Here is a 71,538-nt window from a genome sequence, read left to right on the forward strand (position 1 = left end):
AAGCTTAGCTCAATATACAAGAGCAGAACACGAAGAGAATCACCAGCAGACCCACCTAAAGGACAAAAGCGCCACAAGGAAAAGGCTTGAGGACAATGAAAATTGAAGAGAAGCAAAAGGAGATCAAACAGAAACTTTGGGTACACTGCCCTCTCTCGGCCAACGCCAGAATTGAAAAGCAAAGCCAATGGAAATGATGAAGGACGGTTATTCCTGTACAAAAGGCTGTGCCTTTAACAGAAGCCCGACCAATAAGGAAAAAGGATCACGAAAGAAGGAGAAAGGCAGCGCATGTGAACCATTCGAAAACCAACAGCTAAAAAAACAAAGAAAACAAAAAAGCATCGTTAATTCCCATGCAGCATCCCAAAAGCCATAGAGAGGGGGTGGGGGAGGGAATGGATGGGGATGAAAGGGAGGTCGTACCTGATCCGTTTGAGGATCTCAATGAAGTTGCAGAGAGAGGAAAAGAGATGGTCGATCTGACTTCTGAGGCATACTCAGAAGGGTGAAGATAGAGAAAGGAAGAACCCCACAGAAGGAGAAAGAGAGAGGGGGTCGGAGGAGTTTTTCAACAAGATGCTCGACCTCTACTGCCTTATGATCATCATGATACGGCCCTGCGAGAGCGAACAGCTATTCGCAGGACCATCTTTATCTCTTGTGGGTCCTACTTGGCCATTGACAACAAAACTGTGCTGTCTTCTTCACCCTCCCCTGGCCCTGGCCCCTTCTCTCTCCTCTCTCCTCTCCCCTTCCCTGTCTCTCTTCCCTGTGGAGAATCATAGACAAAATGATAAATGCAAGATTTTCTTGTAATGTCCAGAACTGGGTTTACTAGTTACTTCCCAAAGAAAAATGGTATTTCTAGATTTTCTTGTAATATCCAGGTTTTGGCTTGGTTTAACTTAATTTAGCATTGCCGTAACAGTTCTAGCCTTCCGTTCTTTGAATTTGTCGTTCCGGTTCTGCTTTCAAGTTTTTCTCAAAATTTTATCCTCTAACCTTTCGTTGATCAAGAGAAAAACCGTCTTGAGGTTATGAACTGTTGAACTGAGTTGTCAAGTTTAACTAAAAACGACGATCTTACTGTTTGATTTGAAAACGATCCGGAGTATAAAATACAGAAGTTAAAAATAGTTATAAGCATGTTTTCTTGTAACTGATTATATAAATTCAACTACCACATGGTAAATAGTATAACTGGTTGGGCAGACGGATGCATAGAAAATACATTCGGATGTTATTCCTTAGATAGTAAAAAGGAAATATCGCAACACTTACGTTAAATGAAAGTACCTCAAAACTTAGAAACATGCAAAAATAAAGGTCCTTTAAGCTTCATTTGCGTCAAGGATTATTAACCTCCTACCCAAACGATAACAAATAAAGACAACGTTAGAGTATATTTTCAACATAGTAGTAGGATTCCATGAACTCTAAAAAGAAATGGTTTGGACAAAACTTTTTCAACCATCCAACTATATTTGTTCCGACTTTAAATTGCTTGTGCGGAAGAAAGAGTAAGTTTCTTGACGCATTCGAAAAGAAGAAAGAAGTGTTCTTCAGGGAAATTAAATCCACAACGATGAGTTTGGAGAATAACCGATAAGAGAATTGATTTTCCGAGAAAATGTAGATGAAGATTAACGCAAAAGACTGAGTTTGTTCATTAATTTCTTCTTCTTGGCACCAGTTTTCTTTTTTCCCATTCTTGGAAAAGATATGTCTAACTTTGATTAAAGTCCTTTTACTTTGGAAAAGATATGTCTAAGTTTTTCAATATTATCTTTTCAAGTTTAAGAGGTGATGTTTTTTTCCTGTGCTTGTTATTTTATTAAAGATGAACAAGGTTCTGTCTTGAATTAGTGGAAAAAGCAGGGGGTTGAGAACAATGTGATAAATGGTCCTTGATTGTGAAGCATACATGACATGACTGCATTTGGTTTGGATTTGTCATTTGTCGTCTTCCACAAGTCAAGACCAAGTGTAGTTAGGAAAGACTTACTGATGAGTATTATTGCATAAGTTGAAGCCAATTGTATCTGTTGAGGTTGGCGAAGTCCTTGTGGTGAATTGGATGACACCCTAAAACCAGGTAAGCAAAAACCAGGTTGTTTTATTGTGTTTGGGTGTCATCAAAACCTGATTCAAGAAAACCCAGTTTTAATAAACCTGTTTTGTAAAAGGGAGTGAATAATCTCATAAATATGCATAAAGTTTCAGAAGTGTCAGGGAAACAAAGAAATTTCAAAACTCATTAAAAACCTCATTTTCATAAAACCAAGTTTTTATAAGATCAGTTAGCGCTGCACAAAGAGCCGAACCAACTCAGGCTCGACTCAAACTCGGAGGAAAAAACTCGGCTCGTACTTCAATCGTTTATAAATGAGACAAGTTCGAGCTTACAAAGATACTCAAAATGATAAACGAGTCGAGTTCGAGTTTCAAGTTCGCAAATTAACACTCTATATAATATTGCCAAAACCGGTTCACCGAATCATTGGTTTTAACTTTTAGGGCAGAAGCAAATTTTCATAAGTTACATTAGTTAATTCTTATACAAATTAAACACTTACACGAGTTAAACGAGTTAGCACCAAATAAAGTTAACGCTTTAACTTTTAGGGCAAAAGCAAATTTTCACAAGTTACATGAGTTAACTCTTATACAAGTTAATGCTTACACGAGTTAAACGAGATAGCACCAAATAAAGTTAACGCTTTAACTTTTACGGCAAAAGCAAATTTTCACAAGTTACATGAGTTAACTCTTATACAAGTTAAACGCTTATACGAGCTAAACGAGTTAACACTAAATAAGTTAACGTCTAAACGGGTTAAATAGATTAAACGAGTCAAGTTCAGTCTCGATTTTGGGTAAACGAGTTAATGCGTACACGAGTTAACACTAAATAAATTAATGCCTAAACGAGTTAAATGGGTTAAACAAGTTGAGTTCAAGCTCGATTTTGTTTAGTCGACTTGAGTTCGAGCAGAGTTCAAGCTCTAGTTTTTTTAGTAGAGTCTAGCTCGAGCTAGCCAAACTTAGATTCGACTCTGCTCGTGAACAGCCAATACTTGCGTCCCCACCAAAACAAAAAATTGTGGCTCCACTACTGTGAGGAAGCCATCTAAACACCCATTGAGATGCTAAACTTTCTCCTTCGATAGGCAGCTATTACCAATATTTGCAGTTTGTAGCAGTGGCGGAGCCAGAAATTTTTGGCTATGGGGCACTAGTACATATAAAGCAAATATTGGCGTGGGCAACACAGGCGTGAAGCTGGGTTGAGACTCCATTTCACATGGAGCTTTCTTGGGCTGGCGTGGGCAGGCGCCCACACCTGCCCCACGCTGGCTCCGCCACTGGTTTGTAGCAAATAAACCAGAAATATGAGACCTTTTTTAACATTATGGCTAAAGAAACTACTCAATTTAAAGCACAATGTCATAACTAAGGAGCCATCATATAAACTGAAAGTAAAGGGGAGCTTCTTTATGTGTAGGGCGACTTAAATAATTTTAGGAGAAAAAAAGTAGAAATTTTGGTAGAAAAGTACCGCACAACATGTATAGCAAAAAAAGACAAAATCTTGAAGAAAACTTTTTGTTGGGTTAGCAGTTTGAGTGTGTGGTGGGGATGGCAAGTACATCTCAAAAGCTCTTCTCAATTATCAAACATTTGATATGTAATATCATCAGATGAAAGTGTACCTTATATATAATAATGGCCTATTGAATGATGAAGGTTTTCATTATCTAAGTATTAATGCACATCTTTCTTTTAAAGGTTCCTATCAACTGTTGAATATCCTCATAAATGAACTAAGTAAGTTTAGATAACGAAGTTCAAACTTGGATTTAAAGTTTTCCAACTTTCGACCATTCACATTCATTTCTTATCCTACGCATCGGTGAGCTTTTAAAAATAATAAAATAAATATTTTTCTTTGATAAATGAGAAAAATAATAATATCCATCGTTTTTCTTGATTGGGCAACAACCAGGGAGAATTGAAGGGGAAACATAGCATGTATATATATATATATATATATATATATATATATATATATATATATTATTTAGGGGCTTTTGACTTACTTTCTCTCTTATGAAAATACACCCAGGGCTGCTCCTTCTTTCTTGCAGTCAAAGCGTTATTCGAATGTAAGGCATGATAAAAGTAAGGGCAATATCGGTACATAGAGAAGTTTTGGTTCCCATGTTTTGCTCAAGTGATGCGTCTCACGCACACCGCTCGGGTACTCTTTCTGTAATTTCGTGCGTCGGCGTGGGGTATTTAAGTAATTCAAAGGGAAGTAAGTGGACCGACCTTTACCATGGTGGGGAACGTGAGATCACGTTCTTATCGAGCCTTTTAATTTCGGGCATGAAATGCATGCATTTTTTTAATCTTCCTTATTCAAATAGATATAAATGGGGGCGCACAACCAAAGAAATTAGGAGTCACATAAATTAGAAAAAAAAAACTAAAAAAAATAACATAAAAAAACAAAAAAATAGTTGCTCAAGCTTAAATTACTAGGCAAGCTTGGCAAGTTTTTCCTTACTAAATTTCTTCATCCATTAAGGAATTTATATCTCATAGAAAAACTTTTTTGTGAAAGGAAAAATGATATTTAATCGCGTCATTTGAGAAAATGGTAACAAAATTATTTTTTAAGTCTTTTTTGGAGGCGAATATTCTTTTTTTAATCTGCATTTACACTGCAATCGACGGTGGACGGGAAACGAAGTCGGTCGTCTGCAGTTCATAACACCAATGATGAGATAGACGGATCTTGGGATGAGATCATGGATTTGTGAATTTGGAGCGCAACTCGGGCCCGGATCTCAACCGGACCTCGAGCCCACAAGTTTTCTTGGCTTCCCTCCGTTGAACTTTGTGGACACGGACAAACCGCTGAATTTGGACCAAGGGAGCGCCGTGGAATCTGGGTCCAGACCCGTATTAACAGCACATACTGGATCCATTCCGACTTATTAGGGGGACCTGAAATTTTGTTCATCAGGCGTTTTTGAAACTTTCATAAAAGGTCAAATTAATTTTTTGAAATTATTATATTGTATAAACCCGATACGGTTCCAGTAATTTATTTTTAAAATTTTTTATTAATATATATATATATATAATATTTTATTATCATTAATTATATTTTTTAAATTTAATCGAGCCGAACCAGGGCGGACTGGCCCGATGCCCAAGCTTAGCGACGACTATGGTGACCGCACAGGCACAGCTCTAGTACAATCCTATTCTCAAGATGATTAATGACTATATTTTTCTTAGAAAATTTTTGAAAATTAAAGGCTTCTCAAAATATAATATATACTTAGACTCCTCACTAACTGAAACTCCCCAACAAGATTGGATGAGATTCTTCACTCCAGTCGATTTTAAGCTAAGCAGGGTGCAATACTAGATTTATATAGCATTCCTTTTCTTTTTTCAATTTGACAATAAATTTATATTTAAAAAAAATTAAGAAAATCACTCATATACACTTAACCCCATCATTTGTGCCTTGATTGAGAGATTTTCATGAGTAATAAACCTAACCTTGTTACAGGAAAATTAGGACATATAGCTCTGGCTGTGTCATTGGAATATGTTTCCACATGAAAGTATCAATTGCAAACACCAGGTTCATATTGATCCAAAATTATGTGTCACCAAATAACCATCAAATTGAAACAATTCAATTCTATTCCAACTTTGATTATATAGATTTTATGTTCCAAAAAAATGACAGCATCGTAAGTTGTGCTGCCAAATACAATTAATTTTCCTGCCTTTTCACCTGATGAAACATGCATCATATGGAATTACTGATCATATGTAATACCTAAGAGATTCACTCAAACTTTGAATGATATTCAAACCAAGATCGGTTCACACAAGGATCAAAATTTGGATCCTAAGATGGATCTGGATTTCGTTTTGCATGTACATGTAGTCAGCGATTAAGAGGGCTTTCATTAAGTCAGAGCCCTCTCTTCTGAGAATTATAAATTCGGAGCTGGATTGGAATACGGATGCAGATCTTCAAAACTGAGTTTGGCTTATTTGCTAATGCCGACAAAGATGAGATCCAGATTCGAACATGCCATGTGAGGCTTGAACTTTTGTTAAAAAAAAATAAAAGGAAAGAAAAGAACAGAGGAAACTTAATAAACAAAACAAAGAATCTAAACAAAGTTACAGAAATAAATCATTAATAAATGGGATTAGGTACAAATTACTAGCTGTAAGTGTCAACGGTTGCGTGCGTAAGTACATGCCAATAATTTATATATACATAAGAGAATTTGGTAAAAAGTAAAAACCAGACACTTAGGTCGGAGATAAAAATCAGATAAATTGATTTTTTTTTGTTAAAATACTATTTAAATAAAATATAAACATCTTAATATGTTTATAAAAATTATTTTGATATAAAACATGTTTTGATTCAAGTTGTTTTAATGAAAAATGTTGATTTTTTTGTTATCATGTCACCAGGGCCATTCATCTTTTCTTATTATAAAAACATCGTTAAAGCCTAACAATTGGTCAACTTAGTATATGTCTTAAGATCATATGAAGTAAAAAAAAAAAAAAAAAAAAACATTCCATACATAGTGTCTGGTTTTTACCAGTATCTCATTATATATGACATGCTAATTAATGGACACTGATTTTATATATAGAAGTTACCTTTTTTGGGAAACTATAAGTTTTGAAAATATTCTAAAATGCAAATTGAAATTTTTGTTGATAAAAATGGGGAACCAATGACACGAGACTTCGTCGTCAGAGGTGCTGTCCAGCTTAATTTTCTGGTGCGAGAATTCAACTGCAATCATGAAAAAAGAAAACACTGAAATATGTGAATTTAGGCAGTAAGCTAATTCAAGGTTTAAGATCTGTTTGCTCAAAATGTGATCCATAACTTAAGGTACTTAAATCATTTCTAGACCAGCTTCTAGTCATGGATGTCTCAAGTTCATCTATGTGGTTGGATTTAAAAAAAAAACAACATATGCTGGCAAAAACAAACGAATGGTTTTTTTAAAAGGTTTGTTTGGTAAGTAGAACAATATGTAACTGTTTCACGAATATGACTTCAGGATTGAGGAAGGTTCATAAAACATGTTAAAAAGTATTTTATGAGGCTCCCTTAATTTTTGAAGCAGATTTATAGACCAATTATAAATTGTTCCGTTTATATATATATATATATATATATATATATATATATATATATATATATATATATATATATAAACCATTCCTTTTATTAAACAAAAAAATCAACGGAAAAATACAAATCAAAAGAAACCATACCTAGAAAAGTCAACCTTAATTTTTGAAGCAGGTTTATAGACCAATTATAAATTGTTCCGTTTATATAAATAAACCATTCCTTTTATTAAACAAAAAAAAATCAATGAAAAAATACAAATCAAAAGAAACCATACCTAGAAAATTACAGGGGAAAGAATTTACAATTTAAATTTTAAAAATCCTACTTTAACTTATATGAAAAGTTTAAAAAATTATATTTATGCCCCTATTAAAATTTTGAAACATAATTCGGCCCTTGCACTGAAAAACTCCATAGCTCTGCGCCTCCTCTCCAACATCCAGTCTTCTTAAACTGTCTGCCCCATCAAACTGTGCTGCTTGCTTGTGAGTAAGAAATCACCTGGCCAACATCCCCCAACGAATACCAAATGCAGCTCCCCAACATAACCTGGATGTAAATATCTCTCATTATCAATAGCCAGTAGGGATGTCAATATATCCGATTTGAATCGGATATCCGACCGATCCGACCCGAAAAAATCGGATATGGATAAAAATTTAATATCTGATTAAAAAATCGGATCGGATTCGGATTTAATAAATGACATCCGATCGGATTCGGATATATACATGAATATCGAATCGGATTCGGATATGGATTCGGATCGGATTCATTTTTAGACATATATCCTCTATCTAATACTTAGAAAATGGCAAAATTGGTTCAAAATTCGGATTCGGATATAAATATAAAAATCGGATTCGGATTGTAAAATCGGATTTCGAATTTGGATTCGAATATGACTTTGATTTATTCGAATTCGAATCTGAATCCGAATCCGAATATATGAATATCCGAAAAAGCGAATATGATTAAAGATGTATCCGAACCGAATCCGATCCGTTGACATCCCTAATAGGCAGTCAGTCTCCTGTACTAACACCCAAGTGTAACCATATCTTGCATTGCAGAAAAATTTCGTTCATGCTATGAAACATGGCCATGAAGTATTCTTTACATCCTGACCAGGTATACATATATTCCTTACCGACCATAGGCTCCATATTATATATATTACAATGTGAAAGACAACCCTCCAATGTTTATACAACCAGCCTTCATCTGAATGGATCTACACTGAAATGATAAGGCGATTTCAGGAACTGTACTAGAATTGGGCCTTGTATGTCTGTTAAACTTTTGCACTACTAGTCACCAGAGTTTACCAACAACCTCACATTTGAAGAGGATACGGTCAGGGTTCTCCTCCCTTCTTGCACATGTAGCACCTATTCACACAAAAAGTACCCCTTTTTTTACGCCTTCTTCATTAGCAACTCTTTGAACTATAAAGACTAGGAGCGAATGAGCATAGGTACTTCCATCGTAGCACTGTGTACAAGCAGACACTCGACCACTAGTCCTGCCAGAAATGAGGATCACCCTTGCCCACATCTCAAACCATTGAGTCTCGCACCATTGGCCATCTCCAGCTGGTACTTTTAAAATACCCATGAGGCCTTTTTTTGGAGCTTTGAATTGACGGACCATAAACTATGCAATCTCATATAACTGTCACATGTCACATGCCTAAGCGGTCTCTGTGTTACACAATTGAAAGTACTGCGCCAAAAAACTAAGAACTAAGACAACCAACTTCTTCAACAACATCTTTTATAAGTCTTTGAAATCTATCACAATCTTTAATATGGGACTAAACTTTTGAAGTGTTACAATCTACCCCCCTTAAGGCACATTCGTCCATGCATGAGACAATGGATTCGAGTGTTGAACCATGCTCTCATACAACTATAACGACTCAACCCACTCCTGATATCAGGTCATTGGTCCCACGAATCCCAACTGGTCCCCTAACGGTTTGGTTTTAGCCTGAAAACGGCTAAAAACCAAGACAAATAGCTGCTTTAGGAACCTGCTTTACAAGTCTTTGAAGATGTCTCACGATCTTCAATACCACACTTTTAGGGTGTTACAAGATGTGTCATATATACCTCATATAGATATGCAATAAGATTTAATGACATGCATGAAATACACATTGTCTACACCCAATAAGTCAATTTTTTTTTATCTTGCCCACTTCAAAAAATTAAATGGAAATAACTGTGACATGTAGCATTGGAAAATCAAATTTCCATTGGAAGAAGCCGAAGCTCTTGATGCCTTGAATCATGTGATGACTATGCATGGCGTTAGTGGCGTCCAAGCCTGAGACTTTGATGTCTATAAAGTGTGGAAGTGCAAGAATAATATTGTAAGAGCCACAATATTGTGCCCAATGTAGGACAACATTATATGTCAATTCAAGAAATATACTATGGGCCATTAGATGTGGCTGCCCCTCAAGCACAAACTTGGTGGAGCATCGACCACCAAACTAAGAAAACCTACGATCAAGTTTGATTTATATAGAAAGCAAAATTAAGGTGCCATGAGTTAACATCTCTAGGAGATGGTAAACATGATTAAATAGCTTAAATCTATGACATATCTTGATTGACAAATAACAAAGTCGAGACAATGATAATATCATTACCGAATAGTAAGAAACAAGTGGTAAACATGACACACAATAAAACCATTATGATATATTGTGTCACTTGGAGCTAGAATATGAGCAGTTGATGCAAAAAATCTAGCAGTTAGGGCTTTATTTCAGGAAAGTCAAAAAAAAAAAGGCTTTTAATTTTAAAATCAAAATTAGAAATGGCCTTAAGTGATTCATGAACAAACATGTCAAAGAGCAGGGCAATAAGGGCAAGGCTAAATGATTCAATTGTGTAATATAGATCATTTTGCATGAGAGTGTAGTGAATAAGAGAAGGTACGTATCTCTTTAATTAAGAAAGGTTATTCTTTTGTCATTAGTGTTATAATTGTTGAATTTCAAAGTTTAGACAATGATAATATAATTGCCAAACAGTAAGAAACAGGTGATAAACATGACACATACTAAAACCATTATGACATATTGTGTCACTTGGAGCTAGAATATGAGCACTTGAGGCAAAAAAATCTAGCAGTTAGACCTTTGTCACCGGAAAGTCCAAAAAAGCTTCTAACTTTAAAAGCAAAACCAGAAATGGCCTTAAATGGTTCATGAACAAACATGTCAAAGAGTAGGGCGAAAAGGAGAAGAATGAAAAACGAAGATGTCATGGAAAGTGTGGCAACAAGGGCAAGGCTAAATGACTCAATTGTGTAATATAGGTCATTTTGCATGAGAGTGTAGTGAATAAGATAAGGTATGTATCTCTTAATTAAGAAAGCTTATTTTTTTTGTCTCTAGTTGTTTTATAATTGTTGAATTTGATCATTCGTGGATTATTGACCAAGAGTAATTGACCATGTAACATGTTATTGCAATGTCTTTACCATGTATTGGAAGTTTCCAATGGTGAACAAACTTATCATTAGGAAACACTCAGTGGATATTTTATATAAAAACATTATTTTATGTTCTTGTATGCTAATGAATGATTCTTCATTTTAAACTTTAATCATGGCTTCTAATATGTGATGATAGATATTTTGGTGGGCACGTGAATACGGATGTAACTATGTGGTATGCTTGCATGGTATTGGGCAACAGAAAATATATAGATGCACTCGTGAGGGACTATTAAGACCTCTTCTAAACACTGATATAGAGTCTTGACCTTTAAAGAAAGTCCTGACCTTTCAAGAAGGTCACTGATTCAGGTCAGACAAATCCTGAGTCGTGAGATGTTTGGTTAAGTCCTATAACATGCTTGAATGTGAGCATTTCTTGGCAGGAAAATGAACTGGGAAACCAGTTGGCATAGCTATTAGGCATAGCTATTAGGGTTTCCAGTCAATTGCAATTGATTCACTTTGATATATGTAGACCTACAAATATGACATATATATATATATATATATATATATTCACACACACACTCCCATGAGGCTGATGCATTGAACTGCCTTAAATGTTCTATGAATATGGTTGACAACTAGCTTGACCAAAAGATCAAGGTTTTTTAGAATAGGTCAAGGCAGAAAATATTTGTTTGAACAGTTCAAAAAACTATACGACAAAAAGGGTGTAGATAAACAACTCTTCTGGAACTCAACAGTATTGTTGAAAGGTGAAATAGAACCTTAATAAAAGTTATCAGGTTTATGATGCTGCAAGTGGAATTATTGATTTTCAGTTGAAGAGATTGCTTGCTAACTGCCATATATATCATTTATTGTGTGCCTACTAAATCTATCTCATTGACTCCTTATGATCTATGTTCAGGTATGCGGCTTGACCACAGTCGCTCAAGACCCTGGGGGTCTGCATCATATGTTCATGATCTTTCTCACTAATATAATAAACTGGAATCAGGTGGAATGTAATGTATCTTTATTCAATATTATGAACACTGCAAGGGCTATGTACACATAAAAGAAAATGCAAAAATAGACTAAGAGAGATATATAAAGGGTGATAGTTAATTATATGAGTTGAATGACCTAGAATATTAGAAACTACAATCCAAGAGAATGAAACACGAAATGAGATGTCTTATTCGATTCATGACAGTGAGAGTCAACCATGCTTGAGTCAGGACCTCAATAAAAATGTGGAATCTCAATATAATAAAAGGAAAATGATGTGTAACAGATTTGAAATAAAAGGTGAAGCCATGATGGCATTTCCTAATGACATTGATTGACAAAACTTTATACATGAGGCACTCTGTAGTTCCAAAAAGGAAAGTAGAAGAAAGCGATGGAAGATGAGATAAAATCTATGAACACAAAAAGATTAACATGTAGATCTCCCTCAAACTAGGAATGTTATTGAAAACAAGTGGATTCATAATGTCATGCATAATGTAGGTTGTTTTATTAAAAAATTTAAAGCATGACTTATTAAAAAAATAATACACATATAAGGAAGTCACAAACTATGATGAAACATTATTTTTAGTTGTCAAATTGACTTATGATTACTCAACACTAGCCATTATTTCATATATGAATTTAGAATTACAACAAATGAATGTTGAAACAACAATGCAAAATATAGAACTAGATGAAGAAATTAAAATGGAGTAACTTAAACGGTTTATTACTAAAAGCCTAAAGTGCAAAGTTTGTAAGTTCAAGCAGTCCACTTATGAGTTACACAATCATCCAGGCAGTACTTAGAATGTCATGAAACTGAAAAGTTTAATGATCTTGAGATGATTGATGAAGATAATTGTATATATATGAAATGGCAGAAGAAGAAATTAGTTATTCTCTTCTTTATGTTGATGGCATTTTTATTGGCCGGTAATGACTTGGAGTTACTGAAGTCAATCAAGGATTAGTTGTCTATTCATTTGAGATGAAAGATTTGAGTGAAGCAACATTTATATTGGTATCGAAATTAAAAGAGGTCATTCTTAAAGACTTTTGCTTTATCACAAGAACTTTATATTAAGAAGTTTTTAAAGAGATTCAACATGCAAAACTGCAAATACATCAATGCACCTATGAGTAAAGGTGATATTTTGTTAGTTTAAATATGTCTACAAACATTAGCAGAGAAAAACAAATTTCTAAGTGGCTTATTCAAATGCAGTTGACAGTCAAATATATTTGGTATTGTGTATATTACTGTGAGTGGATATCAATCAAAACCTAAACAGGATCATTGGAAAGCTGCCAAGTGATCCATGGGGTACTTAAAAGACACCGAGAATTTGGCTCTACGTTATTTTGGTGGTGACTTGCAACTTAAAAACTGTACAAATGCGGATTGGGGATGAGATCCTGATGAATGCAAATCTAAATATGAGTACGTGTTTTTACTTAACCATGGCACTACATATTGGAGTCGTAAATGCAAACATGAGTAGCCTTGTAAGCTATGGAGTAAGTGTTTATTATGATAACCATGCTGCAATCACATATGCAAAAAAATCAGAATTTCATTATAAAACCAAATATATTGACATTAGATATAAGTACCGGAATGATATAGTCTAGAGGGGAAAAAGTATCATTAAACTATATTTCTACCCATGAGACCATGGCGGATTTATTGCCAAAACCAATTACCGAAGATGTATTTAAGAAACATGAAACATCTATAAGACTTAATAAAAGACAACTTTTTTTTTATGACCTTCAACTACTTTATTGCATGCCACATATCTATATAAAAGTATGCAGCCATGTCAAAATCATTTTCTCACATAAACTGATTGCCTCAGGCACCATATGATAGACTAGTTCAGATAAAATGAGCAAAACCAAGGGACGCCAGTCAATAGCACGACTGGTTTTGTAAACTAAAAATGTTGGTAAGCTAATATATGTTATAACAATGTGAGTTGATTGGATCAGTATGAGGTCTTGTGAATTAAAAGACTAATATGATTTCCCAAATCATGTCGACCAAAAAAATAAGTAGAGATTGATATCTGCTTATCCATATAGTACAATATTTTTATATCCCTAAATGTATCTAATCCATTGTTACTCTTATGAATTATTGACTATATTCAAAGATGATGCATCAATGTTGTTACTTTGATATATTGTCTAAAGCCTTGAGAGATTCAGCTAGATGTAGCATATTTGGGAAAACAGCTAATTCCGGTTTGATGAATATTCATAGGAGATGCAGATGATTGATTACTATATAAGTACTCATAATTTACTACCAGCAAAAAGAATTGCCCAGATAGAGGCTTGAATAAATAGTGAACATGGAACATAGTTGGAAGCCTCAGTCTTACACATCATTCAACATCATTAAGTGCTGAGAGTTAGAATGTGTTGAGACTTGTGTATGTGAATTTTTGTTTAGGGCACAATAAACTACATTCATGTAGTTTGGTGCATCATATTGTTTCTTTTTGCATATTAAATTGTTGTGTTGCATTAACCGACGTACAATTGGTTTCTTGTACACAGGTTGCAATATGATTGTCGACATACTTTGAATGTATTATCTTCTAGTTGCCCAGTGTATGCGAGTGGGAGGACGTCGGATAAATGGAGATGAAATCCAATTGAGGGTGGTCATTGCTACTTCAACCACCCAACCACATTTCAAGAAGCCAACCTCAATCCTCATATGGAGTTTATCCAAATTTAATGTTAATCCAGTGGTGAATGTTTATCTTCTAACAAGCACTCAATATAAATAGAGGTTGAGCATAAATGGTTGGTATTTGACAGAAATTGATCGAGGCATCGAAGAGAAGAGGGTTTTATCTACACTCATCTGTCTCGATGATTCACTTTGTGTTGGGATTGTGGAAACTCAATACCCTCCTTCTTATGTAAAATCCAACCTTCACTTTCCACTGTGTAAATGGTCTCATAGTCATCTAAAAAAATATGTTTTTAACATGTTTGCACAGGTTAATAACTCCTAATCAATTGTAAGTTTCTTTCCGAAATATCATTCACCGCTAAAGGAGATCAACTTTTTATTCCAAATTTAAGAGAATTTTCTTTACAATGTATAATCACAAAAATCATCAATTCATCCAAACCAGAGAAAAAGAGAAGATAAACCTATAAACCCGTAAAGCTGAAAGTAAAAAGATACCTTCCTGAAAAGTTCTCATCAAATTATTTTTTATTACATGGCGCACAGGCTGAGGACCCTGATATATTGAGGCCAAAGTCCTGATCAACGGACCAAACAGCAACGAACATGGAACGTCCCGCGATGAAGCAGGCGGTCTGCAAGGCAGCAAGCAGAGCGATCCCGTCGATTTCTCGGTGCTGCTTCTCTGCTTCCTCGACACGTTCACCCAACCTCATGCATGGCTGACGCGTATATCGTCACGAACTCGCTCTCCCTCCCTCCTATAAAAGGCCAACACCTCCAAGCTTTCCATTCATCGCCTCCCACTACTCTGTGAGCGAGAGAAAGGGACTTGGGAAAGATGATGACGACGATGGAGGTTTTCAGACGTCGGGTCTCCGTTGTTCCCCTTCTTTTGCTCCTCTGTGTTTGTATTCCGATGACAATGGCAAGAAGAGGAGGACAGGATGATCAGGAGGAGATGAGCAGCATCTGGAGCCAGGGAGGCGACATATTCGTGCTGCGGAGGTTGAAGAAGGTGTACAAGACGGAGGCAGGGGAGATGAGCGTGGTGAGGGGCGTGAGCAGTAAGGGAAGCCCCAGGGAGTTGCGGATCGGGTTCATCACCATGGAGCCTCGGTCCCTCTTCGTTCCTCAGTATATGAACGCCAACTTGATCCTCTTTGTTCGCAGAGGTAAATTATAATGATCTCAGTGGTCGTTTTGGGTTCATTTCATGATCTCTAGGCAAGCTATCTTGTTCATAAACTCATTTCTTTTCCTTTCATCTTTTCCATTAATAAATAAAAACTTTCACTTGGTTTTTCCGGTAAATTTCTTGATTGTACATCCAAAAAGTGCATGAATCTTCTGCTTTCTAGTTTCTTTTAAGTCTATACATTAAAAGCGGCAGACATAGAAGAAAACTTTCTGGCACCATCTAACCCTGCGTCTGCTGAACTTGTAGGCCAAATGAAGGTTGGTTCGATACAGAAGGACGGTTTGGTAGAGAAGGAATTGAAGACAGGAGACGTGTACAGGATCTCTTCGGGCTCCACATTCTATTTGGAGAATATCAGCGAGGGCCAGAGGTTAAATATCATCTGCAGCTTGGACACAACAGAAGCTCTGGGCAGTGAGGTCCTTCAGGTGCTGCTGCAGTCTCTTCTGCTTAATTCTTATGATGGTTGGTGGCAATTGATTCTAATTTGGTTCTCATCAAAACTTGCAGTCTTTCTTCATTGGAGGTGGGGCGCAACGACAGTCGGTGCTTGCGGGATTCGACTCCAGGATACTCTCTACCGCATTCAATGTTGGTGATACATAGTCGATTTCTTTAGTTTCTGAAAAACTAACACGCGTTTCCAGATTCTCTAATCTCGACCTGCCTAATCGTTTATGGCCGAGATATCGAAATTACTCCTAGGCTAGCTATTATGATTTGGCATGTCATAAATTCATAATACTGCTTCAGTGACGAAGATCCATTGTCAGTACTTCAATAACATGATTGGCAGACAATTCTGATATTTCTCACTTCAGACTTACGAGTCTGTTCTTAGATCACTTCAAACCATATATAGTTTTTTTGGTAATGCTGATTCGCATATGGTGATGGAAGGTATCGGAGGAGGAGCTGAGCTCGCTGTTTCGAGGGCAGAAGGAAGGTCCCATCATCTACGTCGAAAGAGGCAGGGACGAGCCCAGGACGTGGGAGTCCGCGATGAGACTCCGCCAGCAGAGCTTGCCCTCGCATCACCACCATGATGACGACAGGGACGAAGATGATGAAGACCGGGACACAGAGGAAGAGGAGGAGGACGTGGTGGTCTGGGCGTGGAGGAAACTGCTGAGTGCCGTCGTAGGCAAGAAGGCAGATGGACGGAAGTCGGCCATGAAATCCGCCGCTGCCGCCGATACTTACAATCTGTACGAGAGGCAGCACGACTTCGAGAACGCGTACGGGTGGAGCGTGGCTGTGAATGAGAACGTCTACCCGTCGCTCCGCCACTCCGACATCGGCGTCTACCTCGTCAACCTCACCGCTGTACTGTTCTCCCTCACCAATATCTTCTCTGCTCTGCCCTTCCTTCACCGTTTCTTTGTATAGATGACGGCTAGATTTGCAGCTTAAAGAGCCAGTTTCTACAGTTTTCATCACATGTTCAAGGCTAACTGGTGATCTTACGAGATGGTGGTGTTGGGTGCAGGGGTCGATGATGGCTCCCCACTTGAATCCGGAGGCGACGGAGTACGGCGTGGTGCTGCGCGGCAGCGGCAGCGTCCACATCGTCTTCCCGAACGGGTCGGCGGCGGCGGAGGTGGCGGTGAAGGAGGGCGACGTCTTCTGGGTGCCGCGCTTCTTCCCCTTCTGTCAGGTGGCCTCGAGGGGAGGGCCCTTGGAGTTCTTCGGCTTCACGACGTCGGCGAGGGACAACCAGCCGCGCTTCCTGGCCGGTGCCAACTCGGTGATGCAGGAAATGAAGGGGCCGGAGCTCGCGGCGGCGATGGGGCTGAGGCAAAGCGAGCTCGACCGCCTCGCGCAGGCTCAGCGCCAATCCGTCATCCTTCCCCCTTCGTCCCGCTCTTACGTCTCCGTGTAGACGCCTGGCGCATGGGCTTTCCTTTCCTTTTTATTGTACCCTCCTTTTTCTTGTTTGCGTTTTTTCTCTTTCAATTTTGTTTGTTATCTTTCTTTTTCTAAGTCAAGGAAATTTTGTTCTTCCTACGAATGAGATTCACATTCATATAAGCACCTCAAGTTTGGGTTGGATCTAGCTTTTACTAGTGTTTTTCAGCTGATTAGGTGTAGTTGGATTTGGATTTAGATCTCGTCTTTTAAATTGACTCGGATTTTACTAGAAGTTGGGGCATTTATAAGTATTCAGGTTGGATCTACATTGGATTTCATTTGGGTATTAACTATTAATCGGGTTTGGATTTCAAGCTATGTATTCAATCTACTGCTTGCTAATTGGACTGAATTTCTTAGGCGAACTCCTGGCATAAGATCAACAAACTTGTTAACTGCATGGAACACAACTGAACTTGTTAGCAGGTCAGTGTTTGTCACTGAAAACAGGCTACGCTAATCTTCGTTTGGCTACTTTGGTAGTAGCAGGAATACTCTTAGTTGCAAAAAGCCCCTGACGTATACAGCTCTGGCGCTAATATCGTGCCAGAGCTCGAACAGCTGCTGCTCTTAGCGCCGGTGAGAAATATACTCTGGCGATAGAATTGCGTCAAAAGACGGATCGTTAACTGGCACAATAGACGCGCCACAGTAGGTCGAACCTGGCGTTTTGTTTATGGAGCACAGCGACACGGCTTCCCCATGGCAGGTGCGTGAAACAGATTCAAAAGCAAGCAAAAGAATTAAGATTGCCCCTACCAGAAACAGCCTTCCTGGATCTCTTGTTTAACGAGCTTTGAAACTGAGAAAGAAAAAGCAAAAGGGGCACAGAAACGCACTTCCTCCAGTTTCTGCACTAAAAACACTCTCAAATCAACAGATAAATGACCACAGAAAACGCAAAAGAGAAGACAGACTCACCTTCTTATAGAAGCTAGGGATTGCACCAGCTCCGCTATTCTTTTGCTGCCTTTCCTTGAAGATATGGAACAAGATCCTCTTCATTTCAAGTTCTGCAAGCGAAAAGAAAACCCACGCAGAGGAGAATCGCCATTCTCTTCTCTATTCCCAAATCAGATTCCGTATAAAAGTCCATTTCCTACCAAACAAGAACCAAAAGCTCATAAAGAATAATAAAAAAACATCAGAGAACGGAGAATCGCCATTCTCTGCTGCATTCCCAAATCGGACGCCCTAATCCCTAGTCTCCATTCTCTGGTCTAATCCCAAACAAGATGCGCTAATCCCAAATCGAATGAGGAAAACCTTAAGCCCAAATCGAGTGAAGAAAACCCCAATTTAATCCAAGCTAATCAAAATACTAAAACAAAAAAACATCGGCAAGAAGAAGTAGACAAAGGGAAAGAAAGAGAACAAACCGTGTGCATGATCGACGGCCGCTGCCCTTAACTATGGGGGGAAAAAAAAAACTCAATGAAGAAGAAGGACAAAAGAGCGTTTGCGAGAAAGAGAAAAAGCCCTAAGTTGCATTTCTTTCCTGCCCAAAATGCAAGCACTTTGGCGGTAGGGGAAGATCGCCAGATTTGTCATCTTTATCACTTTCTGAAGCAACGCCAGAACCCTGATACTGGCGCTATGGGTAGGGCAGGTGCCACGGAATATATCTTTGGCACAAGGTGACATAGCGCCAGAGCTCTCTCATCGGCGCTTCCTCAGCAGGCACCATATGCGGTTAATTAGCTGATCAATTGCGGCGGTGATTAATCAAGCGCCAAATCCTCTAGTAGCGCTAGCTGTACTTAGCGCCAGAGGCCACTATGAACAACGACGCTTTTTCTTCTAGCGACAGAGATGAGAGTATTTTAGCGCCAAAATTATAATGGCAATCAACAGCTATAGGTTTGTTTAGTTCAGAGAACGACTTTCACTAAGGCAAGAGAACAAATCATCACGAAAGAAGTGTTGCAGTGGACAACTTCTATGCTGAAAAGGTAGGCTTGAACACGAGCCGGGGCGAGCTCGTGCTGTTGGCTCGACTCATAGAACTTTAATCTCAAGCTTAGCTCGAACTCGAATGTTTATGCTGTGCCAATGACTAAAACGTAAACGTCCTTTTTTTCTCTCAAACCACGTATCTGATTGGACATGTAAAAAAAAAATGAAACTAAATAGGATTATGATCTTACGAGATCAATCATTCATGAAAAAATACAATATAAAACCAAGGATAAAAACTACTTTTGGTCTAACTTCTAAGAAAATATGATCTCCAAAGGCTCATATCGTTAATTAACTGAAGAATAATGCACTGAATTCACGTTATAATCATTTTAGGAACTTATTCGACGAAGATAAAAATATTTTGTTTGTAATTTCTAGCGAGACCATTCCAAGTGCACCTCATTACTACAACAAGAGCCTCACATAACGACAACCTACCTGTCAGCTTACTTGATTCTTACAATAAACATGTACAAGTTCAATTTTATCTGCATTTTACAGGAAATAATCAAATAAAAATAAATGCATATAAAAACCACATGTCCACGACCACAAATATATGCATAAGAATATTATAGTGCAAAGATTAATACAAGTTTAAAAAAATATGTACTATCGATATGACATTTATTTCATGATATTTAACCTGCGGATAAGCACATTTATGTGAAACTAAAACATAAACTGCACCTTTCTCAACCAGGAGAAATCCAGTCGAGCTTACAAGCAATTATAGTGATTATAGGCAGTCTTACATGTTTATTTGAGGGATAATCCATTACATGTGCAAATAAAAAAAAAAAGGAATTATAACTGGCTATACTATAAATTAGATGCAAAATTACGTGAGAGTTTCTTCGCAAGCCAAGTTGCCATCTAATTCATCAAAAAGTACTGCATGTATCCATATAGTAAATTACATAAATTTGAAATTTTTAAGTATCTTAGTTGCCAAAATAAACATCAACACATAAATGAGACATCCATTAGTATAAAACATAAGAGTCAATTAACAAACAATTATAATAACAAAGAACTTGACGAACAAAGTTTGTTCAAGGCATACTTCTGTTAATACCTCATACATCAGACCACTATAATTTTTTTACTGAATCTCCTAAACAAACTAAAGTTTTCACCAACTTTGGTGTTAATCAAACACAACTATCATTAAGAATTCAACATCTTGTACTAAAAGCTTTTTTTGAAGCAACTGAAGTGATTGAAATTGATAATACATCACGTGTCATCTATGAAAGAATTTAGTAGTTAGATTTCTTATCCTTCCTCCATTGAAAAATATTAAATGAATCGTCATCATCATACTTAATCAACCCATCTTCCAATAGATGTCATGCTCGGACTTGAAAACTTGAAAAGAAACATTCTCATCTTTACCTAAGAACTTAAAAACGACTTACATCTATTGCATCAACTATGATTAGTAGCACTATGTCCACTAGAAGAACTACTTCATATAGTAGAAGTAGAACTCGAACTATTGGCATCCACTGCATTTTGAGTTTCATTTCTTTTGACATAAGTCCAATAAAACTCTTGCAATATACTTTTTATCATTCCAACTTATTTTTCCTTTTCTTCTTTTGACTGACAATTTTTTGAGAAGAGAAATTCTGATCATATGAGTTTTATGGGTGGATCTAATATAGATTCAATGGTTATTAACAAGTTACTTGATTTAATTTCTAATATTTATCAAATTTTCTTCCATCATGATTGTTGTTGCTTTCAAAAATTCATCTTTATTTTCAACCTCTTCATGTAATATTTCTTGAAAATCTTCAAATTTTAAGAAAAAATAAGTTTATTATTAAATAAGTAGACCCAAAGTTATAACATAGATCATGAAAAACCTAATGAAAATACATAACTGCTATTTTTTCTCAATCATCATGTCCAAGCAACGTGGATCTTTTTCATACTACATCTTGCAAAGACATTTTGCAAGCAAGTGTATTTTCTAACATAAAGTATTTAGAATTCTATCAAGTGGGTACATCTAAAATGAAATTCCTTATAATTGAATTTCCAACTCTCTTGCTGAAGCTGCAAATCTGAGTTTTGATGGTGAAACTTTGAGATACTTAATTATATTTCTAATGCTAATGATTTCATCTCTAATGACAATCAAACTATCTTACACCATCAAATTTAAGATATGTGCACAACATTGTACATAAAAAGTTTACCTCCATATATAAATTTTTTGTCCTTTTTTTTTTCAATGTTCCCATTTAATTTTCATACAAGAACATTATTTGAAGATGCTTTGTCAACTGTAATGAACACGATTTTTCTTTTAAACTCCTATTTCGTAAGACGATTAGTAATGACAATTACTAAGAGGTTTCCAATATGAGGTGGCGCAACTTTAGTAAGATTAAGGATATGCTTTTTCATTCTCTTCTGTTTATCAATAAAATAAACTCTTAATGACATACACCAAAGTTGTTGATTCAATATCCATATACATGTATTCAAAGCAATTTTATCGACATCCTTCAAAATTTCTTTCATTTTATCCTTTTTTGTCTTCATATAAACCTATTGCATCTCTTAATAGTTACTCTTGAAACTAGCACCATGGGCTAACGCTACAAAAAGTCCTTTAGCTGACGTGTTTTCTTGGACGAAAATGATGCAACATACCATTTCTGGCATCCTTTCTTTAGACGTTAGTGAATTTAAAGCCAGCCCCAAGCAGGCTTCGACGACGTTTTGTGGCGCATCAGAGAAAGTTCATCTTTATTAACCTTTCCCGTCCTGCAATAGAGAAAATCTATCTTTACTGAAGCGAAGGTAGCTAGTAAAAAAAGGGAAGGAGAAAAGGAATACAAAAAGAAAGGTGCAGTCTATGGCAAAAGAAAAGAATTCACTACAATAAAGTTACACGACAAGTAGTAGCTGTTTTTCTATATGAGAAAGTTGTTTCATAGTTAGAGAAGTGACTCTACTTGGATACTTGATATCGAGGCATCCAATCATGCCACATATTGTAAAAACTTGTTCTCATTGTTGTATTAGGGATGTTTGAATTGCAATGTCCAACTTAAAAGTGTGACATAATGCATTTCATGCTGAGATTTCGATCAGGCAATGTAGTGAGTATGGTATATCGGTTTGATTACTGATACAACATATCTGCTATATATATATATATATATATATATATGAGAGAGAGAGAAAGGAGCTACATATGGGCAGGTGGGAGCAGTTGCCCACACCTTTTGAATTAAAAAAACGTTAAAATATGTTCAAATGATTTAGAAAATGAAAAAGAGGAATATGAACCCTTATTGATATTAATAGCGACGAATTCAATGGACCAAACTCGGGACGGGCCGGACGGCTTTGAGATTTACAAAAATCTTGCTCAACATCTCAGAATCTGATATTGATATGCATTTGAATTTGGTTTCCTTTCTTTAAATCATATCTATGACATTTTGATTCTACAGTACGTGCTAATCTCTCCTCTCTATAAGCAAGCGATGTATAATCAGGTTGGTTTGATTTTGAAGGGTGTTATCTTAATGGTATTGAAGACTGGTGCTTTAGATTGATGGTTGTTGCTTTTGATGCTAATGTGGTTGGGTCTTAGTCAGGGGCGTGGGCTATGGCCCCACCTAAAAAAAAAAATTTACATGTAAAATTTGAAAAAAATTTACTTGTTATATATAAAAGTTTTAAAAAATGACATTTCGACTCACGTTGAAATTTAAAAAACTTTAATTCAACCTTACTCATGAAAGATTCTAGCTTTGCTTCTCGTCTTAGTCTCTCTCTCTCTTTCTTGGATTTAAATATTTTAAAAAATGAAGACATGAGTAACGAGGAACGGAAATAATGAATCAATTTTTCGTCCGGTATTTGGGCTCCCCTCAATAACAAGAGGTGGTATCTTCTAAAACCCCAAAAGATAATTTTGTGGAATGAGAACACGAAAATAAGTGACCGAACACCCACAAGGAATTGGGTGACTTTGTTGGTCGCAAGAACAAAAAGCGACTTGGATTGTACATCTCGATCTCTTCATGATATTGCTATGATGGCTGTTGCCTATGCTTGGGCTATCACACCGGAACCAGACAACAAGGGCTGCAGGCGAAGACGCCATAACATGACCTTGGTGCACCCTTCTGCTAGACCGCGAATCCTCGCCTCGCCCTCGAACACCAGCCGTCGGATGAAGCTCATCGAGTCCTGTCAACCACACATCAGCCAGATCACTTGGTTAACTATGTTAATTACAATTAACTGCACACAATTAGAAAGTCAGTTCAACCATGCAGATCCAATTTATGTATGTATGGGAGAACGGCCGAAGCCCCTCCCTCTTTCTTCTATCTCTACGGTTTAGAGCTGTTTTGAAACTTGGGTGGGTAGCGGTATATTCCTCAACTAGAATGTCACACATTTGGTATTTACAGTCTAGTGCAGTAGCGCCAACTTCATGACCTGGGTGAGTAGTGATATACTTGTCAACTAGACTGTTACACATATAGGGTTTACAGCCAAGAGAAGTAGTACCAAAGAGAATCAAATTGACGACTAGATTTCACTGGCCTGCCAATCCAACCAGCTATTAAACTTGGGCACCGGCCCAAGCCGCCATTGGGTACCCGGTACCCGGCCCAACTCAGGCTTTTGCTCGGGCAAAAAAAAAAAAGACGGGTCGGTTTGAAAATGAGTTTTTTAATTTTTTATTAATATATATTTATAATATTTTATTATAATTAATTATATTTATATGATTTTTTATTTAAAAATATGTTTTTAAATTTAATCGAGCCGAGCTCGGAGTCGAGTTTCAGATTCGAATTTTTCGAGTCGAGCCAAACCCAAGCCCAAGTTTTAGATGTTTGGCGGCCCGATGCCCAGGCGTACCAACTATGCTATGTTTGTTGTGTCACCAGGAAAATATACTCAAAAGTTTTGAAGGCGTTTGAGTTGGGTTCGGTGAGTTCGTGTTTGGGGACAATAAAATATTGGACAAGGAGACTCCAATTAATTGTAGTTGTTGCGGTTCACCATCTAGTCATCCATTATTAATGCTATGCTTCTCAAAAGGAAATATTTAAAAGAAAAAAGCGTTGGCTTCTGGTAAAGAACAAAAGATAAAGGTTGGAAAATGTCACGAACTTGTACATTCATAGGTGCGTTGGAAGACCAATGGATTCGAAACCCCACTCTCGTTCCCAAAGAGTGTTTTTAATTGCATGTTCGGTGTTCTTAATAACTGGTTTAAAGAATTTAGTTAGAACAGCCGCAGCAGGTGGTAGAAGAGGAATCTCTGAGTCTTTGAGAGTTGTTCACTAGATCAAATCGCAACCTACCACTTTGCTCCATCAATTGAACTGTTCCATGGGACTGTCCTCCCAATGAACACAATGCGATTAGAATACAAGAGAACCAGAAGTGGAGGCAGGTGTGGGCAATTGCCCACACAGTCATGTAGGGAATTAATGAAGGCATGATAATGGGCGCTTTTGTTCATGGAAAAAAAATGTTATGTATATTTTGAAAAATTAAAGAGAAAAGGGAAACGTTGGAGTTACAAGATGTGTTAAAATAACATATATAGGATATACTAGGTGTAAGCAACTCGGATTCAGTTCAGATCCAGTCGGACTTGATTGGATTCAGACTTGGAGCCTCCTTCAGACCTCATTTTTTGAACCGAATCTGAACTTGGCTAGCATAAGATCCTATATTTATGTGTAACAGGTTGGATTTTATCTCATAGAGTCACATTTGGATTTGGTTATGAAATTGTATTCTAAATATGAATATGGTTATTAATCAGATCTAACACAGAGGCAGAGCCAGAAATTTTTCATGACAGGAACCGAATTAAAGTTTTTAAATTTTGACTAGGGCCGAAATACCATTTTTCAAAAATTTTATATAAAACAAGTGAAGTTTTCTCAATTTTACATGTATTTTTTTTTAAATTGAGGTGGGGCCAGGGTCCAAGCGAGCCCTACCTTGGCTTCGCCCCTGCCTACACAAATCTCTGCTATCAAACAAGAGACTTGACCCAACTTAAAAGTTTTAAGAGAGATGCCCAGCGAGAGAGATGTGGATGAATCGTTGTAGATTATGGATTAGCGATCCAAACTTACCAGATCCAAATTTCAAGATCCCTAATTTTTTATGATATCATGTACCAGCTGAAGGCAGTTGGCATTACTTAGCTAATTATCTTTTTTTCCAAACAACCAATGGGACCATGGAGTAAGGTAAAAGGAATAAAGAAAAAAGAGATGAGTTGGTATCACCAACCACAACCTCTCTAGGGCCTTTTTGGTTGTAGATTTGGGGAGTGAGGGCTGGATCTTTTTCATGATCCCAGTCTCCTGGATCTTTTCATGAATGAAAATGGATCAAAATCTGGATCTGATTGGTACCATGAATTTGATCAAATCAAATTCGGCAAATGCGGGACCTGATACAAATCCAAACCATTTACATCCCTATAGTTCACCACTCCAATGACTCCAAACTCCTACATCAAATTCCTAGTCCTAGTCTTGTTTTTACCTAAAACCAGGGGTTCTTTCTTGCTTAATATGACTATGTATGATGAATCTTTCAAGTTAAAGCAAAAAACTAAGGCAACAAAATTCCAATTGAAGGGCACCAACCTGAGGAGCAGTGGGAGTGGAAGAAGGACGGCCCCATCTTTCAGGATCCCAGAGAATGGTGCTGTTGAATGCAAATGCAGATGTGTTTATGATGAACTCATTAGGAGTGTAGTTGCTGGTGTTCTTCACATCTGCATGCCATCCTACCACCTGCGCCGCGCCGTCGCAAACCGCTCCGGCGAACCCTATTTTCTTCTTGTTTGCATATATCATGCCCACCGGCCATGTCCCAAAAACCCTGCATGGTTAAAATTTTCAGAAGAAACTTAGAAATCAAGATCTATACTGCTTAAGAGAAAAAGGAAGACAAGAGGTTGGTACTTTTGTCGTAGAAAACAGAGCTAGAGGGTATGGGAGTCGGACTCTTACTCAGTTTCTCTGATTTCATCAAAGAATTGCAGGTCATAGACGTTGAAGGCGTCGGCGAAATGCACGATGCCGTCGAGGCGATGGTGTTCGATGTGGTTGAGAGCGAGATTCCTCTGATATTCGACCGATTCTGCCGGCGTTGTGAAGTTCTCCCTGCACACGATGTGCCGGTACATGATCCCGCTTCCTCTGAGTATCTCCACGGTCTCGGGCGAGTCGGTCTGGTGTTGAACCACAATCCAAAGCAGCGGATGGGGAACCAGTTTCAGAGTGTGGCCCAACCTTCTCAAGTACGCCGCCTGCAGAGGATTGCCCACGCCCGTCGGCGTCACGATTATCAGCAATCTTCGCGCCGCTTCCGGTTCGTCGTCCTGGTTCTCCAACTCGGCCAATTCCCATTCGATCCGGTTCGGAATCTCCGAACTGGCGTCGGCCATCAAGCTTCGGTTGAAGTTCCCGGCCCTCTCTGGACGAACGGTGGCCTGACCTCGGCCTTGAATTATGATCCTACTGGCGCGGAAGTCTCCGGTTCGACGACCGGGAAAAACGTCGGAAGTACTCGTCGGCGCAAGCCCCGTGAAGAACCCCATAGTGAAACAGAGGGAGAAGTGGATCATGGCCTTCTTCCATAGATGAATTCTCTTCTTTGATCTCTCCAAGGGATTCATATCTTCAAATCCGAAGCCTGAGAAGAAGAAGTAGGTGGAAGAGGAGACCGGAAATCCGTCAATAAATGAAGACGGTGAGGGTGGTGGACGGACGGAGCCTTTGCTTTCCACCTCTCCTCCGCCTCTTCTCTCTCACACCCTTTGCTTTTATTTCTTCTTCGGCGTTGCTCCTTCCGGTTCGGTGAGAGGTACCATTTTAAAAATAGCGGGAGCCAACGGCTCCTTCGATGGTCTCATTGGACCTAATTGGCGTTTGAGCACGCGATCGAATCGACACACGGCCAAAAGGGTCAGGACGATCCTATTAAAGGAATTGCGTGTAAATTAAATTTTAGATATAAACGTCAGATTTAGCGGTCGGCCTTCCTTGATCGACTCTAGGGATGTCAATGAAATCTATCAATTTGGACTAGATATCTTACAAAACCATTCTGAAAGTATCAATATAAAAAAAGTTTTAATAACTTATTAAGAAATCGGATTAGATTTAATGACATCCATTCGAGTTCGAATTTGGATCAAATTTAGTTTTACATAAATATCCTACATACAATGCTCTTAAACTTTGAAAATCAGCTAGATTCAATTCAAAATACAGATTAAGGTGTTGTTATACAAATGTAAGAATCAGAATCGGATTGTAAAAAAGGATTTTCAGATTCAGATTTAGATATGACTTTTCTCTGTTCGTATTTGAATCCGAATATGTGAATATCCAAAACGCATAAGGGTATAATCTGATCCAAATCTGATTCGTTGACATATCTACTCGACTTGCATCCATATGCATAAACTTGTTTTTCTTTTTCTAGTTTCAAGTGTTTTGAGTGTATTTTTATTGGTATTCGGCTTTGAATTGATTGATATTCAATTTGATGAATGGTTTTGAAAGATAGTGGGAGAATGAGGCTTTAGTAAATACATTTTCAATGAGCAAGGATTACGAGCCATTGCCCCAAAACGATACATTTGAAACAAAACGATAGATTAAGAGAGAAGCATTTTGGTAACTTCAACCAGTTGTTGAAGTGAAGGGATATATATATATATATATATATATATATATATATATATATATATATATATTAGTTAACTCTTTCTTTTGGGTCCTTGATTTGATGAAGCCACGCCTTGAGGGTGGAGGAAAAGAAGTCCCACCTTCTCCACCAGATTGTTGTTGCTTGATTGCAACCCTTGACCTACCTAAACTGTCATTGTCATTTTCATATATATATATATATATATATATATATATATATATATAGAGGATCAAATCGCTCTTAAGACATGGTCGTGGCAGGCTGTCACTCTAAACGCCGGGTTTATTAATAACATGGGCACCGTTGAAGAGAAATTTGATAATATATATATATACATGTTCATAAAACATATAGCACGTATTTACTTAAATGTCTCAATTGTGAAAGGAAAGCTCTAACGGTTTGATCTCCATTTTGAAACATAAGAACTAAAATATTCAGTTTTTTGTATGTATGAAACTAGTTTTATGAAGATTTAAAAGGCAATGATTAATTTGTGCTTTCTTGGCTTATAAAGCATTTCCTTGTGGTTTTGAAATGTATATCAAAATTTGAAGACAAAAAGTTTCTTAAATACAAAAATTGAGGCAGTAACAAATCGTAAAGTAAAAGCAAAAGAAAAAATATACAATACAACTCAAAAAAACCGAAATAAAAAGAGTGGAAAGAGAAAAAGAGAAAAGAAAGAGAACAAGTTGACACTGCGTGAAGGTACGTACTTCAACATGTCTTGTACTTAATTCGAATATGCTAATTAATATATTTGCATGTATGCGTAGGTGGAATGTTTCAAGTTGATCTTATATTAAAGTTTCATATTTTGATCAACAATTTTTGGTTTCTAAATAAAACTAAATTTTAAAACGTCATACCTAATATGCTTTTCCTAATTTCGCAATTTTTTTTTCTTACAGTATTTGTGAGGATTCATGCGCACATGCACCAACACACACATACATATACAGGGAAATGCAAATTTGCCACGGTTCCAAATTTGCCACGGTTCTTGATGTATAAAAAAGAAAAAAATTACTGCTAAAAGCACTATTATCAAGTTGCCAAAAGCATGAAGAATCATTATTGCACCATAAGTCGTCGACAATGATACTGTGACGATTGCGTTGTAGTGACAAATTTTCAGCCAAACAGTTCTATCTGCCAGCTATGATCTTGAACTTCCTTTTATATATATATATATATATATATATAGAGAGAGAGAGAGAGAGAGAGAGAAATTGAAATATACCAGCTTCTGGATGTTGCCATTTAAAAATTATCGTTTAGGTTGTAAAAATGGTTCATGGTGCTTTTGTTGTCATGTTTTACATATTTACCTTTTAGGAAAATCTGACAGACGGTCGATTTCAATATATATATATATATATATATATATATATATATATATATATATATATATATATATATATCCTGCCTTGTAACATTTCTTTGTTCCCACGAAATAAACATTAATGGCATTCATTTATTTAATTATATAGTTTACTGTTGCTTTCTTAAAAACAGGACCACTTACTACTTACTGGACCGTTTAATAACCATGCTTAACTAAGCCCTGCGTCCTGCTTGAGTCATAATATCTGTCCATATTTTTATCTTAAGGTTTTTCTTTTTTTTTTTATTCTTAAAACAATTTTTCTAAAAACGGACGTTGACATTAATACGTGGTCTCACTCGGGAAATAATTTATTTTAAACGGCTGCCAACAAAAGACACATACTTCATTTTTTTTTATTTAATTTGTCTAAACAGGCCCATGTTCCTTTTATCCGGTTGGGCCCGAGCCGGGTAGGGTATCCGCCCCCCGGCTCGGTGCTCAGGCTTAGTCTCTACCCAACCTCTCATCTCCTAATGTGTTTCAACTTGCACATTGATGGCCTTGCAGCAGGTGAATTAGCACTTCAAAAATTTTAAAAGGGCGGGATCTCTTATGTCAACCTCCTTGAAATACTTGCAACCCTAATTTGCTGGCCGGTTTTAACTTGGCACAAGAATCAACTGTAATAAATGATATTTTTTGTCAAATTAAACTGAGCTTGTAAGTTTCTCTTTAGATAATAAAATATTGTATTTTTGTTCAAATTGGTGAAACGAATAAAATTGGATTTCTTCAGACCAATCAGCCCAGTTGTTTCTTCACTTAAGAAAATCACATGAAATTGCCACATTTACAAGCTCGGTACACGTCTTCTACCAAACAAAATATGTCGACAAAAACATTCTTCGATTTAAATCAACTAATCAATCGAAAAGAAAAAACTTGAGAGACCAGATTTGAATCGGCTCTATTATTTACTATATCTGATTTACTGGATATTCGTACATTCGGGATTATTCAATTTCAGATTTCAATGCAACGGAGTAAAAGTCTATATACCATATCCAAATCAGAATTTCAAATTTGAAAATTGAATGGGAACGAAATCTGGATTTGACAATCAAATCCAGATAGAAGGGTTATATACTAAAAACTATTTTTAAAAATTTTTTGATATTGGATGTAGGAGATTTATTTAGAAAAAGAGAGAGAGAGTTGCAAAGAACTGAATTCAACTACTTGGGACCTGATTTCCAATGTAATTAGCTATCCTGGGTCCGAGCCATTTTCTTACAAAAGGGTGAGTAGTTGAAGACGTGGACTTTTATGAGCTTGGATGAGCCGAAATTCTCTCCTTTTTTCTTGGCTTATCGTTTTAGAACTATGTTGGCGCGTATAAGCACAAGCTTCATGTGCCTCAACTTGCATACAACTAGGGGTGAACAACGAGCTCAACTCGTTAAAGCTCGGCTCATGAGCGAGTTCGAGTCGAGTCATTTGCTTAACAAGTCGAGTTCGAGCCTTAATCGAGTTTGTCGAGCCTTAATCGAGTTGATATATTCAAACGAGTTTACGAGTTTGTTGAGATCAAGTCGAGCTCAAGCTCAACATGTAACGATAAATATCAATTCTATTCAAACGAGTTTACGAGTTTGTTGAATCTTAATCAAGTCGAGCTCGAGCTCAATATGTAACGATGAATATCAATTCTATTCAAACGAGTTTACGAGTTTGTTGAGTCTTAATCAAGTCGAGCTCGAGCTCAACATGTAACGATGAATATCAATTCTATTCAAACGAGTTTACGAGTTTGTTGAGTCTTAATCAAGTCGAGCTCGAGCTCAACATGTAACGATGAATATCAATTCTATTCAAAAGAGTCTACGAGTTTGTTGAGTCTTAATCAAGTCGAGTTCGAGCTCACCACGTAACAATAAATATCAATTCTATTCGAACGAGTTTGTTGAGCCTTAATTGAGTCGAGTTCGAGCTCCAGCTCAACACGTAAATGCTGAGTCAAGCTCGAGCTACTTCCATCGAGCTATTCTCGAGCTCAGTCGAGTAGAGTTCGAGGTTTCATTAGTTGAGCCGAGTTCGAGCTGACTGAACTTGGGCTCGACTTGACTCGTGTTCGCACCTACTTACAACAGACCCGCTCCCTTCTATGATATAAGAGCATAGTATCCAAAAGAATCGAACTAGGGATGCGGCAGGCACGTTCGTGCCTCCAGCCCGACTGTTTGCTCTATGCTAGCTCCTTGGGGCAGTCCAGATCATGAATTAAAAGAAACAAACACGAATGGAAAAGTGAGGCACGCATGGTTCAAACAAATATCTGGTTTTTTTCATGGGCGCAGAGATGTGTGTGATGAAAGCTGCATGGCTTCGGATTAGTGAAAGAGAAGCTTCGAGCGTCAGGGATGACTTTGCTTCTGCTTTAAAAAATCGACAGCTCAATTTCTTGAGAAATAAGCAAAGCATTGCAAATTTGATGCCGTTTAAATACAATCAGATGTGCAATTAATTGTCACTGCTTATGATTGTTTCAAAATGATTGTGGAAGCTGTCCCACTTATTGGTCCTTTTACTTTTCCACATCATGCTGCAAAGTGAAGTACAAAAGTATAACTAGCTAGAATTAATCTAAAATTATACAAGTAATTGAGGAAGAGTACTTAGTTTGCTCAAAATCAAGAATTTTAACTGTATGAAATAATTTAGATGAGATATTTTGAGAGTTTTTAATTTGAAAAAAAAAAAAGAATTGGCACCAATGATTTTTTTTTTTTAAATTTTACTCGTTTTCAATGCAAAATAACTACGAATTAAATTATGAAAGTCTTTTAGCATAAGGAACGACTTGTCCAGCTGCATGGGAATTAGTAAAGCACGCACCTGAAAAAACGCGGACTTTCATTTTCATCTTTTTAATTAATACATTTAGTTGCAAACATGCCAATTTTTTTTCAACCGACATGTTTGATTTTGGGATTATGGCACAAGATGCACCATTGGGGTGGTTTGGTTGCCCTTTATCTAATATCTTCATAATTTGAGAACCGTAAATTTAAAATCAGACTCCCCTCTTCTAATTCTAAATCCGATTTTTTTTCAATGCAAAAAGATGAAATGAGGGTTTCAAGTGTGGATTTTAGTTTTGATCTAAGATCTTGAGTTTGATGAACCATGAATTTTACTAATGTATCTCTTGCCGCCTCGGTTCCACATCATATGCAGGATTTGAAATCTGAAATAATCAAACGCCCCCATAAAAAAGGAATTACACAAATGCTTCTTTCTCAGTGTATTAATCTGTTGAACAATAGTTCACCTATATATACACTTCACAAAATGAACGTTACATGGAACGATGTTGACCTTACAACAAGAACACAAGGTGAGGGATTCTACTAGCTTCGGACCGGACCGCCAACGGGTACCCAGTACCTGTTCCAACTTGGGCTCGGGCCGAAGACTCAAAAAAAGGGCACCAGACCGGCCCGATAAATTATTGGGCTGGCCTGGGTGGGCATGATAAATTTTTTTAATATTTTTTTACTAATTTTTACATATAATTAGAATATTTTATTATAAGTAAGTATATTTATATATTATTTTATATTTAAAAAATATTTTTTATTTAATCAAGCCTCGCTCGGGATCAGGTTTTTAATTGTTAGGACGGACCCAGCCCCGGTTTCGGGCCGGCTCGAGCTCAACTCCTTGTCGGGCCGAGCTAGGTCGGGCCAGCCCGATCCGTGGCCACAAGGTTCGTTGTTCTTCAGCGAACTTGCCTACGCCTAGATTCTACATCGCGAGGATCATGAGGTCCAAATTAAGGTATATTGTCTTCAACCTGTTCCTTCATTGTGGATTCTAAATATTTGAACTGGTGCCCTCCCAAAGCTCTCCTAAGGAACGTACACAGGCTTGAAATTTGGGTGTACAGTTTTTGGTTAATAAAGATGGGAGGCCAGCCTCTAGCAGGGTTTCTTTGTAGGACTGTGAAACGGGTCAAGTGAACTCGAGCTTGACTCAAACTCGCTCGGTGAAGCCCGACTTGTTAGTAGATGAGTCGAGCTTGAGCTTAACTGAAACCTCTAGCTTATAAATGAGTTTGAATGCTCGACTTGACTAAACTCGAGTAACCTCTAGCCTAACCTAAAACTAATGAAAGAGAATGATGAATTGGTAAATGAACTTAAACAAGTCGAGCTTAAGTTTGGCCATCGAGTCGAGCTCGAGCTCGAGCTCGAGCCGAGCAAGATATGAACAATCGGCGGGGATGGGAGACTTGGCTTCTATGCCATTGGCACAACCTTAATTCCCACTCTCAAGTCTGGTGACAAATCCGTGGATAGTTTTCCCTAATCAATCCAAAAAGATTAAATTTTCAGCCCCAACAAAAAAACACACGCCATTTTTTGAGCTGAGTGGGATTCACCCAAAGAAATCCCACAAAAAGGAGACTCACAACAGTGATATCACTAGAGATGGAACTCAATTTAAAACTTTGATGTCTCTAGTTATCTGGAGCAGTTCTATAAACCTGGAGATCACTACTGTCAGATCAATTAAAAATTTGTTAACTAGATATAATTTGATGTCTTATAAAAATTCGTTAACTAGATATATTTTGATGTCTTATTTACAAAATTTATGCATCGCCCTGTCAGGCACCAAGGCTTCGAGATGCAGGAACTTGGGTTTATTCCTGGAAATAACATTTCGGATCCGGGTCGAATACGAATGCGCCTCCGATCCGCGTCGCAGGTCTTCGGAAGTTCGCGTCAGCACAGGCCGAGTCGCCGATTAGCATTTTATTCCTTTTCCCGTTGAGTCGAGGAAACGCGATCTGTCGGCGTTTCCCGAGAGCGAGAGAAGAAGAAGGAGAGATGAGGAAATTGGTCCTGGTCACGGCCGCCCTTGTGGGCGTTCTTCTCTGTCGTTCGTTGCTGCGTGCGACTGCCGACGTCGTAACCCTTAACGCCGACACCTTCGCCGATAAGGTAGACTCTCTCTGTCTCTCGCTCTCTTTTTCTCTCTCAGGCACAAACACACAGACAAATATGAGTAATGAGGAAATGAACTTGGTAGATGGGTCTTTGCTCTTGTCTATGCTCATTTGAATCTGGGTCCTGCGGGATCCTCTCTATTATGATGTTGATACGATGACGGGTGTATATTTTGAAAAGCGTCATTGCATCTCTACTTTGATACTACTGAAAGTTTGAAACCAAGAAAATTCAATTATTTGATGATTCTTGAACACCATCATCTTCATATTCTTCATTGTTATCAGCACCAAGAGTTATCCCGGGCCATTAGAAACCTAAATTTGTGCCTAAAACTTATTTGTTTCAGGAAGGAGGGATCGAGATTGAGAATGTAGCAGGAGAAAATGAAAAATTATATGAAAGATTAGGCTAGGCTCTAACTGTCTTTTCACAGGCTTGGTGTTTATCATATTGTCTAGGATGCGACATCTAGTGCGCAGCATGATTGTCAGGTAAACTGTACTTCATAAAATTGGCCAGTCACAACATAGAGGGAGAAAATGTGGAAAGTCCTCTTTTCCTATATCCTGAGAAATGAGATTCAATAAGGGAAGTTCGTACAATCTTTTAGGTTGTACTAATAATAAAACCATAAGTTTATGGGCCAGTTTGGCAACAATAGCAAGTTGTTACCGTTTCATGAACCTGCCCGAAAAATTGGGTATATTCATGAAACGTTGTGACACACCGTGTTTTATGAATCTCTCTCAATTTTTAGGGCAGGTACAGCTTGTTGTTGTTGCCAAACGGGCCATATGAGAATAAAACTTGTGGTACCAATCCAAAAGCTTTTTTACCAAACACATCGTTTAGACCTTCTTCCGGTGATAGATTTGGACAACTTGTTTTTTTACCATCGTTCGATGTAAACATGAGTCTTAAACCTTTTTTGCAGTTGTGCGAACTTTTCAAAGTTAAAAATGTTGTTGCAAACCTGGTCACAGCTAGCCTGTGAAGGTCTCTCTATGTTGCAGTTCTCATCATGTGCAGTAATACCTGGCCATGTGCTATATGATTCAGTCTAGCCATGTGCAATAATAAATGTGTTAACACCCCAACAATTTAGTCATTTATTAAAGATTGTGAGAGATCTTCAAGGGTTTATAAAGGGGTTGTTAAATAGATGGTCATCTTGGTTCATAGCTTTTTTGGGATTGGAGCCGAAGCTGCTAAGGAGCAGGTTGAGATCCACCAAATCAGTGGCTTGAGGTCGAGTTGTTATAATGGTATCAGAGCTGGTTCAACACTCGGACCTAGGGTCCCACATGTGCGGATGCGTGTGCCTTAAAAGGGTGGATTGTAACACCCCAACAATTTAGTCTCGTATTGAAGATTGTGAGATATCTTCAACCTTTTGGGGGTTGGAGCCAAAACTGATAGGGGGCGGATTGGGATCTGCCGAACCAGGGGCCCGAGACAAGAAGTGGGTCGGATTATTACAGAAAACACTAGAAAAGAGGTAATGTTTTAAAGGAAGTAAGAAACACTTGGCCATAGTACATACTTGTTTTTTTGGCAGTAGGATGAGGCGACAAGAGTAGTTCCATAATGAAAGGCAGAAAGGGTTGCTCATTATGCCGCCCCTTCATATAGCCTATATATACTAATTGGTGGAGGAACTTGCGTTTTCAGTTTTCAAAAATAGTTTCCAGGTTTATCTTAATTAGTTATAGAAATTAATTTTGTTTTTAAAGGGTTCTCTTTAATAATTAATACAATTATCCAATGGAAGGTGAAAGACACCGTCCAAATGGATTAGGTGCCAGCACGTCTAGGCCAGCCTAGGCACGCTAGGCGTGAAACCCACACCCCACACCTAAGTGATGGACTGAGACGTGTGATGTGGACTGACGCCTAGTCCACCCTTAGGCGTCACCTTGACAACATAGTTGCAGAAATCACTAACTCTTGATGTGACCTCTATCTACAAGCTACTTAGAAAGAAGCAAAGCAAATTACTCTGTAGATTAGGATGTCTTTATCATACTGCTAGTTTCTAGGTTTTGAATTTTGTAGAAACATGATAAGACCATATCCAATTCCAAAAACAACGACAGATTTAGCACCTGGACCTGTAATTGATGGTTGAGACGCTGTGATATGCATTGTTACGCATGTTGCAATGGAAATTTTGGTTTTTGCGCGAGTCATGGCTATGAACTTGATGGAATGAATATACTCATAATGGGACTACTCTTATTTGTCTTATATGAAAAGCATTTTCTACTTATCTCATAATGGGATCTATGGGTTTTGGTTAGTTTGATATAATGATATCATTTTTGTCCTCCACCTATGATAATTTGGAATAGGCTGGAATGTTGATCTTGGTGACTACTGACTATCTATGTCACATAGGTACGGTACTGGTGCGGGTACGAGTACGGACCATTTTTAAAAAAACTTGGGTGCGGGGGTACGGCCATACACACACACACACACACACACACATATATATATATATATACAAAAAATTTCAAACAGAATAACATATTCACACATATATATATATATATATATATATATATATATATCAAAAAATTACAAATAGAACCCCATATACATATTCAGCCATTACAACTTATATCTAAAGCACCTAGCAAGACAGAACCAAAAGACGAGAATGAGAATGTTAAAATAAAATGCAGATTTAAGTGGTCATGATAAAGGTCAGAACCATGCCAAAGCACAAATATGCACTATGCAGCACATGGATAAAATGTCATGTAATCAAATGCCACAATCACAACAGAAAGATTCACATAGATGGACTTGCAGAGAGGGACATCTAAAGGGTCTATTAGCAAATGTAACCATACACCAAGACAGCGAAAGGGGACACTACAACTACAAAAAAAAAAAAAGAACACTACGACGAAAGGGGAAACAAGACAGCGAAAGAAAAATGGACAGCAGAACAAGGGAACAACAAATAGAGAACCAATATTATCGTTAAATCTTTTTTGCAACAATATGTCATGATAAAGCCAAGACGATGAAAGAAAAATGGACAGCGGCATGCCAATCGAAAGAAAAATCACCACAACGAGAAAGGGGTGAACGCCAGCAGAGAAACGCCTCCAATCGACCCCACAAACTTCTTCTTCTTCTTCTTCTTCTTCTTCTTCTTCTTCTTTTTCTTCTTCTTCTTCTTCTTCTTCTTCTTCTTCTTCTTCTTCCTTCTCTGAAACTCAGTACGACCCAAAACTCATTTTGTCATCTTCCCTTTGCTGCTCACCGTACGCCTGTCGTCGCCGCTGCCGCTCACTGTACGCCTTTCGTCGCCGCTGCCGCTCACCGTACGCCTGTCGTCGCCGCTGCCGCCTGCCAGTCTTTCGGTGAAGGTTGAAGACCGAGGTGAAGGGAAGACGAAGAACGATGGTGGTTTAACTTTAAAGGTTAATAATTTTAACGTGAAATTTGTAAAAAATGTTAAAAAATAAAAAACGATAAAATTCAAAATCGGACAGATTTAGACTCGGTCAACTTTGACCGAGTCTAAAAAAGGTCGAACATGACCTTGGGTGCGTTGACCGAACCCAGTGCGGTCAACGCAGCACCCATGCCGCACCCATGGGCGTACCCGTACCGGTGTCGTACCAGTACCGTGCGGGTACTCCTCCTTTGGAGGAGTACCCGTGTGACTTAGGTGACTATTGATTTCACATCTTTGATCAGGGTACAAGACAAATAAAAGTCACATACTAGTTGCCAATTCTATTATGTTATATGGATAAAGTTCTAAAATAGATTTGCATTTCTTATTCATTTCTTTATTTCTAAGACATAATTATCTTGGTAACATTCTTGATGTCTGCATGCATTCATGACAGTACTTTTATGAGCACAAGCAGATGTCTGAACTCGGGAATTCACATGTCTGTGTGTGACTGCTTTTAGTAAGACTTGCTTAAGCAATTCTTTTTTTACATGCTTTGAGTAGTCTCCAAGCTGAAATTTTGTTCTTTCTTCTGATTATTTAGGTGAAGGAGAAGGATACATTATGGTTTGTTAAATTCTGTGTTCCATGGTGTAAACATTGGTAAAAAATTAAACTAAGGCTGTGAACGTTCTTTCTTCTGATCTTTTTTCTTCATTGATATCATTAGTGAAGATGGATGTGAATGTTATTTTATTGCCACCGATTGACCTTGTTCTACAGCAAGAATCTTGGCTCACTATGGGAGGATCTAGAAAGGAATGTTGAGGGCGAGGATGGAATTGAGATTGGGGAAGTTGATTGCAGTACTAACAAACCTATCTGCACGAAAGTTGATATTCATTCATACCCAACTTTTAAGCTCTTCTATGAGGGTGAAGAAATTGCTAAATATAAAGGTTTCCACTTATGCTTGTATTTATTAGATTTCTCTTTGTGCTGTTGTGGTTCAAATTTTTATATACTGTTTTGTTCACTACATGATCTTTCAGACCCTTTAACAAATTGTCTGTGTTTCAGTGTTTGTCCTTTATGTTAAATATTACTGCACCTTCTTTACTTTCAGTTATTGCCATGTTATATTAGGTGGCCTTTGATCATTTCCTGTTGTTGCAACATGTATATCTGGTTATGTTCATTTGCATATAACTAGATGTAGATTGTGGACTTCAGAAATGCTACTTCGCTAAGATATTGGTAGATAGACTATCTTCTTATCATACAAATGATCTCTTTATTACATGTACAGCTATAGATGGAATTCAAGATCACGTTATTCATTCACTATGTGCAAGTGCCAAAGGCATAACCTGGCACTTAGATGGATATGCCAGGGAAAGCATGAACATCAAAGAGAGTGGATAGTGTAGTCATTCTTGTATGCGGAGTGTAAGAATAGAGTTGTTACCCCCGGTTTTTATATGATAGAAAGGCATGAACCTTGAGATTGGCAAACTCGTATTTAATTGTTAAGTTGTTTAGCTATTGTCAAGTTTAGGCAAGTTCGAAGATGAATTATTTCACTAATTGGCCGGCAAAGCTGTGGATATCTTACTGGCTTTCCTATCCAGATACAATAAACTTCATCACTTGTATGTTGTAACCGGCACACTATGATGCTCTTGTACCACTACTGCTGTAGCCACTTGATTTTCATAGAATTATTCATCAAATTGAAAACATTAAATTGAAGAAACTAAGTTTTGCATTTTGTTTAGTACAATGTACTTGCTATTTGTATGCATTAAGGTGGATTATCACATGATTTTCAGTTAGATTTGAAACATTCCCGTATTCCATGAATGGAAGCTCTTTTGATTTTTCGTCGTGAAATTCCCTTCCTTCTTTGTCCCTTTCTCAACTTCAGAATGTTGTCCTTGACATATGTGGGCTTCTCTTGGTTGGAAGTTGCAGATTATGTCCTATATATGATATTCCATCTAATTTTTCACCTTCTAGTCAATATCTTTTATCTGTTTTCTTTCTCTTAAGGGCTATTTTGTGGAGAGGCCTCACTGGAATTCCATCATGCTTATTTCCATAGTAAAGCACATGATAATTAGTTCATATTTGTGAAATCTAAGTCCCTTTTTTCCCCTTGCTTCATCTGCACTATCCATCATCAAGAGTGTCTCATCTTCTTATTTGTCCTAGCACTTAGAGGCATTACAGGCCATTGATTTCACTTGGGTAAGTCCTCTACAAATTGATGATCATCCCATCCTGCCCTTTTATCAACGTCTCATATAGGTTATGACAGCTGTAGGTGCTACATCCATTTGATTGTTTGGATGGAGAAATTAGCAGAACTGAGACTCAATATTGCAGGTGGCTTCTGCAGCTCAGCTTGTAGCCTGAACCTGCAGTTGTGGCAATGATTTCTTAATTATTAGAATACATGCTGTTATCAGAACTATTTTGGTGACCAAAAGTAATTCTTAGTCCAGATGCAGCTTGAAATGTTGATTGCCAAGCACAAAATTCTCCAGTGTACCGTTTTTTCTTTCTGCCAAATAAATTAGGTCATGTATATCCTGAGCAGTAAACAGTTTATCAGTCAATTGAAGTTTCAGTCTGCCGAGTTCTTAAAGACTCTTGAAGAATAGAAGCACGAGATCTCATCCTCCTCTTTATGCACTTTCTTTTATCCGATTTTGTGCAAGGGTTACCGCATTCAGAGTTAGTGATTATAAAACCCCATTTTGCTGGATCAGGCCCTAGAGATGTGGAGTCATTGAAAGCTTTTGCTCTAGAAGAAGCAGTAAAAGCATCAAAAGGGGAATATGACAGTGACAAATCCTCGTTGTAAGATCGGTGGCTGTTGGGAAGATGTGATATTTGTCCCTCGTGCGCTCTTCAGAGATTCTGGTTCAACGTCTACCACTGAGCAGAATGAATCAGTTCACCAAGTTTTCTGACATATTTTCCTGATATCTCTCCTCTTTCTTAAACTTATTGTTTTATATGTTTCTTTGTAAATTTTGGTTCACTTAACATTAAGAGCGTTCTGGTTATGGCTTTTTCCTTGTTTTTGTAATAAGCCAAATTTATGGACCGAGGGATGATATTCTGACTGGCCCTGAAACTCCTGTACGATACGAAGTGCTACTCTTCTACAGTTTCAGTACCATTATTTTTGCAATCTATACGAGTAGCATTCTTTTTCCTTGTTGCTCTTCTTTTAAGCAAGTTTATGGAATTTGTGTAATTTAGCAGTTTCTTCTAAATTTTTAAGCAGCATTCTAGGTTGCTGACCTTTGGTACCAAACTTGAGTATGGTTCCAATTTCATCTGATGTCTCCGAGGAGATTTTTGGTACCAAACTTGGGATACAGATTTTTAAACATAAAAATTTCCTGTAACCGTTCTGGCGTCTCACTTTCCAATGTGATACCCTGAGGTTAAGGGGCTTTCACCTGGGAGTTTTTAACACCTGGCGGAAGGGCACTATGTACAAGTTAAATTAGCAAACGCCAGGTTTTTAACTAGAGAATGGCTCTTTTATTATGTGTATGAAAAGAAAAATCGGTGGTTATCACAGCTATTGAGCACCATTGTTTGTCTAGACTAAAAATCAGTTGGATGTAATTGTTTTTGCTTTTGTACACAACGATGCTTCCCTGTGGAAAATTAACGCCAAAAAGTTGTATAGAACTACCTTGTCGGGATAAATTGTGTAATGCCTGCTCCAAGACTGAAATAACTGTTCTATCTAGTGGATCTCAGCCAGCTCCGTAGTTTGTTTTGTTCGACACCTAAAAGAGTTTCCGATGCCAAGTCGGTAGTGAGACTCAAAGCTTACTAAAAAGTAGAAACTGACCAACGGTTTCTTCAGTCTATTAACTGGGATGAGGTGTAGTCTCGTTCTAATTTTATCGGATGTCTCCGTGGTTGTCATTGTGGTCATTAATTTCTTTCAAAGTTCTATATAAGGTTATTAACGAATCACTTTTTATATATATGAGATGCTGTAGCTTGCCCCCTTCGACATATTTTAGAATTATGTATTAAGTAGTGTGATTTCTATACACACACACACACACATATATATATATATATATATACGTTAAAGGGAAACAGAGAGAGGTTGGTATAAGATCTTTAAGTGTTAGATCTGTGAGGAATCATTTTTTTCCATTGATCTTTCTAAAATGGATGTTTGACAGAAAATGAGGAAAAAATATGGTATTTTAGTTATCTAGTATTAGTTAACATCTTTTTCTCCTTGATGTTATCTCAACCATTCATCTTGAAAAATTCAATTACCATGTTGACTCCTTGCAGATCTGGGTCCCATACCAATAGCAGAGCTATATATATAGGCTTGTGTGGGCAGTTGCCCACATCAACACCAAAATTTTTCTTTATTTGTATGTAAATGCCTTACAATTATTTACTTAGTTATGTATAAAGTGCCCCATAGGAAATGAGAATTTCTAAAATAGTGGCACTTAACCAAAAAGTTCATGACTCTGTATGTATATATATATATATATATATATATATATATATATATATATATATATATATATATATATAACCATCCAATGATGTAGTCGTCTGACTTTTCTGATAGGATTTTTGTTGTTTTAAAACTAAGTCAAACGGACACTGCAAATTTATCCTCGTCCCTGTGTTGATATACTGATACTCTGATGCTGCTACTTGGACATGTTTTAGATCAAGTCTGGGTCAGACCCACTATGCGTGATTTTTATGTGAGGTTATGTATATATGTGTTAAACCATATTCAAAATGCATTAAACTCTTTTCTTTTTAACAAAATAAGTAAATTTTTTCATTATATGTATATATACCCACAACTATCGTACATGTACCCACTTTGCCATATCGGTGCTTGTATCTATACTATATCTATCTGACTAAGTTTTCAAACCTCCAACTACACATTATTCCATATGTTATCAGATTAGGATGGGGAATAACTGCAAGAATGGGAGGTCCCGTCTGTTTCATGCAAAGGGAAGGACCATTCTTTGATCTTTTCGAGATCTGATCCCCTGCCAATTTAGAGATGAGCAAGAAATCAAAACCAGCAGGAATGGGGAAGAAGGCAAGAGAGAAAGCTAAGCTGATATATAGCTGGTATATAACGACTCCACATTTGTCAACCTGTGCTTGTCTTGAACTCCCATGGAGAAGGAGCTCTACTTTTGTGCTACATCAGCATTTCCTTGGAGGATTGTCTGGCTACCACTAGTTGTTGGTTGCTATATGCAGCTTAGGAATGTAATGCAAACCAATAAAAAATTCACTTATCAGACTCAGTTTGATGTGGAGCCGTAGCATATATCAGCTACCACAGCGCCATTAGGCCCGCTGCATTTTCTGGAACCAATAAGAACTGGAAGCAGCAGATGGTACCCACAATAATCAAACGAACGGTAGTCGGTAAAGACATCACCAAGTTAGCTGCGAGCCTGCGATGAAATCAGAGCATAAGCAATGCTTAACCATATTCAGCCTCATAGACCGACTGCTGTAAGTCCTGATGCAGTTCACTGAAGCAAATCAAGATGAAGTAACCAGATAAAGGTTGCTGTGCAGTCAGCTCCGTATGCAACCTTGCAAGAGTAATGAATCTCTTAAATCAGCCAGTTTTCACCTTTATAAAGACTCTTCTAGTCTTCTTCAAAGGCCACAAATTTCATTCACATAGAAAGTCAACCTCATTATTCTATTTTCGACTAGTTGTGGGAGAGAAATTTGTTCTGTATGAATTGACCAACTTCATAGGAATGTCGATCACATAATCTCGGGTACGAGTGCTGCTACGAAAAAGCGGGTATGGGTACACTTTTTTCGCCAATCTTGGTACACCGATACGTCAATGGTTATATTTTTTAAATTAATTATATACATGAAATCAGCAAAAAAAGTAACATAAATATAAGAAACAGATGTCATTTTTGTTGTAGATATGTTGTATGAAGTAAGGAAGAAGAAAGAAAAGGCGTCAGGCCATCTAAAGTGGTTTGGATGGGTTCTGACTCAGAACCAACGGCCGAACCAGTAGGTGGGCAAAACCCACGTACCCGTGTGACAATGCATAATCTTAATTTTTATTCTACGAGCTGCATATGTCTCATCGGAAATATCTACCTGCACCTATTAACAAGAACTAAGGAAATGATTAGCCCTCAGATGTCTCTACTACTTATGCTATCTCTTATATCAAATTTTTTGTTGACATGTCTCTACTACTTTCTGCTCCTGATATTTATTTTATTTAACACCTCATATAAGGGTTTAAGGATTCAGTTGGAAATAAAAAAATAATACCTAAGGCTCTCTTTTTTTCTCTACATCGTCAGAACCTTCCACCATGACACACTAGGCTTAAATTTAGGCATAATTGGTTAAAGCACCATAACTACGGCAGCAAATGAAACCTCACAGATAAAGGAAGAGTATAAGAGCCATCCTTCAAATGCAAGGAACGTATTCTCTAAAGCAAAAATTTTGCAAGAAAGAAAAGTATGTGTTTTAAAGATTAGGACGCCTCAAGCTGAATGAGGCAAGAAAAGAACACGAACAGATCTAAATTGCTAGTATTTCATCCTTTTTTGTGACTTTACAGCACAAGACCTTGATCACCATATTAATAAGTAAAACTTCCTTCAAGGTTGCAGCTAAATGTCATATGTGCTGGTTGAGTCAATACCATAATCACTTTCTTCTAATCAACGAATGGAACACAAAAAGCTCTCCCTAATTTCTAATTGTTGAGGGAATACTCAAATGGTTAGTTAGTTCAACATTTATTTTACAGCTAGAATCTTTCTCGGTACAACCTTAGATAAGTAATGCATTGTCATTCTTAAAGTGGTGAAGACAACCAAAGATGTGAACAAGAGATACCCAACTCTCTGCTAATTGAAAATTTGAAACCAATGTCCGTAATGCCATGAAGCTCAACAGCAAATCGACCGGTTCAACTTTAAGGTCATTCGTTCTACCTGTCTAACAAGCCGAATAAAACATTTACAAACAAATTTACACACGAACCAGAGACAGAATCCAGCTTCTACCTCTCCAAAGAGGGAAACTAAAGCTTCTAAATTTCTAATTCACTTTCACAGTTTCACTAATTGGTCAAACTGAGTGCCAGAGTGGTTAGGGATAACATCAAACTATTAGGTCCTGCCTTGATAAACAAGGCCAATGAAAATTCTGATTCTGGTAAGGAAATCAAGTGTTTCATGAACTTATATAGGATTCGGATGCATGGTGAGAAATAACCCAAGGATATTAAAGCTTCCTGCATGAGTCGGCTTCACTTTTTGGACTATCCTTTTGGTGAAACAATGATGCCAACTAACATGTAGTGTATTGTTGATTTGGTAACTTCAAGTATCGACTGGATTTTGAAATTTCACTACTTTAAGGTAAAACCTGTATGAATGCAGAAAAAGCATCAACAACAACGCATATACAGTTATGCACTTCACATAATTGTGCTGCTGGTTGGTCACAAAATGGATTTTAAGTTCATAACTACATTACATAACACATGTATGATCCAGACATCAATGGAATCTCAGAGAATGGATGGTGACACGATTTTGCATCATACACAATTCAGTATTTTCTTCATCATGGTACTTGAGCAAGGTTTCAAAGATTATATTTTCTTGAATATTATTCCCGGTATGTTAGTACATAACTTGAAGATCATGTATAATCATGTAAATAAGAAATTCAAGGAACAATCAACCAAAATACAGGACCATGCAGAAAGAAGGTAGAAAACAAGAACCCTATTTCGCTACAAAAGATTTCACTTTCTCCATCCAGTGGATGTACTCAGCCTTATCTTTGTTCATCATGTATTGATGCAAGAAAATGGCAAGCTCATCGTTGACACCACGTGCCTCCAAAAATTCCTGAAGGGCATCCTGAAGTTCATCATCCAACTCACTGAAAAGAACAAAGAACAAAGGCTCATATCTTAGACTCCACAAATCATCAGGCTAAAACAACTTTCTAGAAATTGTTGAAAGAAGAAACTCACACAAAATCAGGTCCTATGTAAGGCTTTGGGGGCATTTTATGACGTTTGAGCATGAAAACCTTCCTTATAACCAAAGCATTGGGCCATGCAGAACAAATGAACTCCAAAGGATTAGAGTCGTCCCCTTTGCAGACATCAACAATTAAACTAATGTGCATTTGAACATCCTCTCCCTTGTCACCGCTTCTTTGAAACCCATCAAACATAGTCACCTCTATCTTGATATCTTCATTGTCACCATACTTGCGCCTCAACCTAAGCCATTGCTCCCCAGGCCTATCCTCTACAGTAAACGAAGAGAATACGGAAACAGCCTAACACGCAAAAAAGGAAAAAAGCCAAATTGAGAATATGGTTGTCGCTTTCGAAACCACCTCTTCCCAACATTTGGAATGCTCCGAAGCAGCACCTGGGCAAGAAGATTGAGGAATTAATTACCTCTTTGGGTGGAGCCACTTCCATTTCATATTGGATTTCAGAGCGCAGTAATCTCAAGATATGGTCCTCGAATGCTGATTTGTGCATGCGAGAGATATAGTGGCGAGTCTGGTTCTTGGCGAACAGCTCCCTCGAAAAGGAAAAACGACTAGCTGATGGAGACGGCTGACAAGCTCTGCAATGTAGCTTCAGAAAATGGGTAGTCGAAGAAGAGAGGCACGCTTTCCTTCCCAGTTTCATTAGCCATGCCATGATCTGTTCGAGCTCGGAAATGGGGTCTTCCTGGGAAGATGAGAGGACGACACTACCCTATGTTCATCCGACTCTCACTTATGCACAAAATATACCATGCAACACTCCAAAGAAATTCCGCGGGAAGGCTAACAGTATCAAAATCTGCCATTTCAAAGAAGCAACAGATATCAAAAGATATTACGACTGTAAGTAATGATCCCCCCTGCGCCATGAATATCTCATTCTCATTGTCTAAATGAAACCCATCTGTTTACTTCTTCATTTGGGGAGCTGACGATAATTTGGGTCTAAGAGCAAAAGCAATAAAGAACAAGCATTTTGCCACTGTATTTTTATATGAAACCAAACAAAAATTTACCAAATACAGGAAAGTGGAGAATTCCTGATTAACTCCATGGCTGCTATAGAAGAGAGACAGAGTACCTGATTTGCCTCGCCGGGTGGGAGCACGCTGCGTGTCGGGATGCTGAAGAGTGGGATCTTCACGAGGGAAGGCAGCAGAGCGACAGTCGAGGGAGAGTATCGGGTGTCTACTCTGCTCTTCGTCCCGACTCCGAGGATTTAGGTAGGGTTTTGTAAGCAATAAGGAAAATATCCCGATATTTTCAGAAAAACAAATTTGTATCGCCCATATTTTGGAAAAGAAAAATTAAAAAACCATGCAAACGCCTATGGAAATGTAGGATTGTCCTCTCGCCTCGCGTGCTTGTTTTTTCAAATTGAAACCTTTTACTTCTTCACAAGAAATTAGATCGTTCGAATGATGTATCTACTTTTTATCTTACGTGCCAATAAATTGGGGCGGAGCTAGGAATTTACTATTAGAAGATCGAACTATAGTTTCAATTTTGATTGAGACTGAAATATTAATTTTTTAAAACTGTTACGTAGGATAAATGAAAATGTTTAAAATACATTTATAATTTTCTTTTAAAAATTTGAGGCTCCGCCCCTTCTTACACATCCTTTCTTGAATCGGAGGAGGTTCTATTTGGCACAAGGACCTTATAAATGTGCATAGGAACTTAAAAATGTGTGTACACCTGTTGATTGCAAGTTATTGTGGAAGTTAGCAAGTAAAACAGTTAATGCTACATGAGCAAATCCAAAGACAAGCTTAAAATGAAATAATGTGTTATTGAGGTACTCTGAGGTTTGCATGTTTAGTTTAACATTATCATTTATCAGACATGCACAATTAGAATATGTCACAAAGTAAAGTTGCATTTGTATTATGATGCACCAACCATTAATTATAATTATGTAGATGCTTTTGGAATGGTTTACTTGTGATTCCAACTATTTTGATCAGAGATGTCAATAAACCTAATTAGGATTCGATATTTGACCAAATTGCTTCTAAAAGAAATGGATATGGAAAGAAAACTTTTAGCATTCAGTTAGGAAATCTAATCAGCTTCAAATTTAAGAAATGACATCCGATTGGACTTAGGTTGGATTCTAATTTTAATAAATTTTCAATCATATTTGAATTCAAACTCAAATTCAAATTTAGTTTTAATGAAATATCTTATATCAAATATCCATACATCTTGAAAAGACAGATTTTAACATATCATAGTGCAGTTTGGAATGTAATTTAAAAAACTCTAATTTGGTTGTGAATTTAAAAAATGGATTCTAATTATGATTCATAAGGTATAGGTTTTCCTTCATCTACATTCCAATCCAAAATTAAATTTAAATTTGTGAAAATCTAATAAAATGGATATGGTAAAGAGTACATTAAATTTGAACCCTATTGATCTGTCAACATCCCTAGTTCTATTCATCTTTTGTAAGTAAGAAGATGAGCTCCTAATACACTTTAAGATCAACTTCACTCAGTTCATTGGGACACAAATGGCCTAAATGTGACACAACAAATCACCTTGTTAAATGCAACCTAAAGGCAACCTTGTTTGCATGAAAAGTGTTCTCTAGGTGCACTTGCAAAAAAACTAAACTAATGGTATAGAATAAGGTACTGTCCATCAAGAAAAATAGTTTAGTTTTAGTTGCCTTCCCTAGCTCATAAGGTTGGATCCTGCCCATCATGGGTGGACTCAAACTGGAAGTCCAACATTCTCCCACTTGCACGTAACCGGCAAGGCAACAGGAAGATTTTTCTAGTGGTTTAGGTATGCATTGTTATTCAACATACTAACGATAGGATCGTGTGACCTGCGAGTATAGTAAAATTGTCCAACTGTGTACCAGTTTGAGTAACACAATGACCTCACCTGCAAAAAAAAAGATTATTGTATAGTTGTATGCCCCAAGAATAGCTCGGTATGTCCTAGATCAAAAATTCATCTACATGAGTCTCAATTCATTCAATTCCCAGGTACTTGGTATATATGAGTGAGTGAATGATTACCCGGCTATCTAACAAGGCTATTCATCTCATGCATGTGGATGGTTGATATGTCTCAGATAAATAAATTTTGAATATTTTTTATTAAAAAATAGCCATTAAATTATCATTACCCATGATTTATAATATGATGATGGTTTCTGGTGGCTTTAGCAATGATTTATGGTTCTTTTAATGACAAATTTTCAAATTTTAACCACTTGACAACTATCTAAACATGGCAACATTGAGTTTTATGTATAAAAACCTCATACCATTAGGAAATTTAAATGATTATTTCGTTAAAGTTGAGTAACATGGTTGATGACACTTGCTAGAACCTTAATTGGATACTTTATAAGAGTACTTAGAAGAAGATATTCAGATTGTAACAAGCCGACCCACTCATGTGCTCGGGCCCCTGGTTCAATGGATCTCAACATACTCCCTAACAGTTTCGATTTCAATCCCAAAGAGGTTATGAACCTGGACAATCATCTCATTAATGACTCATTCCCTCCCCCTTTATAAGCATTTAAAGATATCTCAAAATGTTCAATACGAGACTAAACTTATAGGGTGTTATAATCCACTTCCCTTAAAGCACATGCGTTTGCGCATGTGGGACCCCAGGTCTGAGGTCTGAGTGTTGAACTGACTCTGATACCACTGTAACAACCTGATCCACTTCTGGGCTCGGGCCCCTGGTTCGACGGATCCCAACCTGCCCCATAGCAGTTTCGATTCCAACCAAAAAAAAAGGTTAGGAATCAGGACAATTATTCAATCTCATTAATGACCCCATCTTTATAAGCTCGTGAAAATCTCTCACAATCTTCAATACGAATAAATAAAGATTTTGACCGCTCATTGTGTCACCCTCCTCTAAATTCACTATAGTCATACTATTTGGCATGATTCGCTAGGCTCCATAAATGCCTCCCACCAAGAAAAAAAATGGAAGCAATTAAAAAGAGGGAATATAAAAGGTGATACAGGTTAAAATCAAAGCAAGCTTGAACACCAAATTGCTCAATATCTTGGAGGCCAATTTCAAGAAGGTATTATCTAGAATGGCCAACAGCAAGAGGAGATTGAGTAGTGCATATTCAGCGGGCTCGCAAAGTAAGCTAGCAATAATTGCAATGGAACACTTGAGACCACAATCACACTGACATAACACAAATTACTTTAATACTTCATTTAATACTTTATTGCAATGCAATAAGGCATTGGAGAGAAACACTTATTGCCACCTCAAATCAAGATTAAATTTCGAAAAAAATGACGGCAAAAATTTGACAAAGAGAATTTTTAAGGAAAATTAGTATTAAACAATATAATCCTAATGGGCGTTGCATTTATATGGTCCTCCTAGCAAAGAATCGAACTTGAGCCCACAAAAGTGACTATAGTGAACTGCAATGCTGTAGCCAACCCTGGATTGTTTAAACTCTGCCTAATTAAGAATTCAGGGTTAGGAAGGCCTAATGGTTATAAATTGGCTAATAAAAAATTTAGGTCAATTCGATTATGAGTTTGGGATATGTGGCCTTAGCAAGGGTTCAAACTATGTTTTATTGCTATTGTCAACTAGAATTTACGAGCCAATGTATTGGGAATGAGTTGCTCACCTTGCCTGTGGGGGGACCTTGCCTGTGGGGGAGCCTTGGATTTGACTATTCGGAGTTGCAACGAAAGTTCAAGTGGATGTGGTTTGGTTTTTTTAAGGACTCTTGCTCGAATCTTAAAGTGATCACTGTCATGTCTCATTGCACTCTACCTTTGGATTGTAAAATGTTTTGAAGCATGGTCTATGAGCTCAGGAGGGTGAGCACAAGGGGAGCCAATAGTCTCTCTTAGAGACAATGGAATGAACCACACACCTTTAAAAAAAAAAAAGTTCAAGTGAAGGTATCCAATAAAAAAGTTGTCACACAATGGCCGTTGGAAATGGCCAGACAAACCAACAAGACACCACAGAATTTTGAAACGACTAAATTTTTTAATCCAATCTGAATCACATATATGAATCTAATGTCAATTTTACTACTTTTAAATTCACATTCAAATCTGAATATGACTTTCAAACATTGAGGGGTCGTTTGATGGCCTGAAAATGTGGAATTGGAAATATATTTCTGAAAATATATTTTCTGAAAAAAATGAATGGAAAAAATCTTTATGATTCTAATTTTGGTGTGTGTGTGATGACTGAAAAATATATTTCCAAAAATATACTTTTGAGTTTGATGGTACAGAAATATATTTTCAGATTTCCAAAAAATTATTTCTTAGTTTGATAATAAAGAAACATTTTTCTAGATTTACAGAAATTAGATAAATAACCACACCAAATAGATAAAAAAACCGTCAATGGCGAGTCTTTTTCGTACAAGAACAAAAATAACTGCAGTAAAGTTCGAAGAACATATCAACGCACCAAGATACTATAAATACAAACAGTATCAAATGTTTTAATCAACATCTGTGCACAATTCATAAATACAGGAACCATATTCATTGGATATATATCAGAATTTCACTATAAAGTCTACAACACTAGACAAACCACATACATAATATAATATTTACATATTCCCTTCAGTGTTCAGAAGAACTTCAACGTTCAATACAAAGCCAAGTGCATGTGTAGAGTATCCATAAAAGCAAGTACATATGTAGTGCAGTAGCTGTTTCGGCTTCCAATTTCAAACTTGACTGTTTATGGACTGGGGTCGCGGGCTGTTCATTTTAGTGTAGCCATAAGTTCTGTCCGTTAGCATGTGGCCTCAAACAAGAGGATTGATATCCTCAAGTGGACCTGACATTCAGTATCTGTTGTTAAGAGCAGCCAAACAGATTCATCAAAACTGACACACCATTTTCTGAACGTAGAACGTCCGGAAACTTTCTCAAGGAGAACAGATCATGTGCGATGTAATTACAAAAATACTGTGTAATTGCACTTTACCAAGCAGGTTTTGAAATTGCTTTCCTTTTTCCACCATCAACTTAAAGTAGAATGTAGATATCCACTCTCAGATGCCCTTCTTTGTGTGTGAACTTCACATATTTTATAGATTACAAAAGTTTGTTTTGAGCATAGAGCTTAAGAGTTGATCTGCAAGTTCAGATGAAACTTTGGTGGGTCAAGCTGTTATTTGGTGTTTGTGGGATCATAATTTACTTATTTACACTTGTCGATTATATAGAAATGGAAAAGCAGTGTTTGATAATTGAACTGCCATGATAATTGGAAACCTGTTTTGCTAGTTCAAGATTGAAATTACTTTTTCTCTCCATGGTGTGCAAATCCCATGTTGGTCTATGAAAAGCATATTTATGTTTCAACATGCAATTACAATGTAAATAATGAGATTTCATCCTTTTCTTACTCTTAAAATAATTTTCAGTGGTTAATTACCAACCGAATCTCGCATTTAGAGAATTTTTTTTTCCATTATATTGTAATTTTCAACAAAAGTTAGTGCCGTTAATGGTAAATTACTAAACGTTTGGCGCCCATTTGTAGAACTGCAATTAACGTTTTAGTCTTCTTGGCGCCTGCCGTTGCTCGACTTTGGGGTCAAGCCGCCCACGTCGAGGTCGAGTCAAGCCGCCCTCTTTGAAAATTAAAATCCATGGCTGAAAATTTTTAAAAATGTTTTAAAGGCCCCCCCGAATTTCTAAAAAATTATAATGGCCGTTCGACACAAAATATATTGCCGTACAAACAAAAAAAAGGGGTCTCTTTTTTAACGTCATCAAGCCAAAACAGATTTAGATCGAATATACTGTATTTGCTTTCAAGTTATTTATATATTTGGATTTGAATTTGAACAAAAAAAAAAAACTCATGTCTAAATTTAAGCTGAAATCGGATTTTACAATTTGAATTAAATCTTTATCTTTACATTCAAACCCGAACTTTGAACCAAATTTGGTAGATTTTCAAAGTGTAAGAACATTAAGTGTAAGATATTTGTTTAAAAATAAATCTGCATTCGAATTTGGCTGGCTAGATATGTGCCGATCAGTTATGTGCATATTCAAATATGATAGGATCTCTTAATTGGATATCAAATTTTTTTGATATTTGATTTTTTCGAAGCAGTTCAATCAAATATTTGATCTAAATGCCTACATGCAACTCAAAGAGCCACATGTCATGGAGGGGTGGGGTCACTGCATTCACGTTTTTTTATGAAATCCCATAACAAACAACCTTCTCCATTTTCTAGTACTAACATCAATATCATAATAACCAACCAACTCCATTGACATCCATAATAACATATTCTTTATGAGAACGTATGGGCAAGTGCCCACACAAGGCTTAATGAGTGTTTATTTTTATATCGAAACTTTTTGACAGCTTTTATCATTTACACACTTAGTTCTTCAAAATTTAAAATTATGTAATTAGTATCTCTTAATTTTATCTTTACCCTTGATTAAAAGCTAAGGGATGACTCTACCTAAAGCCTGGGAGAAGGGCAAGGGCTATGCCCCCATCCAAATTTCAAAAAGGAAAAATTATATGTATTTTTTAAAAGTTTTGATTTATCTTATATAAAAATTTTGAAAATTACATTTCAATTTATTCAAATTCTGTTGTATTGTATGTTCATAACTAAGACGAGACGATGCTTTCACGCCTGCTGCCTGCCTATTCGCCGGCATAACACTCTAAGGGGGTGTTTGGATGACACTTTCAAAAACTTGCCTTTTTAATGAGTTTTTAAAATCTGGTTTGCTTATTTAAATAACAAGGTAAAAACTAGGTTTTCACTTTTCAAAACATGGTTTGTGTTTGAATGACAAAAAATGAGTTTTTAATGATATTTGTAAAATATGTTAAAGCTATAAAATTAAGAGCATTCTTAAATATAAATTTCATTATCGAGAGTGTTAATAAAATTGGACAACCTTATACACTCTTAACAAAACCGAATTTTGGATGAAAATTTTGAAAGGGTTTTAAAGGCAAAATCTGGTTTTGTCTCGAAAGCTGGGTTTTGAAGGTGTCATCCAAAAAGCCCCTGATTCCCGAAGAAATTATTTGTTAAGGGCTTCGAATCTTTTTGCCGGTTTAGAAAAATATTATAAAACCATGGGGCCCCATTCGTCATATGCACCATAAATGTCGGACCATTTTTGCAAAAAGAAAGCCAAAGAAGAAAAATTCAAAACCATGGACTCGCTGTGGGCTCCCTCGACGTTGCTGCCACCGCTGCCGCCGCCAACTGCCAACTTCCTTCCTTCGCTATTTTTCCCGGTCATTTCTGCAACCTCCCGTTGGGGGAAGGAAAGAGGGAGGGAGATGGCTCTGAAGGCGGTGACACTCACTCACGTTCGCTACGAGAGGGAGGACAAGCTGGGCCACTTCCTGGCGTGGGTCTCCCTCCTCCCCGTGTTCATCAGCCTCGGTGGCTTCGTCTCCCACATCCTTCTCCGCCGCGAGCTCCACCCCGTCTTCTTCTTCATCGGCCTCATTCTCTCTCATCTCTCCAACGACTTCGTCAAGGATTCCGTCAAGCAGTCTCGCCCTCACACCTGTGAAGCCCTCGAGTTCTGCGACTCCCATGGCTGGCCCTCCTCCCACTCAAACTACATGTTCTTCTTTGCTGTCTACCTCACCCTTCTCCGCCTCCGCTGCCGGCCGATCTCTAAATGCGACCTCGCTGTCGCCCTTGGTTCCTGGACTCTGGCGTTCCTTACTATGTTCTCCAGGGTCTATTTGGGCTACCACACTGTCGGCCAGGTCGTCGCTGGTGCCGGACTTGGAATTGTTCTCGGGGGTACCTGGTTCTGGATTGTGAACTCGGTGATCGCGGGCTGCTTCCCTGCGATTGAAGAAAGTGCGATCGGGAGGTTCTTCTATATCAAGGACACATCGCACATACGGAATGTCCTCAAGTTTGAGTATGAGAATGCTAGAGCTGCTAGAAAGGCGTTTCAGAGGAAGGAAGCTACTGATTGAGTGGCGGGTGGATTCTTGGACGTGCAAATTTCAGCATACTCTGTGTTTCCCGTCTGGGTTTTCCCTATTTTTCCTTGTTCTTTACTTTCTTCGTTGATATTATACTGTTATCTCTTGCTTCCTTCAGCAGTTTCGCCTGAATGGAAAGACTCCGTTGGGAGTTTTGAAATTGCATTACCTTTTTGTATATTGCCGGCGGACGTTCTTTACTTATCAATCATAATTTTTGCTTTTTTATGCTCACGAAGGCTTTGATCGGAAGGGTTATGCATCTCAGGAAGAATATTTTTATGTGGCGAGTTTTCTTGGTACAGTAGTGTGTTGGAGAAAATGATGAACCGCGCCTGCTACCTGTCCGTTTTGCATGCGTGCATGCTCAACAAGTGCCTATTGAAGGTTATTAACTTAATTGCAAAGGGATGAAAAATAGTTGAAAAATAAAAAGGAAAAAAACAGTACCTTCTTCATTTTGACTTCAGATTTGACGTTCTTTTTAGTTAGAATTCATCAGTTGTTGGATATCTTCTTCATTGGAATTCAGATTTAACATTTTTGTAGTTAGCATTGGTCCTTGTTTGGGACTTGTAGGGAAATAGTCTTATTGATATCACTAGCAGCATATGCAAGAAGTAGATTTGTTAGCTTTTTTTCCCCCTTATTTCCAACACCAAGAAACCTACTGCAGGACATGAGACTTAGTTCCGCTCCTGGCAGTGTCAAACCCGGTGGCTAGTACCTTGCCCCCACTTACAGGTTTTAAACCCTGACCTTCCTGACAGCCAAAGCCTTACCCAACATACCACCCTCCTTGCCAATAGACTTGTCATGGCAAAATCTGCATGTGATGGTTCCATCTTTTATTTGGATGTTTAATTCTGAGTTTGTTTGTTGATATTTAGTAACATCTCCAGATGCTTTTCTGACCTTGGCTCACATACGATTGACCTATATTCTTCCAACAATTGGGTGAGTTATACTTTGACAAATATTATATTAGTTATTGAATTCATTAGCACATTTGTGAAGATGCCATGCAAAAAATGAAGATTAATATAAATTTCTGTTAATGGAGTCCACCAGAAAAAAAAAGCCAAGAGGCCTCCTTCTCTTAAGAGCAGGCAAGACAATGTCTTGTTATGGAGACATGGGATTGCAACTGGATACCTTCCCATGGAAATCACCTCTGCTGTTGATAAAAATAGTCATGCCAAGGTGCAGACACTTGGTTTGAGTCGACTTTGAGAAGGATGCAAATTATCTTGAGCAGGAGAAAGATAGACTCTGTGGTCCTCCTTCACTTGGGTCAGGACTAGGGAGTACTCAGTTTTTTTAGTTGAGATTTGTTGCAATTACAGCGTAATCTCTCAAATTCTACCCTGGGGAAATGAAAGAGGTAAAAAAGCAGAGTTGAAATATTAGCAGAAAACATATCCCGGTACATTTTTCTGTGGCTGAAAACAATGAAAACCTATATACACACAGAAACCGGCCAGGTTATGTCTACATGTTCCAACTTTGTTGACATCAAAATACTACATTCACCAGTTTTGTATTTATATAGGTGCATGATGTTATGAAGAACTAAGCATTTTTGCATATTATTTAACAGTTCATACTCAAACTCTACATTTTTCTTCCTTGTCCTTCAAGTAACTGCTTTTCCATATTTCTTTGGTCTGGCTACGAATTTTTTTAGTTTCATTTTTTCAACATAATAGATACGAATTTTTTAAATTTCTTTTTCAACGTAATAGATCTTAAGTGTCCCATAAGATGAAATTCCTACTTAGTTTTACACTCGGAATTCTATATAGATTACCTATGTTTATTACTTCTTCTTTAAGGCTGTTATTACATGATAATTAAAATATGTGCTCCTTTACAGTTTTTCTATAAGTTAAAGTGCAGCCATTTTGTTCACACAAAGTAAGTGTATCATGCATTTTATTTAGATGCAAATTTGTTGTACTCGAGTTTATTGTTAGCATAAGCTTTCATTGTGCACGGGTTTTTAACCATATTAGTTTCCTTTGAAACTGCTCCCTGACATGACAGTTGCAGTAGAACCTGGTTCCATGGAATCTATGACTGCCAACTTGGCTGGTCCCCCTTTTGAGATGACTTTCATTAGCATAAAGCCATAAACTTCCATGGTTCATTTGAATTTCACCTTATCTTGATTGTCCCTTTCAGTATCAAATGACAGAAAAATAAGATGAGGTTCAGATAGCTTTGCACTTGCAAGTATCATTCCTGGTTTTTATTGGCGAGGTCTTTTTAGGTATTAATTCACATTTGTTTTTCGTCTGGAAATTCTCAGAAATTAAAAAATTTAAAAATATATAAGAATGACAAAATTATGAATTATGAACTTTTACTATTTTTCCTACAAAAACATGAATAAAAATAAAAATAGTTGTTGGAAAAGGTAAAACCCCCAGGTAAGTATAAATACATTGACAACCATTCTTTTATTGAAAATTCTCATAAAAATTTCATGCTGATTTTCATTTTGGCGATATTTTCAGAATATCAAATAATTATTAGTTTTTTTATTTCATTTGGTTTTGCTGTATTTTATCCTATATTTTTTTTAGAATATGACTGAATTTGTGACTATGCTTGATGCCATGAATAATGATAAGTGCTGCCTTGGTGCACATGCTGGTGAAACAATCATTCGCGCTACTTAATTGCATAATGCATGCTGATAAAGAATAGTGAAATAGGTTAAAGAGTCCATCTTTAGCAAATACATACCATTGCTGAACAGATTATTCTTAGAAGTTGGAACCAAATTTTCAAAACCCCGGAGTTTCAGATTATTTTGTTAACCAGTTGAAAATCAAGTTTGTAGCCTTAAGTTGGTGAGCACATGTTTGCCACTGGTAAGCTGGGCCAAATACTGGGAATCCGTAGTATCATGCCAATATATTTAACAGGCTTCTAGTGCATCTTGTAATCTACCAGTTTGCTGATACACCGAAAATATACGGAAGTATCAGTTCCTCTGTGTTTTGACTTTTTACAAAACCTCAGTGCTTTTTCTTGCAAAGCAAATGATGTTCGTCACCCTAGAGAATAATAATCTGCAGACAACATACTAGAAGGAGAGTACACCAAAGATAAGATACCAAAGTTTGAAAACAGAAGGTAAAGCTACTGAGGTAAAAGGTATACATTTTTTTTGTTGTAACTTTGACAATGACATGATAACATCTTTTTATGGGTTCTGCAGGTTTGTTATGATTCTTATCAAGTTGATGAGGATGATTGGATATCCTTGAAATGCATAAAAATGCATAGACTGCTTCAGAACCCGAATTGCTTACCATTAGCCTGAATCAATGTAGAACCTCTCTTTGCCCGCCAGTAAAGCAAAGTGGTGAGTAAGAACCTCTCTGATCCACTTTGCATAAGGAGTTGATATTGTTTAAAAACGCTTGGATTAGTCTTGTCCACACAGGCTTCGCGCGCAGGTTGTCTAGGCTCACAATGCCTAAGATATTGCTGAAGGTGCCTAGGCTTGCCTAAGTACTCAGTATGCCTCTTTTTCTCTTTAACAGCCTCTACTTTTCTCATCATATTCTTTTTCTTCTTCTTCTCTACTGCTTCTTTCTTCTTTTACTGCTGCTTTAGGCCTTTCCTTTTTCGCTTCTTCTTCTATGATCTGAAGTAGTTTTCTCGCTTCTGTTATTATGCATATCTTTTTTCTTCGTTCTTTTTGATGTTGCATGTAATTTCCATGAGAAATTTATATCTATATTTGTATAGATGTCAGTGTTGTGTACGTATAACCATAGTTAGAATTACAGTTCATATACTTTTATCCTTTTACTATGTTTATGTTGTTTTAGGTTTTTAACTATGTTACTTATCTACTCATCAGTCTTCCTAATACATTTTCTTGTTTCTTAGAGTGATAATGGAAAACTGTTTTATGACAAGCAAAGCTAACATGGAAACTGTGATTATTTGAGGATTTGTGTTCCCTCTTTTTTTAAAAAGAAAAATTGTTAAGAAAAAAAAATACATCTGTAACTTTAGTTTTTTAGGTTTTAGAAATTAGAATGGGAGATTTAGTAATCGGTATTTTTTGCATTCTCTTGAATATTTCAGGAATCAGATCAATGATCTGGAATTTTGAATTTGCTTTCTTCATACCATATAACCTTTAAATTTCTAAGCATTCACGTTTGATGTTTCAAGCTTTTATTTATGTTTATTATCATGTTATAAAATGTTTAAAATGAGTATTATCATGCATATTAATTGTTTTGTTGTTATAAGTTGATAATGATAGGTTATTCAATGAGAATACATCAGCTTTAATGTTAATTGTAAATTAATATTTCATCTTATGGGCTTTCTTTTCCTTCTAGGGACACTTACTTAATGTGCCCAATCCCATCCAGGCTTCATCTAGTGCTTTTAACAATGTAATGTGATACCTATGTCACATAGGTATGGGTACGGGTGAGGGTGCTGGTGTGGGTACGGATACAGATCATTTTTAAAAAACTTGGGTGCAGGGGCACGACCGTACACTCACATGCACATATACATATATATGTCAAAAAATTTCAAACAGAGCTGCAAAGACAGACACAAAAACAAAAATCGTAGACCATCAGTCACTAAACTTCCCCAAACAGTCACGATTTTTACAGAAGATCAGTCACTAAACTTCCCCAAAGTCACGATTTTCTTCGCAAACAAACACATCCTATATGCTAAATAATCGTAGCAGCTGAACATAATATTGTGATAAAAAGAACACATGCATAGAAACAATATAGAAAGAGAAAAGCCAGAAAATGCAAGATAGAAAAAAAAAAGGAAACTGCGCCGATCATGAACCAAAGAACCGGTCGCCGGACGCTTGCCGGCGGAAAGCGGCGTCTGCCGGCACCAGACAAATAGAAAGAAGTGTGCATTGACAGAAAATAGAAAAAATCGTGAAAATGGAAGCAAATACTGTCATTGTTCACCGCTTGCCATCACCGATTGTCGTCTGCTGTCGTTGGTAGCCGTCTGTCGTCGTCGGTCTCTGCCGTTCGTCCACCCAAGTCGCCGGTCGCCCCAGATGTCGTTCGTCCACCCAAGAGTGAAATGCATCCAAGGAAGTCATCGTAGGGGTTTAGGGTTTTCGAGCATTTTAATGTTAGATGATGTTTAAAACATTAAAAACTTTAAAATCGTTAAAATAAAAAACTGGACAACTTTGGACTCGGTCAAAGTTGACCGAGTCAGAAAATGGATGAAATTGATCCCGAGTACGTTGACCGTGCCCGGTGCCGCGTTGACCGCACCACTGCCGTACCCAAGCTCGTACCCGTACTGGTGTCGTACCGGTACTGTGCAGGTACTCCTCCTCAACAGGAGTACCTGTGTGACAGAGTGTGATACTTAAGCCACTGTGTCTAGTGGAGATGGTTCCTACTTGCTGTCAAAGTGTTGGACATACTTTGCTACTAGGTTGCTGTTCTTCTAGCTTTGCCTGTGACTATTGAAGATGCTGGCTGATGATGTTCAAGTTGAGTAAAAGTTCTTTCTTGATGACAACATGGTTGATGTGTCTCTTTGTATTAAATCCTAATCTATTAGTTTTTGAATTATCAGTTTGTCATAAGATAACAACTTTCAATGTGTTATTGCAAATCAAATACTGTTTTTTTCTTCAGTTAATCTCCTAACTGTTCTTTTCTTCATGTGTTTCATCGACATCTATATTTTTTTATCACCTCAGTCTTCAAGTGGAGTTACCAAAAGCACTGTGAAGTGGGGAAGGGTGTTTCCTGGAACCAGCACTCCAGAATATAAAATGCACTCTTTCAGGTTATGGTGAGAAGTTCTCATACAAAGAGAAATGCCATCCCTTTTTAGTTCCCTTGTAAGGGAACCTTGCTTTGCTGTTTCTTCCTCTTTCACTTCCTAGTGACACAAGGTTATCCGTTATTCCTATTTTCATTTTAGTTATAAATGAGTGGTTTTTTCTTTTTCATTATTTTTTGTTTTTCTTTCCTTCCTTCTTTTATTGCTTCTCCTTTGCTTCCTAGTTGCTTCAAATTCCATTTCCTTTTTGCTTCTGGTTGGTTTTATCAGTTGTCTTTTTTTTGCTCCCAATTCCTTCATTTGCTTTTACTTTCTAGAAACCTTAAGATATCTTATTTTCTGCTTCTGCTCTTTATAATGCTTCTTGCTTTCACTTTGCAATTTGTACTTTTGGTTGAAAATGTTATACATGTTCTAACTTTTCAATTTAATTTCCTGTCAGTAAAACAGTCAATTCCCTGAACTTTTATGTGATCTTTCTTCCTTGTTCATGCACTAGTTATGCTACAGACAATGACAACGAAGGACTACTATTTGCATGTCATAAACTAATTCCTTCTGCCCTGATGTTTGGGTTGCTATTCAACATTGGGCACGGATAATTTGGGGTCCCTCTTATTATCATATTAAAGTAATTAGTTATAGTTTCTAGTGTTAGAAGGTCGAGCTTTTGTTCACATCATGTTTGTCTTTCTAAAACAATATAGACTAATTTTCCTTTTTAGGAATATTTTGTCTGGAAAAGCCTAGGAACGAATTCATTGTGATACCTGGGGATCTTATTCTCAATATGTGCTTTCAGTTGCTCAAGCGTTATCCATTGTGCCTAGTTTATCTTAGGACACACAAAAATGAGGCAGCATTTGATGCATGACATTTAACATAATTTAGCACCACTAGAATTTCAGACAATGTGTTTTTCCTGTCAATATATGCGAGTGTTTTATATAGGGAGTCAATAACAGAATAATTGAGCAGAAGCACAAGCACAAGCATTCTTTAATAGTTGCTTGCTGCTTCTTGTTGTGGAGTTTGTACATAGCTAGATTGATGAATAGCTCCATTGTTTAGCATAAAGTATTTTCATATCTTTAAAAGAAAAATTCCAGTCCATTATTCAAAAGAAACCGTGTTTGAGATCATAATTGGAATTGATCCATGTTAAGTAAATCTTCAATCATGTGTTAACTCATTTTATGCCTCATAAGATAAACCCAGTTAGAGAACGAAGGTTGAAAACAGGGACCTCAAATGTCACGATGTACAATAAATCAACGTGAAGGCTTTCAGAAGGAAATATTTGTTGAAATGAGAACGCAATTCAGATTGTCTTGCAAAAGGACGAACATCACATGAACAAGTACTTCTGAAACAAACCCTGCTGGAGGATGGGCCTCCGACTATGTTATTAATAACAAAATATCAACAATTGCTACCCATAGCGAGAGTCAACCAGTAAGAACAAAAAACTGGTATTTGCAGATTAGAAAGCATAGCAACATATCCATAGCATTACTGCATCTGTTAATTTGGAGGATGGAAGTTCTGCTACTCACAATTGAAATGTTGGGCGAAATCTGATTGCGAGCAACTCTACATTTAAAGTGCCTTCGCAACCAATTCAGCCAAGCCTTGTTGTTGGCAACCAGGAAGACATTCCGGTCAGTGTTATCTACAAGGTCGTGGAGAATCTCCTCAAGAACCAAAGGTTTGACATTTGACTCCTTATGCCGAAAAAACCTCACCCCATAGGATATGGTCTCCTCATTCCCCCTCCTAAAGGCAAAAACCACTGCCTTACTCGCATTCTTTTAACCAGTGATCAATTGCAAACAGAGCTCTTTCCCCAGAACCAAAGGCCAAGCGTCAACAATGCAACTTGTTTTGAGCCACAGCTCAAGCTCTTCCCCCTCCTTAGATTCTTGCTTAAATAAAGTAGGGAAGGCCTCCACACACATCACCTAGATTCTCCTTGCAAGGTCTCTGAAGAGTCGGTGTGCATGGAATGTTAACTTCCCAAGCTAACACATAAACTCATACACACAAGAAAGCCCAGCTTTCACTAAACAGGGTAGATTTTGTGTTGTCTTTGGGTTTAATCCCTGCTCAATTTATACAGTGTACGCTGGGGTGGGTTAACCTACCTGTTACCATGACCGAACCCGCAGACAGGGTTCATCAAAATGACCCGCTACCCTGACTTCAGACTCAAGACTGAAACATAACTTTAAAGACTAACGTGAAAGGCCTACCGACTTCAGCATATCCAACAGCTGTCCTTGCAAGCTGGTGTTTCTCGCCATCTAGAGCTTCCAAACAAAAATATGGAAGCAAATCCTCCCACAATGCATAATCTAACCATTATTCTCCAAAACAAACATGGGCAATCGATTTATAATGTGAACAGCAGTATGTAAGGCGCTTTTGTCTAAAAACTAATCGGCATATTCGCATTGTGCATCATGCTCAAAGTGATCTTTGCAATATGTTGGTGTTTCTTCCCAGTTACCTCATTTTGCTGAGGAGTATGTGGGCAAGATATTTGTCTACATATCTTTATTTCGACAATAGTTAATGAAATTTCGAGAAGAATACTCTCCTCCACCATCACATTGAAAATGCACAATATTAGATGAAAATTTGTTTTGAACTAAGATATGAAAGTCTTAGAAAGACTTGAAACTTGGAATTTATGTTTCATAAAATGTAAAAGTGCTATTGGAGAATGAGTCAATAAATATAACTAACAACCACTCGACAAAGAATGAATGGTGGGAGGCCCCCAAACATTAGAGTAAACCATTTCCAACAGTTTTCAAGCTCTTTAATTCAAAAATATGGAATAGGAGTACATGACTCTAATAGAGTTGACAACTAAGAAATTATTCACTTCTAAAAGTGACTCTAAACTGGACTTTGCAATAAGATCATCCATAACAAGCTTTTCAATAAGCCCGCGATTAGAGCATGTCACAAATCAGGCTTATAAGATCGAGACAAACTTAAGACGTCTGAAGAATGGATTTGTGACTAAGCAAATGAATTGACAACAAAAGAAGAGGCGTATAAATCAATTGATGGAGTAGTAATAGGAGGTATCAGAGCTTCCCTGGGGACGTACATATTCTCTTTTTTCTCTCCTCTAACAAAGATCTTGTTCGTTTGGAGATCCTTGACATACACAATAGCAATAGTGAAGTCGACCAATGGATGTGTATCATCAATTAATTTAGACACAATATTCTTCTTGATTTTTGGCGCAAGAAGAACATTAGATAATGACAACAAAGAATTGGCCATGGGAACTTGTGCCTTTCCAATATGAGTGTCAATCAAGTTATCAACAGGTCTAGATTGTTGTTGCCACTGAGGGTTATGTTTATATCATGACTCCATTTTGCACAGTCATCTAAATTGTTGTTGTTGTTGTTGCCAATATGCACACACACACAATCAATTCTAAATATCGTAGATTATGTTTTAACCTCTCATACGGCCCTTGACATGAGCAAGCATAGTGGGGCTCTGCTTTTGTAGGAAAATATAGTAGCATTTGAACTCATGTTTAGCCGACTCTAGACCTCTCTTTGGTTGTGCTTCCACCTTTGAGAATTATGAAGAAAAGAAAAATTAATGAGAGACAAAAACTGGTGGACGAGACTTTTAGGTAGATCTGAAGGAAGAGGAAGAAACAATCTCTCACTCGTTCTGGAGCTGCATGTTTACATGTCTCATTCGGAAAAATTGTACGTTGATGCTTAAACGAAATAAAAAGAAGGCTTTCAACTAACATTCAAGATGCATATAACATCTATTCAGTTTTTTAATGTGACAGTGAGGAAAGCTTTATGACCTTATAATATTTTTGGTTGTCGTTTGATATGTGTGTATCTGGATATGCATGAAGAAGATTTTTATCTGACTATGGTAATAGTACTGTAAAAAAATTGACAAATCTAATAATTGTTTTACTAGTGATCTACATATTGGATAGGACCAAGAATAATAGTACGTAAGCTATAGCAAACAAATCGAGGAACACTTGTGTAGGTGAGAACCGCCTCCTACCGATCTAAAAAGTTATTTTTATGGTGTGTTGATGGGAACTCAATAAAGTTGATTTCTAAGGTATATTTGGTGCATTGTCTACGTACTAATTAGGGATCTATTTGGTTGGCAAGGTCTTTCAATGTAAAACTAGTGTGTTGAAGGACAAATATCTTTTGCCATCATCCGTTGATTCTTGCCTTATCTTTTATTTCCATGTATTATCATTCCATGCAAATCGTATATGAGATCCAATATTTAGGGAGTATGTTGTCATCCTTAGCCGGTGACTATCATTTGTAGCAGCGTGTGTATTTAAGCCCTGCGATGATGGTGAAAAGTGCATAAGGAATAAGATAGCTTGTTCAGCAGGTTGGCTGTTTTCTCTTGAGTGGATATATTGAGTACTATCTCCTTCTCCTTCTCTATCACCTCTTATTTTCACTACACAGCAGAATCGGCAGATTTGAATAAAATTGATGGCAAACCAATTCAATTTAGTACTTCATTCGAGAATACCATGTATCAGTTTCAAACTATTATGTTACATGTTTTATTTTTACTTAATTTATATATATAATTTTTCATTTATTTTACGATTTTTTTTGGGTTTTTTTTTTTTTTACTAATTGACAACTGCTTGACAGCTTTGCAGATTGGACTCGTAAACTGAAATTTTCAACATCAGTAAGAACTGATTTCAAAATAAAGGAGAAAATGGTGTAGTCAAAACCTATTGTCATAGAGTCCTGTTGCTTGGACTTGGTGGAAAATATATATTAAAGGTAATCACTTGAAACGGAGAGGGAATCTAACTATAACAAGATGGAAATGATCTTTCAAGTTCTGTGGAAATTGATCCTTTTTTATAAATTGGCATGTACTCTGGAAAGGAATAACTTTATAGCCAAGGGATTGGCCGATTCTGTTTTTGTGTGTAAAGATTGTAAGTGGGAGGATTGACCCAGCAACTGGGAACCCCAAATTTAGTCGCTTATGTTTTGTCCTGCATGCATTTTCTAATTTGGGTTCAGCTGAACGGGCATGTACATGCGGGCGGGTTTGCCTAACCCCACATACATTTCAAAAGAACATGAATATTCATATATAAAGGCACTCTCTTTTTCTCTCTTATATATATATATATATATATAAGAGAGAGAAAGAGAGTGCATTTATATATGAATATTCATGTGTTTCCTAACACTGGCTTCCAACCCCATGTCGTTTGCCTATTGTGAGCAGTAGGTTGGTCTCCGGTGAAAGCGGAAAAAGATAGGAGGGGAAAGCTCTCTCCCTCTGTCTTTCCCCTTCTGCTCTTTCCCTGTTAGGGAGAGGAAGGGGGAAAGAAAGTCAGTGAGAATTTGGAAGAGACAATGGAGATGAAAAAAAAAGTCCCTCAAGATGGGCTGTCTGATCACACAGGGTTAGTCTCTCTTTCTCTCAGTGTCACTCAGCTATCTAAGCATGACCGTTCGATCCAACATGATGGGAACTAAGAGAAAAACAAGATCCAACATGATGGGAACTAAGAGAAAAACAAGAAGACAAAAGGGATGAGCATTTTCATCATGTAGTATTAGTTCACACATTGCTTTTTTGTTTTTTCTTTCAACCAATTATTTGCTTTAGATGGACGGTCCTGATTATATGACTCAGTGACTCTCGATAGCTAGAGTAATCATTCACTTTTATATATATATATATATATATATATAATAAAGAGAGATATGGTCCTGCTTCTACACTTAGAGTCTCAAGTCATTTGCTCTACCCGTCTAAGATCATTTTTTTAAGTTATTTCATTAAAGTTAACTAATTAAACTTGCAAGTCTTAAGTTACTTGTATAAATTTCTGTCTAATGCTTAAAAATGTGAGAGTGGTATTCTTTTTGGTGATAGATCAGATTTTGACAATACCCAAAAGAATACATCTCATCAGTAAATTCAATATAGGAATTATTTTTGAGATTTTTCTTTATTCAGAAAGAATTATATGGTTTAGTTGTTTTATAAAGCCTAAAGTAACGATTAGAATCAATGTTATAAAAATTGGTCTGAATTGGCCGATTTTGAATCCAATAAGTGTGGCATGTCAACTAGATTCAGCCATTGACGCAAGAGTGCCATTCACACAATTTACTTTTATGGTTTTTAAATAAATTTAACCTTTTTCTCTATATATAATTAATAGTTCTTCTTTATTTTAAAACGTGAATGTAATAATATCTTTTTGGCAGATTCATAACCAATTCGGTTCAATCGCTTAATCAGTCAATTCATTGAACTGACAGCCATCTAATCTCCACTTTCACAAGCGCCATTATATGGCCACCCATCTCTCTCTCTCTCTCTCTCTCTCCATTTAGTTGTTCAATTCCAAAGCTCATCCTTAAGATGGAATGGCACCTTTAAATTTAGAAGGCTGATTTAATCTCACTTTTATAAGTACCATTAGATGGTAGTTCCTCTCTCTCTCTCTCTCTCTCTCTCTCTCTCTCTCTACATTTTGCTTGTTAAAAAAACTTTAAACTCTATTGATTAATTAACGATAGACTGGATACCTTTTAAATTTAGGTTGTCACTTCACATTTCTCTCACACATACACAAACACACACACTTACCACATTTTTGAAGAAGGGGTTTGAAGAGCAGATGCATAAGAAGTCTTGGCAGTTGTTTTCCTCCCCAACTAAATGAGACAAACTCATGGTGGGGGTTAAAGTGGGGCGCTGCATTTTTGTCCCTACCTCACATTATGGACAAACCAATCAAACTCCCCACTACAAATAGCTAGAGCACTACTCACTCCCTTGGAATTTTGCTCCACACCTCACTATGTATGTCAAGCTTTCTAGGTCAGAATATGGCATGTCCTCATCTTTCCCACTTTCTCTAACTCACATTCAAAGGAACTGTTGGATGTGATTGCCAATTGGGTGAACATGCCAATCACAGGCCACCAAGTGGCTGATAATCCGCGGTTTGAGTTTCCCGAGGCAGCTCGCGTAGTGGGTAGGGCCTCAGCCGTCTTGTCGGGCACTCGCGGATCAAATCCAATGGGCACCACTTCTTTGCACAAGTTGATATAAATGTCTCATGCATGGCCTTAGCTTTGGAGTTTTATGCTTTTCCAGGCACTGGTAAACTTGTGAGAGTTCAGTTTAGCAGGTAACAAATTGGTAAGCAACAACTGCAGTAGCGTTCAGAAACATAGCTTATTGATCCAATCAAAAGCACAATTCTGACATAAATTTATGATTATATTGCTATCAATTGGACAACAACCCCTTGCATTATTCATCAAGTAATTGGGAGTATAGTGTTGTTCTCCTTCAGGCTAGTTTTGCCTTCTTTCCTTTCCCTGCTTTTTCATATGAAAGTTTCAAGTAAAGCTAAGTCTTGCTTTATAATTGGCAGATAACAAGTTGAGCTACTGGGGACTGACCCAGTTACCAAACGAGCCGAGTTTTAGTGAAGAAACCAAACTTGTTTTTCTTCACGAGTCGAGCTCGAGTCACTCACACACATGTACATACAATAGACAGAGCAGTCAACTGTGGAGCTGAGCTCGAGCAAGCTCCTGAACTATAGAGTACTAGGCAGCCTTGATCACTCTTTCTATTACCATCCCTCTCCAACATCCATCATCAAGATTCTGCTCTTCCAATCCTCCTTGTGGGAGCTGAGTTGAACTGACTGAAGGCTTGTGAACACCGTTATTCACAGTTCTATGCCATATAGGTACGGGTACGAGTATTGGTATAGGTACGGGGAAGTGGGTGTTATTCACAGTTCTATGCCATATAGGTACGGGTACGAGTATTGGTATAGGTACGGGGAAGTGGGTACAGGTATGAAGTTTTCATCAATCTTGATGTAGCAGTAATTATATGTTTTTATATATTTTTAATTTTGAAAAACAAAATTGATATATGGTCATTAAGATAATGTTCATTTTATAGTTTCTGCGTATAATCTCATAAAAAAACATAAACAAACCAAGCCAACATTTTCCTTTTTGTGGTTTGGATCGGTTCCAACCTGAACCCGATCCAAACGTACCCAGGTATGGGTACGCCGGTATGCCCGTACGAGTAGGGACTGTGACTTAGGAATTAATCCTACTGCCTATGCTAACAAAATTGATTGGCCTCAAAATTTCCACCTTTCTTAACCCTATCACCTGTACTAACAAAATATGTCTCATCACATACTACTGTAATATTTTTCAAAACATTCTTCTGCTTTCAGCATCCTTTTCATATATATATATATATATATATATATATATATATATAGTAGAACAATGAATCAATCACTTGGTTTCTTAAAGTATGAGTCAGAAAAGAAATAAACCCTATCTTTACACGATGAACAACACTACTTCACAAAAGTACAAAAATATAATTGAAAAAGAACGGTTAGCTTTAAGCAGAAAGTAGTGCAAAGAACAAAAAATTAGATTCAAAAGAAAAGAGGCTTAGGTCGGTACCAACTTCGAACTGGTTGGTGAGCGCAAGGAAAGTGACAGAAAGGCAGAACAGTTCGTCCTAAATGGTGACGTTTTTGTTTGGGAGCTCAAAAATGGGCATCTTGCTGCCTCGGTGCTTTCGAGAAACCAGCCTCCAATGGAACAACGCAACGTGTCCTAAGTTGGGAAAGCGCGTTCGTTCCGGTCGCTATACAACTTTTTAATATCCATGAACCAATAAGTGGTGGTTGGGCTGGACCTTTAGATGTTCACGGCTGTCACCATGGGTGGAACATCATGGGTTTTCTGTGGGCATTTGCCTACATGATCCAACAATTTTTTTATTTTTATTTACATATTAGTTGACCCTAGCATATTTATATATAAAGTGCCCCTCAAGCATTATTTATGTATAGCTCCCCTTGATCATTGTGTTATATACTTAAATAGTCCAAGATTTTTTGAATTAGTACACCACAGTAAAAAATTTATGTCCGCCATTGGCTTCATCGCGCCTCTAAGCTTAGTTGCCGCTAGATAGTAAAAATATCTCTAACAAATTTATGTCCGCCATTGGCTTCATCGCGCTTCTAAGCTTAGTTGCCGCTAGATAGTAAAAATATCTCTGGACAAAGTGAGGCCGCTAGAAATAGGTCTGCTACTATGAGAGGATAATAAGAGAATGGTAGGTTCGGTGCTATTGTCGTATAGTAAGATGAAACACTTTTCTTACTGACACTACACCCTATCTTTCTGACCCGTGATGGTGGGTCCACTATCAAAGGCTGGCATGGGTCATGCTTAACAAGGTTGGTGGGAAAAGACTTGCACTATCTTCTCCCATAATACATGAATAAGTTTCAATTGAAGCAAGAAAAATGATACTGTTTTGTGTTTATTTCTTTGCAAGATAACCTTTTTTCTATTGTATATAAATTTGAAATGTGACTTGCGAAATGACCTCTCCTTGCTTTTCAAGCAGCTAGAAGTTCGCAATTCAAGTGAATTTTCTCTCCTCCAGGAAGAGATCTCAATCAACGCCTTAGATCATGCTATGAAGTGAAAGCTAATTACGTAAGCCGAAAAAGATGTAAAAGAAAGACCGAAAAAGATGTAAAAGAAAGCACTAGCCACAAAAAAAGTAGATATGCAAAAGTACGATAAGAAAAAAAAATGTAAGTGTCTGCTTGTAATAATAGGATGACATACGCATTAAGAAATGCATCATGCATTAAGAGAAAGCAAAATGAAGAAAAATGCAACAGTAAAAAAAAAAAATTATTTTTAAGGACTACCTTTTCGCTATACTTCTAAAAAAGAAACACTTTTTTGTAATTTTATTATGCGCCACAATTTTCATCGAAATCGCCAAATTAGAACTTGAAGTGAAGTTCGGCCAGCTCGGGAAATAAGACACTATTAGTTAAAATCATAAGAACGTTCAGGTCAAGATTGAAACATTTGCAGCTAATGTGCTTTTCTACTTTTTAAGTTCATAACAATTTACTTCAGCCTCTTATTTGTTAATCTTTACAAAAACGCTGGCCCTTTGTTAAGAAAAACACAAAATATAGCCTCTTTTTTATCATTATGGTAAAAAAATTGGGCGCCACCATCAAAATATTCCGAAAACTGAATCAAGTGGTAAGTTTTACTTTTTTCTAGCTAATAAAATGAGCTTGCCATAGATGAAAAACAAGTTTCCCTACCATTTCTCACTTCGAGAAAAACATGGAGCTCACAATTTTTTGCAGATATGTTTGTGGAGAAAGCGAGATAAGCTTGTAGAGAAAGCAAGATTCTCCTTTAACAAGCAATTTCCGGTAACTATGGTTTATTTATGTGAGAGCCGAAACTTACCAGTTCAACTCGAGTGTCGCAAATGTCACTTTTTGCAGCACAGAGAATAACACTCATAGGAATAGCATTGAGGACGCATCATCTACATGTTCCTAAGTCTGACCAGCTATATAACACCTAATCGAGGTCGTTTTTTACGAGGTTGTTTTTTACGCTTGTTGTGACATTTTATTGCTTCTTTTTAGCTTATATAGCTGGGTT

The 71,538-nt window shown here is 37.2% G+C and overlaps 6 protein-coding genes and 1 long non-coding RNA gene across 10 annotated transcripts in view; 3 read left to right on the plus strand and 4 right to left on the minus strand.

Annotated features, from left to right (window-relative positions):
* LOC116254613 (protein IQ-DOMAIN 3-like) overlaps positions 1-751 on the minus strand; it is a 4,658-nt gene extending 3,907 nt beyond the window's left edge. The window contains exon 1 of one of the 3 annotated variants that reach the window (XM_031630111.2): positions 427-751. The gene's annotated coding sequence lies outside the window, so the exon portion shown is untranslated. The other 2 variants (XM_050077996.1, XM_031630112.2) reach the window with 2 other exon arrangements.
* A 14,147-nt stretch (positions 752-14,898) lies between these two features.
* LOC116255294 (vicilin-like seed storage protein At2g28490) lies at positions 14,899-17,659 on the plus strand. Its single transcript, XM_031631077.2, has 5 exons — positions 14,899-15,577; positions 15,850-16,031; positions 16,114-16,194; positions 16,504-16,929; positions 17,093-17,659. The coding sequence occupies exons 1-5, from the start codon at positions 15,244-15,246 to the stop codon at positions 17,483-17,485; spliced, it is 1,416 nt and encodes a 471-aa protein (XP_031486937.1). The 5' UTR covers positions 14,899-15,243; the 3' UTR covers positions 17,486-17,659.
* A 312-nt stretch (positions 17,660-17,971) lies between these two features.
* LOC126410114 (uncharacterized) lies at positions 17,972-19,219 on the minus strand. Its single transcript, XR_007573506.1, has 2 exons — positions 18,894-19,219; positions 17,972-18,613 (listed from the first exon to the last, which is right to left on the minus strand). It is a non-coding gene; the product is annotated as an uncharacterized LOC126410114 (long non-coding RNA).
* A 4,102-nt stretch (positions 19,220-23,321) lies between these two features.
* LOC116254729 (beta-1,4-xylosyltransferase IRX9) lies at positions 23,322-27,359 on the minus strand. The gene is made up of 3 exons (XM_031630278.2): positions 26,514-27,359; positions 26,145-26,382; positions 23,322-23,700 (listed from the first exon to the last, which is right to left on the minus strand). Exons 1-3 carry the CDS (start codon positions 27,179-27,181, stop codon positions 23,557-23,559), a joined length of 1,050 nt encoding a protein of 349 aa, XP_031486138.1. The 5' UTR covers positions 27,182-27,359; the 3' UTR covers positions 23,322-23,556.
* Positions 27,360-34,379: 7,020 nt separating this feature from the next.
* On the plus strand, positions 34,380-41,216 carry LOC116255026 (protein disulfide isomerase-like 5-1). Of its 2 annotated transcripts, XM_050078077.1 has the most exons (5): positions 34,380-34,563; positions 38,445-38,489; positions 38,595-38,653; positions 38,774-38,949; positions 40,765-41,216. In XM_050078077.1, exons 1-5 carry the CDS (start codon positions 34,450-34,452, stop codon positions 40,857-40,859), a joined length of 489 nt encoding a protein of 162 aa, XP_049934034.1. In that variant the 5' UTR covers positions 34,380-34,449; the 3' UTR covers positions 40,860-41,216. The 2 variants fall into 2 exon arrangements, with proteins under 2 accessions (XP_049934034.1, XP_031486590.1); XM_031630730.2 differs by lacking the exon at positions 38,445-38,489 and having other exon boundaries at positions 34,384-34,563.
* A 4,470-nt stretch (positions 41,217-45,686) lies between these two features.
* LOC116254644 (uncharacterized protein At2g39795, mitochondrial-like) lies at positions 45,687-47,345 on the minus strand. Its single transcript, XM_031630171.2, has 4 exons — positions 47,202-47,345; positions 46,524-46,919; positions 46,086-46,399; positions 45,687-45,991 (listed from the first exon to the last, which is right to left on the minus strand). The coding sequence occupies exons 2-4, from the start codon at positions 46,773-46,775 to the stop codon at positions 45,832-45,834; spliced, it is 726 nt and encodes a 241-aa protein (XP_031486031.1). The 5' UTR covers positions 46,776-46,919; positions 47,202-47,345; the 3' UTR covers positions 45,687-45,831.
* Positions 47,346-54,369: 7,024 nt separating this feature from the next.
* LOC116254794 (lipid phosphate phosphatase gamma-like) lies at positions 54,370-55,363 on the plus strand. The gene has a single exon (XM_031630371.2). The coding sequence runs from the start codon at positions 54,461-54,463 to the stop codon at positions 55,118-55,120; it is 660 nt and encodes a 219-aa protein (XP_031486231.1). The 5' UTR covers positions 54,370-54,460; the 3' UTR covers positions 55,121-55,363.
* The last annotated feature ends 16,175 nt before the right edge of the window (positions 55,364-71,538 follow it).

The sequence above is a fragment of the Nymphaea colorata genome, chromosome 5, assembly GCF_008831285.2.
Source record: "Nymphaea colorata isolate Beijing-Zhang1983 chromosome 5, ASM883128v2, whole genome shotgun sequence".
Taxonomy (NCBI): domain Eukaryota; kingdom Viridiplantae; phylum Streptophyta; class Magnoliopsida; order Nymphaeales; family Nymphaeaceae; genus Nymphaea; species Nymphaea colorata.

Bases quoted from the DNA above. Each gene is read 5' to 3' on its own strand.
- LOC116255294 (XM_031631077.2), top strand. From the start codon at position 15,244: ATGATGACGACGATGGAGGTTTTCAGACGTCGGGTCTCCGTTGTTCCC. The intron at 16,195-16,503 runs GTTGGTGATACA...TGGTGATGGAAG, and splicing joins TACTCTCTACCGCATTCAAT to GTATCGGAGGAGGAGCTGAG. The intron at 16,930-17,092 runs GTACTGTTCTCC...TGTTGGGTGCAG, and splicing joins ACCTCGTCAACCTCACCGCT to GGGTCGATGATGGCTCCCCA.
- LOC116254729 (XM_031630278.2), bottom strand. From the start codon at position 27,181: ATGAATCCCTTGGAGAGATCAAAGAAGAGAATTCATCTATGGAAGAAG. The intron at 26,383-26,513 runs GTAAGAGTCCGA...TTAACCATGCAG, and splicing joins GATGAAATCAGAGAAACTGA to GGTTTTTGGGACATGGCCGG. The intron at 23,701-26,144 runs GTTGGTGCCCTT...TGTGGTTGACAG, and splicing joins CCACTCCCACTGCTCCTCAG to GACTCGATGAGCTTCATCCG.
- LOC116255026 (XM_050078077.1), top strand. From the start codon at position 34,450: ATGAGGAAATTGGTCCTGGTCACGGCCGCCCTTGTGGGCGTTCTTCTC. The intron at 34,564-38,444 runs GTAGACTCTCTC...CATTCATGACAG, and splicing joins CCGACACCTTCGCCGATAAG to TACTTTTATGAGCACAAGCA. The intron at 38,654-38,773 runs GTAAAAAATTAA...CTTGTTCTACAG, and splicing joins GTTCCATGGTGTAAACATTG to CAAGAATCTTGGCTCACTAT.
- LOC116254644 (XM_031630171.2), bottom strand. From the start codon at position 46,775: ATGGCATGGCTAATGAAACTGGGAAGGAAAGCGTGCCTCTCTTCTTCG. The intron at 46,400-46,523 runs GTAATTAATTCC...TTTGCGTGTTAG, and splicing joins AAGTGGCTCCACCCAAAGAG to GCTGTTTCCGTATTCTCTTC. The intron at 45,992-46,085 runs GTGAGTTTCTTC...TGTTCTTTTCAG, and splicing joins TACATAGGACCTGATTTTGT to TGAGTTGGATGATGAACTTC.
- LOC116254794 (XM_031630371.2), top strand. From the start codon at position 54,461: ATGGCTCTGAAGGCGGTGACACTCACTCACGTTCGCTACGAGAGGGAG.